This window comes from Sparus aurata, chromosome 5, assembly GCF_900880675.1.
Source record: "Sparus aurata chromosome 5, fSpaAur1.1, whole genome shotgun sequence".
NCBI lineage: Eukaryota > Metazoa > Chordata > Actinopteri > Spariformes > Sparidae > Sparus > Sparus aurata.
In genome coordinates, this window is record NC_044191.1 from 4,620,578 (window position 1) to 4,683,685 (window position 63,108).

A 63,108-nucleotide genomic window follows, 5' to 3' on the forward strand; every position below is an offset into this window, starting at 1 on the left:
GATGTCAAAAAAAGGCGGTATAAAAACGCCACAGTTATCTACCGTACATTTCGTACGTAATATGGTGTCGTGTGTGAGTGTGTTGAGCCTGTAAAGCCGCTTCTCTGTCTGCTGCGGCTCTGCTCTCTCTCTACGAAAGGTCGCTACTTTCAAATTAAAAGCCCCCCCCCCGCTAAGAACCCAGTTCTAAACTCCAATGAGGTGCAATGTAAAGCTCTTATTTTGAAGACAAAGAGAAGGAGAGAGGCCGCTGCCTCATCAGAACTCCTCCACGCACGATGAGAAGTGACAGTGGAGCAACTTGGAGCTTTGTGAGTTATAAATCCATTAACGTAACTTCCTTGTGGGGGCTAACAAGTCGCCTTTCACTTATTCAACGTGCTTAAATATGAGTCATATTTCAGAAGAGTGTCCATTTGTGCTTGTTAAGCTAACTGCTTGTTAATGAGAGTTAAGAATAATCTGATAGCTGTCTGTGTCGGCTGTTTATCTTGCCACAAATATTCAGCTTCTTCCAGATGTTGAGCTTATTGTGACTTTGCTGTTGTAAACATTGCTGTTCCTACTAACATTCACAGTAGCAGTAACAGTAGTCATTTCTTGGTTTTGTCACATTTTAGATGTGTAGCCTGTATTTCTAGTTTGCACTTGCCCTCCAATAAATAGCCTAATAATAAACCAGTGTTTTATTGCTTTTTAAGAATTGCAGCTGAATTGCATGTCTTATAAACCTCAGTATTATGATAATGTGAATAAACTCATGTTGACAATAACTTGGTGACACAAAAGAAATGGCAATTGCATATCACTCACAGCTACACAGGATACACAGCTAGTCTAAGTAGTTAGCTTTCTATAAGTACTTTGTTTATTAATTAATAGTTGGGGGCCTTAAGCACATAAATAGGCAAATTAATCTAAAAGCGCCAAATATTGCACAGATGTAGCTCAGGTCATATTGAAATAATTTAGCTATAATCTACATATTGTGTTATTAAGGCCTGAACATTTTTTTTTCACGTACTGCCCTTTTCTGACCTTGAGCCCCTGCCCCTCTATAATCATGTGCACGTCCCTGGCTGTGCATGAACGATGCATGTTTGTGATTTGGCTTACTTCAACAGTATATTACAAACTACAGCCTAATACAAAAAAGCATAGCTCAGAATGATGCTGCTCACTAATCTCATAATACCTATGGTGCTGATAAATGTAATGAAACAAAACGTAACCATACCGACGCACTTTTGTTACGGTGTCACAAAAACGGTCAGATACATTGTTGTAGCCTGACAACATAGCAAACAGCCAATTCAAATAATATTGGTTTAATTTACATTTGAGTTGATTCAGTATGAAAAAGACACATCTATTCTACTCACTACGAGGCTTGAGAGTTGCTCAAAATCACAGACAGTTTAAGAAACACTTCACGATACTTTAACAAATCTACTCGTGGGCCACTAAGGGACTGCTCTGGTCTATAAAGACGGACTGGTCAGTAAATAAGACTCCATGTTAAGTGGATCATGTTTAATGCCCCTGACAACTTCTGTACTCTCATTTAGCCAGTTAGGGTTGCTGGCTTCAATGTTACTACCCATAAGCTCCATACTACAGTACACTGCAAATTATTCACCATAAATTAATCAATGTAAAAGTTGTAAAGAGAGAGTTTAGTTTTTAAGCCACTAGTGGCAACGGCATACAGCTGCTGTAAGTGTTGTTGTTGTTGTTGTTGTTTAAGCTAGCCTCATGTCCGTTTAGCAGTTAGTTATCTCCTTTCTACGTCACCACATATCAAGCATTTTCTTCATTTGGTCTGTGTGGCAGTGGCCTTCACAAGCAGCACAGGCATTGGCAGCGTTCCCTGTCCAGCCATTGCTGGTGTCGCAAACAGAGGGATCCTGTTCTCTGCATATTCCCTGATTGGAGCAGACTGGTCTTTATGGAACTCTTTGTTCTGATTGGATAACGTGGGCAGGGATACTGTAAAATGTTTTTTGTCTTTTAAGCTATAGTCACGCATACGCAAAAATTTGGTGCTGAATATGCTCAGTGCAGGATGTGTGACAGGCTGAGCTCATTGTGCTGGTTTGTAGTCTGTAGGGTCAACCACACTCACATCTTTGCTGTAAGTTGTGGGCTTCAACACCGCTAGTCAAAGTTCACCAGTTTTGAACTTGATTTGCTCTGCAACTGGATGCAAATGTTTTTTTCGCCTTTTGCTTGCATACAATGGGAGTGAACAGAAAGAAACTATTTCATTCACATGTGTGCAGCCAAAGCCTTACTGCAATAGCAGGGAGAGGAGAGACATGACACTGCATGAAAAGTGGGATTTTCGGCCCCGTAAACGCCCGGAAATCTCCCTAATTTTCAGCAGTTAACAACAATTTACAGGCTGTGAATGTGGCGTTTGTCTGTGCCGAAAATTGTCGGAAACGAACCATGACGTCAGTGGAGCTCCCGGAAGCGAAGCAAATTAGAGCGAACGGCTCTAATTTGCATATGAATAGCAGTGAAACCACGCCTGGCCAGAGGATGTGTGGGCTGGCTTAGAGTCCTAAAGAGAGAGAGTGGCGCCACCTACGTTCACTGCAATGGTTCATTTTTTTCACAGCAATGGCGGAGCATGGAGCCCCTCAAAAGTTCCCGGAAGTTAGCAAAAGCTACCTTCCGCCCAATGTAATTCTTATGGAGCACACGGTCGGAGCAACACTTGATCAAGGTAAAATGGTTAAAGAATGACATTTTCATATTAGTAGTGCATCGGAATTAAATTGACATAAGTAATTAAGTATGTCGGCGGATAGTTTCCGTCCAGATTAGAAGATTTAGAGAATATTAACAGATAAAAGTTTTAGCTAGCACGCTTGATAACGATAGCAACACATGCAACACGCTGATACATGTAAATTCTGTTCTCTAAATATAACTTAATACAACGCTGTCAATTTATACTACTAGCCAAGTGAATGTGCAGGGAATGTGATTGTAGATAAACATCCATTTAATATCATTAAGGCTGCGGAATAACGGGTGAAGCTTATGATATAGGGACATTAGCTAGAACTGCGAGCTCATAATATCTCTGACCACCGCATTGCACTGACTAAGCAGCATCTATCTATCTATCTATCTATCTATCATTTGGATATAGGGATATAGGTCTGAGTGCAGGGTGAAAAGCTCACATTTGAATATTAAAACTGAGCCGCACCCGCCGATCCTGATCCCGGTGATAAACTTTCTTGCAAATAATAACAGGGTGATTCTGGAAGTTTAATATTATTATTGTGGTGTCTATTGGGCAACTTGATTTTCTTTTCAAAAAGCTGATAGGAGTATAGTATATATTATAAAGCTAGGCAGTTGACCAAATCACGTAAATACTAGGTGTTGTGATTCTGGACAGTGAGAACACACGGTTTATACCAGCATGGTTCCATTTTTCATGCATATGTATCGTGTAACTAATTCTCCAAGTGAATATTGTGTTGTGTATTATGTTGTGAAAGAGACTCCTGACGTGATCATCATGTGCACGCAGCTTTCCACTCCACTAAATCCTAAACCACGATTGGCTGCAGCTGTCCCTAATTGATTAATTAGTTCAGAGCAGTCAAGCAGAGAAAAAAGGCAACAGAGAAGGGAGGAGAAATGAAGCGTTTGGAGTTATAGGTAAGAATAAACTACAAGTAGCTACTGTTTACCAGTTTATTCAGTTAGGTTGCGGTTGCTTTTGACCTCTGTGTGCCCCTTATGGAAAAGTAGCTCCAACTATTTATTTGCCTGGGGTGTGTGGAGGGGGCTGCATGCACAGCGAATGATCACCATAGCAGTCTCATCTACATATATGTATGTGTATGTCGATATATCTACATATCTATGTCACACACAAAATATGTAATATTTTCAATGTATATCAGTTACCTGCACTTGGTTCTGTGCGGTCAAGAACCAGTGATGCCTCTTCATAACTTATTTTGCATGCTGCGGGCCAGGGGTGCTGAGCAGACAAACGTGAGATTGAAAAGACATAATGCGTTTTTTTTTTCAAGCAGTCATAATAAACAAATGTTCCGAACAGGTGATATCATCTTGCATATATTTGGGAACCTACAGTAGGAGCACTTTGTTGTGGAGCGTCAGTGATGCTGCAAGCCAGGAGTACTGAGTGGACCACAGTGAGGCTGGAAACATAATAAGGTGGGTCAGGCATAATAAATCATACTAGATGGGTATTACCTTACTAAACATAACTATTGCTGTTAGTCATATTATTTGATATACCTGTGCAACATCATGCAGTGTCGTACAACAGCTGTGCCTTAATTTCTGCTTTTATGAATTTTGTTGTCATTTTTTGTATCTCAACAATTGTTGCTTATATTTTTCCTTTCTCGTATTTTAATGGAGATGGCAAAATATCAGGAACACTGATGAATTTAATGCACCCCAGCACAGCGGCATCCACTATGAATCCTGTAATAAACAGCAACCAGAATGATCACCATTTTGACAATGTCAGCTAAAACTAGAAATATATAAGTCTGATAAATGAAGAATTTATGGCAGAGCAACTGAAATGGATTGTCTTAGATGTGTGCCTAATGTCATGGGTGACGAGTATGTATATTAGTAACTGTAATGAATATGTAGTTGATTAATGATTTAGGTAATCATACGGCATTGATGCTGCATGCTGCACATCAGGAGAACTTAAGAGTAAGGACAAAATATCTTGTAGCTCAGGAGTGATGATGACAAGGATGTTTATATGTCTCAGTGATTTGTAGTTGGTGAAACAGTGATGTTTACCAGATACACGTAGGTGGAGGGTTAGTGATGTCAGCTGGGGAGAAGCAGTGATGTAGCAGGGGCTGGTAGTTGGTGGAGCAGGGATATTCTCTGGGTACAGGTAGGTGGAGGGTTAGTGATGTCAGCTGGGGAGGAGCAGTGATGTAGCAGGGGCTGGTAGTTGGTGGAGCAGGGATATTCTCTGGGTACAGGTAGGTGGAGGGTTAGTGATGTCAGCTGGGGAGGAGCAGTGATGTAGCAGGGGCTGGTAGTTGGTGGAGCAGAATTATTCTCTGGGTACAGGTAGGTGGAGGGTTAGTGATGTCAGCTGGGAGGAGCAGTGATGTTGCAGGGGCTGGTAGTTGGTGGAGGGGCAGTGACATTTTCTGGATGCAGGTAGGTGGAGGATTTGTTAGCCTAAGTGGATGCAGTCAAATGGAGTGTTAGTTATCTTGGCTTTGTTCTGGTAGGTGAAGGAGCAGGGATGGTTGGGTGCTTGTAGGTGGAGCATTACTGGTGCTGGCTGGGTTCTGGATGGTGAGGGAGAAGTGATGTGGATTTGGTGCTGGTAGGTAGAGGATTAGTGTTGTTGGCTGGGTGCTGGTAGGTGGGGGATTACTGAGGGTGGCTGGGTTTATGTTGGTGGAGGGGCAGTGATGCTGGATTTGTCCTGAAGCACTGTCAGCTTTTCTGGGGTTGGTTGATGTTGAACCTGGGACACTGTTCTTTCTCACTTTTTTGGTTTGGCTCTTGCTTCCAAGATGGCCATCTTTTAAGTGTTGTTTTTTCCTGTCATTTTGTATTTTTTTTGCTTCAATCCGCAACCTCAACCTAATAAATCTCCTGATTATGTTTTCTTTTACTCCACAGCATGATGGAAGCCTGCTGGAGAGTGCCAGTGCCTCCTTCTCCAACACACCCACTGCATTTGGAAGCTCCATGAGGGAGGAAGCAGTCTTCGTCCTGAACAGTTCCTCGATGTGGTGAATGACATCATAGGCTTCTTGGGAGGGGTGGCAGAGGGCACCTGACTTGAACTCTTTGAACTTCAACAACATGCTTTTTTCTCCCACAGGATTGTCATCACTGTGCTGTGTTGCAGTTCTGCAGTTTTCACAGATGCTGGCAAACTTGATGATCTTGTGGACAATGTAGCCTGCAAGATGGAAGAGTATACATTTTTCCGTCTTTGTTAGGTCAGGTGCTGCTCTGTCCACCACTGTTTGTTGTTCCACTCTAACTGATGGATGCCTGCCTGGTGTTGCTGGATGTGCCACTGATGTTTTATTGTGGTCAACCCCAAAGGATTTCCACATGGCTTGGTTAGGGCTACCCATGTCAGTGGTGACATTCATCACATGTAGCCCAATGGATGCTGCCCTCTGAATTATTTCAGTAATGATTGGCCTGTACTCGGCTCCCTTGGTAGAATTGCCACTGAAATGGTATGCAACAACTTGCTTCCAGCGTGTTGTGTTTTCAGCCAACATAAACACACATGCATGTGTTGCTACCCCTGTGTGACCCGGCAAAGTCACATCACCATACAGTTTTCCTGACAGCGTGTGTAACTCCACACTTGGTGTTATCGCCATTTCATCCAGGGTCAACACACACTCCCTCTCCAGGTCTGTAAACCCATCGGCCTTCAGTTTGAGGAAGTCAAACACCTCTGTCAAAATACCCGGCTCAAACCTAACTGACTGCATCCTTCTCTGCAGGGTCCTAATTCCTGGCAGGGGAATCTGGAAGTCCTGCAAGGCCTTGTAGCCAGAGGAACCAGCAGCAAACCTTAGTTTTAATGCCTTCTTGACAGTGGCATTGCTCCATTTCATACTTCTGGTGGTGAGTCTGCCCAATGCTCCAATTTGATCTTTTGTAAAAAATTTCTTTAAGTTTTTCTCCCTAATTTTCATTGTCCTCTTCAGAACTGCGTTTTCCTTCTTTACTTTTCTAAGTGCTGCCCTGGTTTTTTTAATTTGATTTTCTTGTCTTTTCAACTGTTGTAGGAGTTTTGATTCTGTCGTTGGTGGCTTCCTGCTCTGCTGACTGGCTGTGAGCTCTCCCTGTCTCTCCTCATCTGCCATGTCCTCTCTTTCTTCTATCTCACTTTCCCTTCTCTCTCTCTGCTCACCCTTTCTTTCCCCAGTCTTGGAAACTGGTGTAAGTAGAAGAAATGTCACTGTTTATTTTTAAATATTCGTGTAAAAGCATGATTATGACAAAAGAGGCACTTTTAAGATTGACCGTATTTTTGTTTTTGGCTCAAACTAATTTTCAAAGAGAGTGCTACGGCACTTTTATGATGGCATCAAAATCTCTATTTTTAAAACCGTAAGAAGGCTCGACACAACATGAAACTTTGCTTGTAGTATCACCAGGATCTCTACACATGAACACGAGCATTGAGAACATTGTGTACTGATGTGTCTGGGCTTTCTTCTTCAAAGGTGTCAGCGTGTAGTTCGATAATAAAGGATACTGCGGAGGCAAGGCCGGGTGGAAAATAGAGCGATCTTTATTTAAACAAAATCTAATGCCTTGAGTCCGGGATCAGAAGCGGCCGCATTCTGATATTTTCAAATCTGTGGACAAAACAATGCCAAAATGCTTGTCCTCTGCTCCATCAAAACTCAGCCTGTGCTCTTACAAGGTTTTTCCAAATGCCACCCCCCGTTCCTTCTGTCAGGGCCTTTTTAAGAGTCTCTCCTCAAAGTCACCCACTTCTTCTGATTGGTTCCCTTGCCAAATTACTTAACAGAAGACAAAGGGGTTCTATCTGTGCTTAGTCATCTCTTATTATATGGCATGCAGGTCAAGCTTAGCTAAGCACTTAATCATCTGTTACCTTTGACCCTTACAGTTGGAAGCTACCTCCTGGATTTCTATTCACACAATGAAAATCAATTGGTCATGACTGAATTCAAACTAAGTGGGTCAGTCATGATTGAATCTAACTAAAGTAAGTCAGAATGTGTTGTCCTCCAGACACCTCAGTACACAGAGTTTACTAAATGTTTTTGAACAACTCACCTACTTAGCAGTAGCTTGTTCTGCTAGCCATCGTCATAGCAGCCCAGACGTGTCGATCCCCGAGTATGTCTTGGCTGCCATGAAGACGGCTAGCGGAACAAGCTAATGCTAAGGTGAGTTGTTCTTTTTAGTAAACTCTGTGTACACAAACAATGTTCTCAATGCTGGAGTTCATGTGTAGAGACCCTGGTGATACTACAAGCAAAGTTTTATGTTGTGTTTTTAAAAATAGCGATTTTGATGCTAGTGTGAAGTGCCCCTTGCACTCCCATTGAAAATGAGTTTGAGCAGAAAACAAAGATATGGTCAATCTTAAAAGTGCCTTTTTCGCCGTAATTATGCTTTTACACGAAGGTTTGACTTGCATAGATTCACAAAAAAAAGCCTAGGTTGCATTTTAGCTAGAGTTTCGCTTTGAATAAGAAATATTGGTATAATTATCAAGATTTCATATACATTATACCTGTGTCAGTTTTAATACAATAGCTGTGATCTGCAGCTAAGGACCCTGTCTTTGCTGGTGAAGGGGGGCATCGTGGAGTAGGGGCCCTCCTCTTCCTGACTACTGGCCGATGCGCAAAGATGGTGGATATCGCATCTTCTCTCAGCCTAGTCTTGCCCTTGCTGGTCTTCACAAACTGGTCAGCCTCAAAATGTACCTGCAGAGTGACTTTACCTTAGTTCTCACACTCAACAATTCACTTTTATCTAGCACTATGGACATGTCTGGCATTAATCCCATAGTGGTTGAATACACACTTATCAGATGGCACATTCAACTTAGTAGATATGTTTAAAATCTTTGCACATATAAAACACATCCAGTTCCTGAGGCAACTTGACAAAATGTTACACATCAGTGGTTGATTATACTTAATTAACCATGAGCAGCAAAAGCTGTTGATGATTAGAAAATGTGAATCTCCGTAACTGAAAGTGATTACTTTTTTTGTGGGGTTGTATGAGATCCCTCTGCCTTGTATTTCCTGCACTAAACAGCACTCAGCACTCTTCCAGGTTGCAGGAGGAGGCAGAGTGCAGACACAGAAGCAAAGAGATGTTAAAGTGGGACTTCTTTTAGGATCTAAAATATTTTTTGTTGTTGTCGCTGTGCTCAGCTGTGTATCACTTTCTGCCCTTTTCCAGCACTGCCCTGAAGAACCTTCAGCTGTTCTTGGGTTGCCCGATGTTCACCTTCCTGGTTTTGGTCTTGTTTCGAAGATGGCCGTTAAGTGTTTAAGTGTTGTTTTTTCCTGTCATTTTCTTTTTTTTTCACCCCTTAACTTCCCTTGGTTTTTGCATTGTTTTTCCTGTTCAGTGTTCTGTTTTTAATTAAAAACATATTAAAATTCCCAATGGTGTGGTATTTGAAAGTGTGCAAATGCATTGTTTGAATATGATTACCTCACATATTTTTTTGTTGGTAACATCTTTGTAGGTGGTTAAATGGCTCCTTCCGACTTTAACCACCCATGATTTTCTCCTGTCTCTGTCTCTGGGGAAGCCGTACATGCGCACACCTTTCTCTGAGCGATTGGAGCATCCCCATGCAGCACAGTACACCATGGTGAAGACTGTCAAGGACTACATAGTGGAAAGGACACAAACAGCTTGACATGCTGATCTGTTTGACTTCTTTAGATACTGTTTTTAAGGAATTCATTGCGGTATTAAGTGCTTTGGGAAAAACAAGACTGATTTATTGTGCATCACTGAGTAGAGTAAGTTTGGGATAAGGAGGAATAGTTAACAAATAGTGATAGAATTCAGTTTATTTGCAGTGAGTTCAAATGAAAATGTAATTTATTTGCCATGGATTTCCTATTAGAACACAATTATCATCATAGTGTTGTTGCGAGTCCAGACTTAATGTGCAGTCAATGGGCAGATCATTGTTAGTCACCTGTCTCCTCACTCAAGTCTGAAAATAAGAAAAAAGAGAAAATATTACGATTTCAACGACTTTACACGTGTAGTAAACTTAACGGAGTTAAAAGCATTAACCACAAGCATTTAAATGTTGCAAAGCTAAGCATTTATTGACCATTATTTACCGATCGTCGTAGTTTTTCTAGTGTTTTCAATTGCCCGCCAAGCACTTCCGGGAACTTTCGGAGGCTACATGGACCACGTGATCCGCCAGCGTTTTGAACTTCCGTTGTCGCCACTCTCTCTCTTTAGGACTCTAGGCTGGCTTGAATATCCTCACTCAGTATTGGATGAAACCACTACTCATAAACAAGCAAAATCACTCGTGATTGGTCACCCTGGGTCATTATAAACGTAACCCCAGTGAGAATATATATATATATATATATATATATATATGTATATATATATATATATATATATATTTATATATATATATATATATATATATATATATATATAAATATATATTTATACACTACTCACAATAAGTAAGGGATATTGTTATTTACATGAGTGCTTTGACTATTTGGTCTGAATTTTAATGAAATAAGTAAAAGTTCCCTTTGATATTACTAATAATGAATGAGAAGAAACACCATTTTGTTTGGTTTAATATTTATTACCCCAAAAATTTAGACAATAACAAGGATAGCCCCAAATAACAAAAATTGACAATGTCAGTAGCGGGTGTTTCCACCATTTGCCGCAATGACAGCTTGACAGCGACGTCTCATGCTCCTCACTAGCCTCATGATGTTGTTCTGAGGCAATGCGTTCCACTCCTCCACAAGTGCTACACGCAATTCTGCCAGGTCACGTGGGGGTGGGGTACGATCATCCAGTCTCTGCTTCAGCTGGTCCCAGACGTGCTCTATGGGGTTCAGGTCAGGGGACATTGCTGGCCATACCATATGAGGCACTCCGACTTCCTGAAGTCGAGCTGTGACAATTCTGGCACGATGTGGTGGAGCATTATCATCCATGAACAGAAAGTTGGGGGTGTGCTGGCGGAATTAGGGGATGATGATGGGTTCTATGATGTCTCTGAGGTAAGAACGTGCAGTGACTGAGCCCTCTACAATAACCAAATCTGTTTCGCGCTGACTGGTGATGCCTGCCCAGACTGTTGCACCTCCTCCACCAAAGGGAACCCTGGGGACCATGTTGACCTCGGCGTATTGCTCACCTCGCCTTCTCCAGCAACGCTGACGACCATCATTTCTGTGCAAGGTGACCCGACACTCACCAGTGAACAGGACGGTAGACCACTGCTGCATTGTCCAGGTCACATGGTCTTGTGCCCACTGCAAACGTTCACGGCGGTGTCTTGGTGTCAGTGGAGTCACCTGCAACGGTCGTCTGGCATTCAAGCCAAAGCGGTGGAGTTGGTTTCAAATGGTTTGTCTGGAAACCCTAGTACCCCTCACATCTCGTAACTGGGCCTGCAAGCTGTGTGGCAGTTGCATAACGATGTCTGAGTGCATAGGTCCTGAGGTACTGGTCATCGTTGCGGTCTGTCACTCGTGGGGCTCCACTCCTGGGTCTGTCACGAACTCTGCCAGTAGTTCTGTGTCTTGATGCAAGTCTGCTGATGACACTTTGAGACACACCAAGTTCACCAGCAACATCTGACTGCCTGCCACCGACCCGAAGGCGCGCTATGGCCAGGTGGCGCTGCTAGTCCGTTAAGTGACGTCGTGTGTTCATGGCTGTTTGAATGATGAACTTGGAATGACTTACTGACAATACCAGCTTTTTATACCCACAGAATGTTGAAATTGATGCCACATTGAAAAGGGTTGTCTTTTAGTTTTTTGGTATTGGCCCCAATATGTAAGGCACACTGTACACAGTGAGACCATTACATGGAAAACACAAAATGAGGTGTGTCTATCACCCCAATACAATTGCCTCCCTATCCCAAAACTCTCTGAAGTGAAACAAACACCGTATGTATGAAATCCACTGAGTCTCTCACAATATCCCTAACTTATTGTGAGTAGTGTATATATATATATATAAATATATATATATATATATATATATAAATATATATATATATATACATATATATCTATATATATATATATATATATATATATATATATATATATATACATATATACATATATATATATATTTATTTGTGTAATATATATTTATATTAATTGTTCATTCATTTATATTTATGATATCATCAAGGGCATGAATGAGTTAATTGAGAAAAGGAACATTTGCCAGGAAGGTGTTGTTTATTCAAAGAAAGAGTTTTATTAGCACAAACACAAACACACAGCATGTACAAAGCATAATCTGCCCACACAACAAACAGGAAGATCACAAGAGGCCCAAAATCCTACAGCACCGCGAAGTGTCTGTTTTTGCAGACGTCTGTGGTGCGCTGCCCTGTACTTCGGAATCGCCTCTCATGTGACAGCAGTGTGGTACAGAGCTCGGTGAGCTCCCGGCTGCGAAAGGACGGAGGTCGCACAATTCATCCAGACACCCGCCATCTTGTGCCGTCTTCCTCCTCAGACATCAGGTCTATGGCGGCGCACTTCCAAAGGTCCACCTCATCCTCAGCTAGCACTCTGTCTCGCTTCCAGCAGCTGTAAAAACAATCAATAAAGACAATTAGTACTGCGCGATGCACTGCGTATGGATACAACACATCTATTATTTAATAGAATAATAGTCACATTGACCAAAAACGGACCTAATCTAATAAATCTTACCCTCTTTGTCCTCGATCGACTCCGAGCTGAACTCCTCACAGCGTCCACCTGCGATGCAAGATCTGGTTGTTTGTTGGCCTGCGTATTAGGGGTGGGCGATACTGCAAATTTTGATATCGATCTGATACCAAGTAATTACAGGGCCAGTATTGCCGATACCGATACCGATACTGATACTTTTTACTTGAAAATTCCTGATCATTGAGTGATTTAGTACTTTTGCCTTTAATTAGTTGACCATGATTATGATAACGATAAAACACAGGACAAAGATTTTAACCAAATAAGAAAATTATATTTAACTTAATTAAATCTATAACCTATCTGCATGTAGCCTAAATAGAAATACTGATGTTCCTTCAACAGATACACAAAAGGGTTATTATATTCTGCCATATTCAAACTTCAGGTTTGAGGAAGGCTCTATATCAATATAAGTATATATTTTTGAGTTCCAGTTACAGTGAACCTGAGTAAGCAGAGTGAGAGAAGTGAAGAGGAGCGCTGCGCTCACACAAACTCTGTGAAGAAATATGAGTGCTTTGCTGAATTTATAGAAGAGAAACTACAACAAAAATATCAATCTCATCACGCTAGTATCGATCCGATACCAATACTCACCTTGGTATCGATACTATCGATATTTGGATCGATCCGCCCACCCCTACTGCGTATTGTCTCATAATGTCTTACAGGCAGCTGGAAAACAATTAAAAAGACTGGTATGAATAAAGAAACGTAAGTCACAGCAAAATTAAACGAGGGAGAAAACAGTAACCCCCAATTTCCACTGGATACGTCTCCGCTGCGTTGCGTCTCCGCCACGCCAGCGGAGCAAATACGTTTCACTTTAGTCAATGTGTCAATCTCCACCAGGTCCGCTGCGCTGCGTATCCGCTCCGTCCCAGCTCCGGCAGTCCGGAGCTCTCCGGAACAGATATGCAGGACTTCTATATCTGGCGGATGCCGGAGCACGACGCAGCAATTCAGCTGAATTTAGCACCGAGCAGACAGGAAGTCAAGCGCTAAAATAACAAACAGCATCCGGTTACCTTTCAAAATAAAACACTCGGTGTTGACACCAGCACACAAATCTCTAAAAAGAGACCACCACAAGCTCTTCTGCTAATCCCTCGGTCGGGAACACTTCGTGTTATTGTTTTTAATAACACAGACCTATAACTGCGGTCGTGAGTGATCATGTGATTATCGCGGGAACTCCTCTGCCTCGTGAGCCAGCTGTCTACCGTACTGCGCCGCAGCGGACTCAAACCGCAACCGGTGGGGATTGCCGGACGGCGGACGGCGGAGCAAAACCGGATCGGAGCTGCAACGCAGCGGACACGTATCCAGTGGAAATTGGGGGTGACAGTTACACACAATGGCGTCATTATCGGCATCGTGTAAATCTGGACTTGCAGATGTGGCTCCGAGCTAACAGGAGGTCGCGGCCTTGTTATGAGGCGAGGTTAGTCTGTGAAAACAAAATGCTCGCAGCGATAAACCTCCGTGTCCCTCTGCGGCAGTGAAGCTCCGTCGGCGACATTCTTCGTGGCGACCCGGCAAAGCTCCTCCCGTCCGCGTAGACATAGTTGCCAACTCTCCCGATTCACGCGGGAGACTCCCGATTTTTAACCCTTTCTCCCTCGATGCTCCCGGTCAGTAATTTCTCCCGTTAATCTCCCGATTTTACAGTAAAGGAAACAAGTAAGATTGTGTCCCTATATTTGTTGCAGTATCTGGCAACCCTGGCCTGCCTGTGTGGATGAGCAGGTTTGTGATTATTCCTGATAAATCCCGCAATCCGGCTTTTCCGACCTGAAAATGAGGCTCTCGTGAATCATGCAAATCTGTTTTTCTTTTTTTTTGGGGGGGGGGGGGCCTTGCGCAAGGCACGATCGGTCGGGTATTGATAAACATAATGACATTTGATTTTGATGATGACGTGATTTTTGTCGGTTTAATATCACGAGCGAATGGGGAATTTAAGTTGCACACAGTGAAAGCATCACACCCCAAGTTATCTTGAAATCGATTATTATTGTCATTACTGCTATTTGTACCGTTGAAGTTGAGTGACTGAAATCCTCGTCATCCTATTCAAAGGCTGCAACAGGCGACTCATCGAACCGGGGTGAAGTTAGTTTCAGTTTGGATATTCTGTGGATATCGGGTCCAGCTGAGACTTTACTGAGGTTCTCCCAGTGTCAGCAGCAGGAGGACGGTCAGCTCACCTCTCAGAGCCTCGCGCTGAATCACTGAGACTGATTTAGGGACCGTCATTAAATTACTTAGCATAAATAAATTAATACAAAATAACTGCTGTTTTTTAGAATATCTTTCATGTCATGTGACCCAGTGACTCCAAACCAGCTGCAGATTGTATCAGTAAACTGGACGAGTAAGACACCTATTGTTATTGTATTTTAGTGCTTCCTCTATTTAATATGAATATTAATATGCAGAAATTATGATGAATTATTATCATAAATATTATTAATTATTTCTCAATAGCTTCCATGGCATGTGGCTCACTGACTTCTGAAATGCTCAGGATGTTAACATATTTTCAAGCAGCAATGTCAGCTTCTACACTATTTTGTCTCATGTCTTAGATTCTGATTCTGAAATTCTGAAAATGATTTTCTTTACAAAAATCTCACGAGTAGGTGAGATTTAAAGGGTCATTTTTCAAATTTTTTTCCAGGGGGGCATGCCCCCAGACTCCCCTAGTGTTGCTAGGTTATCAACTCAGAGCGCAGCTGCTATTAAAAAAATTAGGGGAAACACTGTCTAAGAATTTTGTGTGGTTTAAAATACAAGGCAAGAAATTATGACAAATAAATCCTACACCTGGCGAAGGAACCTTGTTACTTGGGCCGATACACCGATGAAAAAAATCTCCCTATTTTTCACAACCCAATGTTGGCAAGTATGCGTAGAGGTCCTCTCGACAATGGCCGGGCCACTAGCCTAGCTCCTGCTAGCTAGCTTAGCTCCTGCTAGCTAGCTTAGCCGAACTTGCTTCGTGTCCATTAAAACACAAACACTTTGACTGCGATGGAGAGTCCAAATCACACACTCACAGCACGTCGTCCGACAACAGTTCACAGTCGGTTAGTGATAAAACACGACACTGACGACACACACAGTCCACTGTCAGCGGCTCGACGCCATTAACTCTCCGCTCCTTCTTCCTCGTCACTCATGCTCCGGTCTACCCGGAAGTGTAAAAACTCTTACAGGTCATGAACTCTCACACGCAATAGAGTGGCGAAGTCCCGCCCCTTCCGGTGGACCCCATGGGACCTCTGGGATCGTAAAATATACATGGGATTGAATGGACAGAAAGTAATTATTTTCCGGTCCCAGTCGTTATATGCCTTGGATTACACACATGTTGTTTGTGGGTTTAAATTATATTTTTTCACGTCAAGAGTTTGACAGTCTATTGTGCAATTGTTCAGTTAAAGGCTGTAGAGAAAAAATGATGAGAAAGACTACATGTTGCGTATGTGACGTCATGTCATCAACTTTTCCCTCCGCTGTCAAGTGGCTAAGTCAAGGTTCCTGTATTTCAAGATGCTGGTGTGTTTTGTACCAGTCCTCATTCGAGCAGGCACGGCTGTTGTTTCTTTCGGATCCCTTCAGATGTGAAGAATCGCTGGCTCAAATTGATCCGGTAAGAGATTTGTATATGCGAATTTAGCAAAGATAACTTAGCTGCTACCCAGCTAGCAGCTAACAACTGGCGTAAGCTAACACTAACTTGAACATTAAGTTTAGCCTTGATTTTCATAGTTTCAGTACATCCTTATCCTTATCATTATTTTACACAGTTGGAAGAAAAAGAGTGAACCTTCTGGAATAGTGTGGATTTCTGCATGGTATGATGGTGCAGATGTTTTATGCATGACTGCTCATACAGTGTGACATGTTATTAGCGCAAGAAAAAAATGTCCCGCTTAAATTGTCTTCATTGAAAACCCTCAAGCCAGTGCTCCTGGTGACAATCAGATATCCACATTTTTATAACCAATCAGTGCAGAAAACCACACAATTCCAAAGGGTGCACATACTGTGATAGCCATACGTTTCATCTGACTGTGTAAGAGTACTTTGGCTTCAGAGTTGTGATGAAGGTAGTGAGCAACATGTAATGATAACATTTACTTTTTAATCCACTCTTGTAATCTTGTAAATTTAAATACAAAATCAGACTGATCAGAGAGAGTCGAAACTACGGAGACCAGCAGCCAGCCTTGCATGAAATTCTACTGGATTGTTTGTTGCCTAGAGTTAGACCAATAACATACACAAATGATTACTGCAACCGTGTCTGAATCAGTCTTTAAAGAATTAATTAATAAAAGGGATTTACTCATCCTTCATCAGACTTTAAAAGAAATCATGTTCTGCTTTGTTCACTTTCTCTCTTTTTGTAGGAACAGCTAAAGCCCCCAACCAGGACTGATGGGCACAGGAATTTTCAGGTCAAGTGTTTTATTAATTTTACTGCATCACAGTTAGCAGTGTCAGCATACACAGCAGTATCTACAACTGACCAGTGACCAAATTAAGCACTTAACAACCACGAACATGTCCACAAGTCTCCCAGTCCCTCAAATTGTGCACAATGCACCACCCCATGTCAATCATATTACACGCAATATGTGGGATAGTGCCTTGTGCATATGTTGTGACTTTTCATCATGGCATTATTAATGCAATTAATTATTTAAGCATCAATCAGACCTCACATGAACGTTTACACACCAAAAATGTAACAGCGTAGCTTTTTAAGTGAGTTTAAGTGAGCATTAATTCCATTTTTATCACAAGTTTGTTTTCTATATTCTCTCCTCAGCACCATCATATCCTGTTCCTGTGTGTCCTGCTTGCAAGTCAGCGCCTTGGATTTGTATACCATTTCAAATAAATTTAGTTGACTGTAGTTATGACCTTGAGCTGTGTTTCTTTGAGTCAAAAACAATGTTTGTGTTTAAAAACAATCAGACACAGTCTTTAACAGAATACACGCTTACTTTATTCCCCATGTGAAAGATGACAGTCATTTACCTAGATTAGTGTTTATAACTTAGATTTTATTCAAATCCTCAAGTTCAATATTCATGTCAGATAAATTGTATGGGCTGTGAGTGTGATTTTATATTTTATCACCACACACACTCATTTGTAAAAATCTTACCTGATGTTTCAATGGCTTAACTATGATATTAAGCCTAATTGCAAAGATATAATTACAGTGTAGGACAAAAGACTGGCAGAACAAAGTGTCTTGTACATGTCGCACATGATATGTCCATCTTATGAGATATTTGCTGACGTCTCCAGAAGAGTGAGAAAACAATACTCCTCAGAGCCATCTTCAGGCACACCGCTTGAAGGGACCATGCTGAAGCTCACAGTGAGGGTCATGTCTTCACTGTCCTGGCACGAGTCTGAAGGGAAAAGGAAAACAAAACACACATATAGGCAAGAATATACAATGGGACTAACACCATTCACTACCTGCAATGATAACACACTGACCATGATGAGGGCATTTGATGCATACTCATATCGGGAGCTTCATTTAGCTACTAGAGCTACGGCAGTTAGCTGGCTAGCAAAATATGTGAGATGATTCAGACTGGGTTTGGATATATTAGTATTTGCATGTTCTGCTGGGTATAACAGATGCTAAAGAAATTGGTAACTTTGCTGACTCTCTTATCGAGAGCTTAAGTTAGCCACTACACTACAGTACTTGCAATTAGCTAGCTAGTTAGCTAGCGAAGTCGTAACACTCACCGAAACCTTATAACGATGCTCCCTGCGACTCGCGTGGACAAGACCGACCATCTCCCCATCGGCATGGCTGCAGCTCTCTACATGCCCCGACTTATAATGATGTTCGCCTCTTTCTAGGCTGTTATCCTCCCCTTGGAAAAAAGCGGTGAAGTAGTGCAGAGAGATCACCAGAGAGCGGGTGGTGACGTACATCATTCGCGTCGAGAGCGGCGAAGGGCTGTAGTTCACAAAGCGGCCTCACACAAAACCTAACATTATCAAGCGTCTTCGCGCTAAATTGTAGTAATCTTTGCATGGAAAATTATCTTTAAAAACCACAAACAACATATGTGAAATTCATAGCACAATTCAAACGGGACCAGAAAATATTTGTTATCTCTCCATTGACGCTATTCATAATAATTCGCAACTGAGGTCCCATGTACTGGAAACTGAAGGGCGTGACTTCGCCACTCTATAAGAATTACTTTTCAACTGCTTTTAAAACATTCAGAACCCATGAAATTATAAAAAGGTTTTTTTTTTTTTACATTTTAATATCTTGGTTATCTCAAAATATTTCATGCAAATTTTAACTTCTTAACAACTGGCGTTTTATCTTTAACTTGTTCCCAGGAGAGAGAGAGAGAGAGAGAGAGAAAAGAATAAATAATCTTTTTTACATAACATTGGCCATTGCTAATGACATACACAGTAATTAATCTAGCATACTTTCATTAAATAAATCAATTCAAGCTAAAATATAAGGGTCTATCATTAGGCTATACTGAGCCTGATCTATTTATACCAGAGATTTTCTTAAAATTAAGTTAACAACTTTTAGAAAAAGGTCACCTGGGGTAAAACTCCCCCTGCTACCCTGATTTGCATTTGTATAGCTCACAGCATTTTCATTTACATGTTAAAGCCTCCCCTAGAATCAGGGGAAGGGGGGTCATTGGGGGACAACTGCCAAGCAAGGCCCACGTCAATTTCCGACAATTTACGTCAGTTTTCGGTGTTGCCTGTAAATTGCCACGTGCAGTCGAAAACCTGAAATTCCACGTCAATCTACAGTGCCGCATACTGACGAAAATCCCACTTTTCATGCAGTGTGAGTTCATGCCAAAACACTCTAACTGAGCTATTTAATACTACTGTAGTGCTACTATTCTTTAAAATAACAGTTACAGCAGCTTTAAATGCTTTTCATTTCAAATGCGGGGCAGCAGCAGCAGCAGCGGAGTGGCACACCCGAAAAGGATCAACTCGTCATCCACAGCCTACAAGGTTGTAGGTTTGATTTCCACATTAGTGGGGACATAGCCAGTCATCCTCCCACCATGCGTTGTTGCCAGGGGAGAAAAATTGTATATGTTGTTAAGCGGTGTAAGGACACTAATGACAGACGAGAAGGCTGTGTAATAATGATGTCTGAACTTTACGTTAGTCATTATGCATTAAATTATATTATTGTGCAAACCACTGCATTAAACTTTGCATTATACACTGATTAACAACAGCTGTCTACAGCTGGACCAGTTTCTTTAGAAATAGACCACATTATATAATTAACCACTCTCTATGACTGCATGTGAAAATATGCAGGCAGGCAACATCACATTTATAAAGTTAATAAACACATTTAATATTTTGTATAAAAGCAAATTTACATTTGAATTAAATTACAGTGTTACAGCCTATGTTGAGGTCTCACCTGTAACTCCACCTGGCCTCTCCCTGAACTAGGCCTACAACCAGGCAAGACTGCTGCAGCACCCTAATGAATAACACAGGATGCCGGCCTGACATTAACTTTGTACGATGCATTAACTACTGTACATAAGCAGTCAAACATATGCAGTAAAACATTTAGTATAGCACCATGTCAAATTTACCTGAAGCCCCGAATTGTCCTTATATGAGCTACAACCTGACCGGGGTTCCTCTGTCAGCTGATAAATGAAATATTGATGCCATGAGCAGTGACACAGCATGACTAAAATCTTGAAGATCAGTAGTATACACTAGGCCAACTTTTAATATTACAACTAGCTAACACTTAAAATGAAATGAACCACCATGTCCTTATTCAAGTTCACCTGCTGCTGTGACCCTGCCACTCCAGCACTGTCTGATAAAAGGGACGGCTGTGTTGCTTCTTCTGTCACCTGACTAGGGATGTATACCGAGGACCGGTACTTTTTGGTACCGGCTTCTAATTGGGTCGGTACCAGGGTACCGTTAAGGTTCTGGACAAACGGTACTGTTATCGGTACTTTTTTTTTGTTTTTTTACTTTATTTAAAATGATTTTAATGCTTTTTACATGGATGGTTTTTGAACGTCTACCCAACTGTAATGACTACAAACTTAACAACAAACTCCTTGACTTGACGTCGCAGAAACGAAACTGGGTGCTGCTGACACGGCGCTGCAGTCTTTAGCGTTAGCCGGGCTTCTAACTTTACTTAGTTATAGCAATCAAACACGCCGCCCTCCTTTATCTTCATACTGTGCGCGCACTCCAAGTGTTTGGTGATGAGGCTTACCCCGAATTTCTACTGGATACTGTCCGCTGCGTTACAGCTCCGATCCGGTTTTGGACCGCCGTCCTGTAACGTGAACCCCCATGGGTTTCGTTTCGAGTCCGCCACAGCGCAGTGGGGTAGACAGCTGCCGTCGCGAGGAGTTTCCTCGATAATCACATAATCACTCACCACCGCAGTTAAAGGTCTGTGTTAAACCAACAACAGGAAGTGTTCCCGACCAAAGGATTTGCAGAAGAGCTTGTGTTTGTCTCTTTTTTGAGATTTGTGTGCTGGTGTCAACACGGAGTGTTTTATTTTGAAAAGTAACCAGATGTTATATTGTTATTTCTGTGCTTGACTTACTGTCAGCTCAGCGCTTAATTCAGCTGAATTGCTGCGTCGTGCTGCGGCATCCGCCAGATTTTTATATCTGGTCCTGGTCCTGGTTATCTGTTCAGGAGTATTTGTAATTGCATAGCTTCTGTTCTGTTGAAGCTTTATTATTACCTTGTGGTGATAAAATTAAGGTTGAATCTTTTAACATCTTGTAAAGTCTTTATTTTTTTTTCCACAAAATTACATGTTGTAGTATCGATTAGAGTATCGATAAATATCGGTACTAATAAGGAGTATCGTATCGTAAGCTCCATACTATCGATAACTGTATCGATAAAATCCTAACGATATCCATCCCTACACCTGACAAAGTAACAAATCAATCGCCATTAAGAGTGAGAAAACGGTTGGAAACCATGTTTTGCACTCAGCTGTGGCCTATGAGGGGGGACTATTTTCCTCAGGTAACTTACACTTTGTTTGGTGAAATAGATTCTAATGTCTTCCACCTTTCTTTTCTTGCCCGACATCCTTGGACATGTGTTGCATGAGAAAAGTGTCGACCTCCTCTCGTCAACACCGGCAAAGTGAAACAACTTCAACAGCCTACAGGGAGCTAAGCCAATCAAAAAACAGACCTGTCTCAAAGACGTATTTGGGAGGCGGCGCCGAAGTGGGAAAGGAAAGGATTTGTGTGCTGCATGAGGCGCATTTTTTTCCTTCAACCTTAATACTGGTGTGGACATTTCAGTCAACGTTAGAGATTGGTATGGACACGTCCATATGGTCCATACGCAATTCTACGCCTATGACAGCCTATATCTAACTGATCTCTCCACTACTTTGGCGCTAAATAGTTTGCGTCCAACACAGTGATTTCATGGTGCTACTTTTTTTTGTGTGTTTTTGCCTTTGCGCTCATGCCAGTCTCTTTGTTGCATTCCACAGTGATCTCCAGCGCCATTCTCCTCTGCCTTCTGTTCATCCGTTCACCTGGCTTCCTCCACACTGGCTCCACTCAACCTTCCTTACCTGCCTGCCTGCAACCCCCGTCCTCTCGTCCATATCACCCTCCAGCACAGTTTGTAGAATAAATCTTCACTTCACTACTTCCAGTCTCCGTTGTCTTCATTTGTCCGAAAATATTATCTCAACTGTAACACTGCCATTGGTTTATACAATATGCATGCATGTCCCATAGGACAGCACCTGGAAACCCAGAAGGAAGACAGGATTTTCTAGATATTTCTCTTGTTAATGACACATAAATGAGCCACACTGTCGCACTGTGTGACACGATTCTTTGTTACCATAAAACACAAACCGTAGTGTATTTTGACTGAGTCCAATGTACACCATCCTGCTGACCCAAATACTCACTATAACTCCACTCAAGTCCTGGGGACTATTTTCTGGAGCCACTGACAAAAGTCCCAAACAAATGCACTATTTCCTCATGTGTGAGTAAGATTTTCTAACAAATGCACTGCCCATAAAGATGGAAATAAAGTGCTTCAAATAATTCTGAATCATAACAGCTTTATTGGCCAAGTACGTCTACACATAGAAGGAATTTGACTCTTACTGGTTCAAACTGTAATGTTTAGTTAACAGAACTAGGATTGTATAAGCTGCTGGTCTTTCATGGTCATTCGTTTAGCTAATGACCAGGATGTAACATGATGTATAGCTGTATAAGCTATAGCTGGTTGTTGGGGCTGACTGTTCACATTAAAAATGCGACAAATATTTTCTGAGACTCTAAAAGAACTCGGGAGAGAAGTTCAAACCCTGGCTTCTTTCTCACCTCTGAGCAGCTGATCAATCACTGTATTGTTGGTTTGGATGTTGTATGGTTTGGAAAGAATGGTTGACACATCCCAAGGAAAGTCAGAAAAGTTTGAAGTGAGGGGGTTTCAACCATTTGTCAAGCAGTTCTACTAGAGTACATGGTCATATTACTATGCATTGCAAGCAAACTTAAGTGTAGCTGCATTGGAAGAAGTAAAGAAAAGTTCAGTTAACTTCCTGCTCTTTTTAGTTTTTTGGAAAATGTGTTTGAAAATTTGGCTTGAAACTATATACTGAAACAAAATGAACAAATAACATGACCAGATGCCTAAATGGATGTGTTTTTTGTACTCCAACTAACAGCAAATCAATAAAGTAATACAAAAATAAAATGGCATCTTTTTGTGACTGAAATGACAATCATTAATGATTAGCATTACACTGCTAGAACTTTAGACCTAACCCTACAAGTAATCTGGACTAAAACCATCAGATTAACCCTAACACTGACCAAAATCAATTACCCTGACCAAACTGCTTTAACATAGATTCAGTCCCAAACAACCAGGTCATTCAGGTTTGTTGTTGAATATGTGAATTATTTTTTGCTCATATTATTCAAAATGTAAACACATCATGAGTGTGTGGATCAATCTTAATGTGCCGTAGATGTTCACAAGTCTTTTTTTGCAAGTCTTAGTCACATCTGAAGTCTTTGGTCACAAGTCCAAGTCAAGTCTCAAGTCTCTAAAAGTCTGCTATCCAGTCTACTAATAATACCGCGCAGCTATATCTAAGAAATTCAAAGCATTTACTGTACTAGTGCATTGCCCGTAGGAAACATGTATTTCTATAGAAAAGTGGGAGGTTAAGTAGCTTTTTCATGGATGGCCAAATGAGGCTGTGTTTGAAGGTGGGACGTCAGGGATATAATTGGCTGTTTTTGACTACTTTTGATTATACCATTATATGTCACCTTAAAAACTATTTACCTTGCCTTACTTGGTGTAATTATTTTTAGCACAACCTCACATGTGTGACTGTACAGTTATTTTTTCAATTTAAGGTACTATATTAACACTATGGACCTAAAATCACAAAATAACATAAAATCAGAGTAGAAAAAGTTAGTTTTTTTACTGTGAAAACCACAAATATGTTTAATGGACCAATTGCATTACTTATAATGCAAATATAAATTGTTGTTTGCTAAATTGGTGCATAAGTTTTTGAAATTTACAAAGCTATGTGTAACTATTTACATTTAAATGCAGGCAATGCCTCAGGCTCAGGGCTCAGCTCATTCCTGCCTGTTCCACATTCAGCCGTCTCCTCCTTGGTTTGCCTCACAACACGACTCCACTACTCACTAAACACACTACACCAAACACTACATAACACACTAACTATACACTCCAAACATGCTATATGTCACAAATCTCTCAACTCTCAAAACTCGCTATCTCTGTCGCTGTCTCCAACACATCACTGCTGCTGTCAATCATCTGCCGATGTCCCTCCCACATCCACATGCAGGTATAAATCCGCTTGTGACAAAAGCACATTTTTACTGTTTCTTCCTGCACCAGACACAAAGCAAACGTAATGGCAATGTTCGCGAAAAGGCGTGTTGGACATTATTTACCCTGAATCCGGTTTTGGACGTGCCAGTGCGTCCGCTCCGTTGACTCGGGCGGTGGGCCGTGTAGCCAGCGCTAGCTAGCGGCTAGCTACACACGAACATCCACAGATTCCGATCCCACTTTGTTGTCCGCGCGTCTCCGGATCTCCTCAGACCCGAACAGACTTGGACTTGTTTAATCTCATTAATCCACAACAGTCAGTTTAGATGCACAGAACGGAACGGAATCGCCGGCAAAATCCCGGTCCAGCTCGCGCAGCTGCAGGTATAAATCCGCTTGTTTTTTAAAGTATGTCGTGGGCTTGAGCTCTGCAGTGATTGGCTCTGGTGCGCACGTGGCCACGGTGTGCAGTGGTTGGCTCTGGTGCCCACGTGACTGTGGTGGCTCCGGTGGACAATGCTTGCAGAATTTGTAAAGCATTTATGAAATAATTTATTCACGCTATCATTGCAGTCCAAGCAAATGCTTATTGCACACCACAGAACAACGCAGCAGCCATGTTGAAAGTCTCAGGTCAGTCTGATCCTGATCCGCAGAGATATTTGAGGAACACACACACACACACACACACACACACACACACACAGACAGACAGACAGACAGAGATTCCTCGTATTATATAGATTATTATCACTCCTTTATCTATTAGCACATATTTTCACTTCTGATTACATTATTTAGATTATATTTAATTACATTATTTAAATTATATTAGTTTGATTTTATTCATATTTACCGTATTCATTATATTCATAAGGTCAGTTTAGGAGTGACCAGGAGACATTTCACTGCATGTTACTCTGTGACTTCTGTATGTGACAAATAAAGTAATCTTGTAATCTTGTAAAGTAAATCTAACATTATTAGTCATGCAATAATAACTAATCATCCAATCGCAGTTAAAGTTAGCTACATCTGCTGGAAACAGAATTAACACTATTCAGATGCTGGTAAATCATGCAAGTGGCTGGTACTGTATGCTGCACTCACCAGCCAAAATAACAATGGTAATCTATTGAGTGGCTGGTAAAATTTCAACATTCACTAGTCTAGCCATTTTGCCAGTGGACAAAAAAGTTAAAAGTTTGCACTCTGCAGCCATATTGTTTAATTACACTGGCTACCATCATACACAGCTAACATTAGCTAGTGAACTATGCTAGCTAACCTTACTGTATGTATTGTACCGTTGGTGTGTGTGTCTGTGTCTGTGTGTGGGGGGGGGGTTGGTTTGGGTGTGTGTGTGTGTGTGTGGGGGGGGGGGGGGGGTCATTCATGAATATTATGTGAAAGAGTGTGTGTTATTATCATGTAATAATGTATTAGCCTAATTTATAGATAGCTAAAATTAGCTAGCGAACTATGCTAGCTAACTTCACTATATGTGTCTGTGTGTCATTCATGAATATTGGGTGAAATAGTATGTGTTATTAGCATGTATTGTCTTTAAACATTTTTTTTTATTGTTTTCGTCTAACACAAATTAGCTAATTAAGCTAACATCGGGCGACCGTGGCTCAGGTGGTAGAGCGGGTCGGAGGGTTTGTGGTTTGATCCCCACCCCTGCAAACTGTGCCAAATTTATTTCATCAGACGATGAGGACCAAGACTACTGTCCAAGAGGTATTAGCTAGAGGTGGATTTCATTGTTCAATGTCGAGATTCAGTTCCCGTCGGTCAGTTCGGCAGGAAGAATCGTTCATGTCGTTCCTTCGTTCAGTCACGCTTCCGGTACAACGTTGTTTAGCGGTGAATCATGTAATGCACAGTTCTCAGCTCCTCGTCACAAGCCATCGTGCTAACAGTCAACATAACACTATAGTTCAAGGCAAATACATAGCTGCAACTTCATGATTATGTGTACATTTAAACAACACAAAAGTTAACAGCTAAAAGCCTGCTAGCCAAGAACGAGTGACTGACTGCTGTCATCTAATGTACCACACTCCAGTCCGGTAGGTGGCGGCAACACACCTATATGCTGGATGCCAGCCGCCAATCAATTCTTAAAGAAGAAGAACAGTGACTGACTGAACAAGAAAGACAGGAGAGGAATCAGTGAACAAATGAGAACGAGCGGTGAATCAGGAAATGTACAGTTCTCAGCTCCTCGTTCGCAAACGATCATGCTAACGGTCAACATAACACTGTAGTTCAAGGCAAACACAAAGCTGTAACTTCATGATTATGTATACTTTTAGACAACACGACAATGGATAATGTGGATATTCACCTTGACATTAAATTAACATGTATTGAAGGTAAATAGAGAGTAGACTATGGTTAAATCAGCTAATTTATTGTCTTCATTATTTTTGCTCATTTTCAACAAGGGCAACTAAATAAAGAAATAAAGACCCAATATGCTGAGAAACATGTTTAAAAGCTTGGGAGAAATATTCTATTCATGAAAAGGTTTCCAGTCCCCATTTAGCATATTAGGTTACACAGTAGAGCCATAATCACTCTGGGCTAAAGCCTGCAAGCTAAGAACGAGTGACTGACTTAACGACAACGCTAGGAGAGGAATCAGTGAACGAGAAGAACCAATTTGGTTCTTCTTGTTCACTGATTCCTCTCCTTGGTTCAACCAATAGATGAAGCTAGCGAGTTATGAGTCCTGTGTGCAGCTGACGTCTACAGAACCTCAGCATAGCCTTAGTCACCTGTGACCCTTACCTTTTTTCTGCTGATGAGCACCTGATGTTCGGATGTTGCCTGCTCGTCAGCTGACTTTAATGTGAAAAATACCTGAGATAAAGGAACAATGTGTCAGGTAATAGTATTAAAAACCAGGCTACTCAACAAGAAAAAGCCCAGCTATAGGCCTGCAAAAATTTTGCCATTGGGGGAAACGGTGTAACAAACCTGAGGCTTTTCTTTAGCTCAGAGATAGCCTACCATATGTGCGGTTAACCTCTTGCTGAACGCCCACGTTGGATAGGATGGACTAGCTGCTACATTGGACTGTTACTTTCCATAATAAAATTAAAGAAGTAAACTGGCGTAACGCTTGTGTTCGGCCTTACGCTTAGCGTGGCAGTGGCACATGCATCGGCGGTCATAGGCATTATATGGGCTACGTCCAGCTAAGAGTAGCCTGTTACTTCCAACATGCCTGGGCTGGATTAGAGCTTAGATGGGGCCCAAAAAATCAAGGCCGACCCGAGCCTGTGTGCTTTGTGTCCAAGCCCGGCCCAACACATTAACTGTAATTATGAGCCCGAGCCCTGTTATAACTGACGTTCTCAACTACAATTCTGAGTTGTTTTAACTACAGAAATGTTTAGAATTATTTTAATGAATAATGCAACAAGTGCCGCACTTATTGCACTCAACAAAGCCGACCCATATGTTGTCACTGCCCACGACTTGTTTAAAATGGTTCCATACCTCGACTTTCCTTTTAAAAAGGGACAATGCACATCAATTGACATTTTCAGTTTACATTCAAAATGTAAATATGCCAGAGTTAGCAAAAAAGCAATTTTTTGTCTGTAGTCCCTTGGCAGGTTTTTCTTTATATCTTCAAGCTTCATGTTGCACTTAAGCTGCACAATAAGTTATGCCGATAAGGTGTTTCTCAGTAACACTTAGTAATGTGTTAATATTTCCAAACCAGTAATCAGATTAAAGTTACTTATTCAAGTCACTGTGTGTTACTATAATTTTTTCGAATTTTCCTTAGTAAGAATATATATTTTTGCTTTCTTCTTGCGTCTCGTGGAGTGCTGTCACCTGTGTGACGTCAAGTTTTCAGCATGAGTATGTGATGAACTCACGTATAACACCACGCAGTGACACAAACACAAACAACAATGCAGGAAGGAGAGAGAAGTGTGTTTTCAAGCTGGAAATACAGTCATTATTTTGAGTTATTAAAAATAAATAAATAAATAAACACAAATGCTTGATCAAGAGCCCAGCCCGGCCTGGCCGAGGACAGTGGCGGGTCGGGTTCGGGTTGGGCTTGGGCAGGGAATGTATTGTGGAAAATGTGTTAAGAGGAGCAAAAGACAATTTCTCCCATTGACCACGCAACAGTGTGTGCCATCTATTCAGCACTCAGCTCCAGTATGGAAAGGTTTCTTTGGAAATGTAATCTGATACCGTTGCAAGTTACCCTATTAAGAGCGTAAGAGTAGTATATTGATCACTTAATCAAAGCCAATGTAACAAATCTGATCACCTTAGGCTACAATAGGCCTATTCCTCAACACTGAATGAGGATGCCCAGGATGTCGGCCAAGCAGCATGATGGCATTGTCTTCTGCATAGTTTTTTTATAAATTCCATAACTCCGTTGATAATGCTGCGGTTGATGAACCTGGCTGGCCGTGGCTGTGAGTGCTTCTTCCTTAACCGTGGTCTTGCCCCATTCTCCTCAAGGTGTTTGATTATATCAGTCAGGGTGTCTTTGCCAATTCTGAAAAAGGAAAACAAATAAGTTTCACATCATGGGTCACGCTAACAGGCACCTTGTCACCTGACTCTGTATGTATTCATCCAAACTGTTCCTCAAGTAGGCTAGTTGCTTAAGCATTAGCATCACAGCCAATTCAAGCAATGCTAACAGGCACATTGTCACCTGACTCTGGATGAATTCATCGATACTGTTCCCCAAGCAGGGCCGTAACCAGAATTTTAGAAATACTGAGGTCATAATTGCGGACGTCTGAACATAAGCAAAGTATCAGCGGGCGGGTCCATAAAGAAATGTGTATTTGTAACTGACACTGTGTGTGTGTGTGTGTGTGTGTGTGTGTGTGTTGACCAACCTTCGAGAGGGCAGGGACAGCAGAGTACAGTACAGATGTGGAGATATGAGGGCAGTCAGAGCCAGTAGATGGAGGCAGGCAGCCAGTCACCATGCATGTAGACTAACTGAAATTGTATGACTGTTAATTATTGACAGTACACTGATTCCAATGAACATAAATGTCCTAACAAAGTTTCAAATATTATCCAGCCTAGATGTAACAGGGCATAATGCAAGACAAGATTCCACTTGTCTCTCCTGCCAAGACGGAATTGAGCAACATAATATACACCTCCTTAATATCAACTTTAAGACACACTTAAATAACTCAAATACCAAATAATGCAAACTCAAACACAAACAGTGCATGAACACAAGCAAATGTAAGTAATGTAATGTAAGTCATACAATTTCACCATTAGACACTACTAGATATGCTGTTAAGTTAAGTTACATTAAGATTGAATAAATACATTTATGATTATGATTGAATTAGATCAGAGGACAGTATTGTTTGATTAACATCAGTGTTTGGGACATTGATAATCCTATCCTGGGGCAGCACCTGGTCTTCACATTCACCTTTCTTTCCTTTTCTCCCCCTATTGTCCTTTTCTTGCCTTACTATCTTCTTCTCAAAGGGAAACAGGGTTTGTTGTGCTCTCTTAATTATGTCTGAAGAAAGTAAACACACAACAACTCAGCTGAGTTGATAAAGTAGCTTTAACAGCGCTGGGTAACATTGTATTACTGGCCTGGCCTCTGTTAGGATTACCATTATAAAAACTAGTTTTAGAGTTCCAGAAGAAAGTGTGTTTGCTTGCTGAAGTCTTGACGAGTATGTTTAAAACTATGTTTAAAAATATTTTTAAAGCCTATAAATAGTATAGGCTATTAAAACATCTAGTAGGTACAGAAATCACCGTAGTAGCAGCAGCAGTACTAGATACAGTCAAAGAACAGCATAACTGAAAAAAATGAGCAAGCATGGATTATAAATTAGCTAGCTAACATCAGTCAACATGATTTATCTTCCCTCTGCTTTCAATGGCCACCCAAAGATGGGCTCTTGTCAAGACAGTAGTATCACTACCTCTGAAACGACCATTTGTAAGCAGTTAACATTAGCCAGTTATGTTATCACTTGTGATAGTTGATCACTAACTTTGATGACTAGGCGTGAAGTTGCAGTTAAATTAAACGTACACTCTAAAAAGTGTGACTGGGCTAAATTAATATTTACAAAATAAATACTAGTAACCTTTACATGAAAAAAAAGACTATGTGCGGTTTGGTATATTATTATGTTGATTTAATCAAATTTGAATGATCTATCAATTGCATTTTACTCATTTTTGTTTGAGTAATATCAGCTGAAAATCACTGAGTGTAATTTAATCATATTTTATCAGTAAAGTCAACAATGTCGAAAAATAAATACATTTTACTCAATGGGGACTCTTTGGTTTTAATCGCCGTACACTTCCGCCCAAGACATTTGCGCCACACGGACATTGATGTCACAACCGTCGTCCACAGCCATTTTCTCAAGGTAATAGGCTTCAATAATAACACTTAATAGCTACGTTGCCCCAACTTGAACGTTGTTCTGCGTTACTGCGAGTTACCTAACAAGTTCACTGGCAAGTTTGATCGATATCGTTTTTAAACACTTTTTACATTGGCCAACACGGTCAAGTTCCCCGGTCAACACGGCAATAAGTTAAGCCCTCCATTTATTCTGTGTCAATCGTGTTTTCAAACTGTTGGTTGTAGGTCGTGGTGACAACACTTTACACTAATGCCGTTTGAGAACGCTGGTTAGAGGTCAGTAATTAAGTGCACGGTGCTAACTCTGAGCTGCAAGATGGATGCTTCGTCATTCCTTACTGCCCGTTTGTTCCTAAACATTCAAAGCTGTACACTGTACCATGATACATAACACCTACATGTTATGCGAAAAGCCCCCCCCCACACACACATTTTTTTTTCTTGATGCATTTCTTAATGCTTGATACTGTTTCGATTGCTTTCCGCCTGAATGTGAAGTAGGGTACTGTTGAGTGATGATGCATAAACTGGTATTTTGTGTGTCAGGGTGTCTGTGTTTTGCTATTATAATCCTCTTAAAGGTCAGGTACTGCTGTATACCGGAATAAAAGTTTATGGAAGTAGTAGAGCACTATAACTAATGACACTTTTTGCACTTACCTACTTGCCCTCCTATTTGCATATGCATAGTGCTAATTTATTTAGCATGGATATTTATTGGCATGGAAAATTCTAGTCACAGTTATGAAAATTATATTATTATTCTGGTATATATGTAACAAATTATCATGTTGTGCAAATTAATAGGTGATGATCGTGTGACAGTCTATGACAGGCAGACATAAATACAGCTTTTATTTTTATCCCTTTCCAAAGCCTGAGGAACAGAAAACAAATGTTATGATTACCATCCAAGTAATAATAATGGACCTCACTATACAAAAGCAAGTGTGAACTGTTATTGCTTATTTGAGTTGATCTTCAGATATCCTCTCTTCTGAGTTTGTGCTTAACATATTAATTAATCCAGATGACTTAAAGCTATGTATTTCTTTCTAGGTGCATAGGGAATCTATCAACACATCAAGATCACAGGTATGTGATACTATATACTTACTATACAATACATGCTGTTATACTACATTTCACATACAGTATATTGTGTAAAGGTTTGTTCACTGTTTTGCAATACCCTGTTGTCGACATTTGCTGGTTAAGCAAATTTGATACAGTTTAACCTGAAGTTCCAACCTGAATTTTAAATGAAAGCAGCAAAAAATATAGAACATGTTTTTCATAGATATGCAGTTAATTATGATGACATTTAGTGTGTACACATTTGTTGCGAACATTATTTAGATGACAGACAAAAATAATTTAAATGTACAAGATTGAAAAAGAACCAAAACTAAAATCAAAAGTCCTCAATTTTTACATCTCACTGTACATTATGTAATTATTAGCACTATTACTGAAGTAGGTTACTACTTAATCAGTTATACTACAAGTTAATAGGGCCTAGCGCTGGGCGGTATACCAGTTCACACCGAACACCGGTGTATATTTTCGTTATGATATGAATTTTTAATATACCTCCGTATTTGATTACACAACGTTTGAAAAGCTATGCTGCGCGTGTATGACTCAAAATGAATAAAAAAGTAGTTAAAACAGTGTGTTTGTGCAAGGAGCTAATTACCTCTTTGTTGACATCCGTGTCTTCCGGTAGCTAGACCAAACTAGTCAATCCGTCGAGCGTGCGCTTACTCCCTCACTGGCGGAGACGGAAACGTATTCCAGCATTTTCGTGTTTCTGTTCATAATGTACATGTCCATGTTACAGCCTGTCATGAGCTATGAGCCTTACAATAGCCTGTTAAGCCTGTTAAGTGCACACTCGGTGGATATACTAGTTTGGTCTAGCTACCGGAAGACGCGGATGTCAACAAACAGGTAAGTAGCTGCTTGCACAAACACACTGTTTTAACTACTTTTTTATTCATTGTGAGTCATAAACGCTACAGTGCTGTGTTGTAAGGTGTCTGCTGATGTTGCATACCTTTTGGTGTGAGATGTGGAGCATGTTAAGACGCTTAAAACACAGTGTAAAGTTCTGACCCCATGCTGTTAGCGTTCAATGCTAAGTCTCCGTTCACGGAGCTCTGTAATGGCTGGACCAAATGTTTTCGCGTCTTCGGTACTGGCAAGTCAAGGGTAGCTTGAGCAATGAAGCTGCATGTTTAAATCGACCGAAGTTCTCCTTTAAGTAAATCTATCAAGTGTCACCACATTTCTTCCGATGCATATGTTGTATGTCACTGTTCATGCCCAACTTCGTGCTTCACGTCATGTCACATGTGACAGTGGCGCTTCTTGGGTAGAAGGAATGAGAAAGTGGTTGAGAGAGGAAAATTACACCTCCCTTACAGATAGACAGAGTGCTGCCTTTACCTTGCAGCAAATGTGCCGCCTTTTCTATCTAAAGGGGGCTAGTAATTCCTCTCTCAACCAGTAGAAAATGCTGTGAACACCTGATTATGCATGAAAGAAAAATACCGTCATATACCGTGTAACTGTCGGAATTTTGAAAAATACCGTGATATACATTTTTGGTCATACCGCCCAGCACTAATGGGGCCTTTTTGTCTCATTACTTTAGGTTTTTGCCTATGGGATGGCAGTGTAAGATCTGCAAGACTTTGTTTGCTACAAAAGGGAACCTACTAAAGCATTACAGACTACAGCACGCAACATTTGGTCGTGGGCAATCTCAGCCATGTCTCTATGGTAGTTGCCCTTGCACATTCAAAACGCAGAGTGCGCTTCGCACACATTTGTCCAGGTACCATGCAGCTAAGGAAAGCCTACAGCCAAATATCATCTCCACTTTTAAGTGTTTAGTTTGTGATGCTGTTTGTTCTACTGAGAAGGACTTCTTTCAGCATATTGGAAATCATCTCAAAGGCCATGAAACTGTCTTTTATGTATTTGAAGGGTGCAGTTTTAGGACAAATACTTACAATACATTTCTGAAACACAAAAGCAGAAAACACCAACCTTATTGTTTAAGTGATCTTAAGCAAGCTATGTATGAGAGACACTATAATCAGACAGCCAACCTCTCTGATATACCAGAGGCCAGTGCTGATGAGGGAACAAGTTTAGATTGTGATCCCGAATGTGCATCATACCTAGTTCTGAAAAGAATTGGCTTGCTTCTGCTGAAGCTAGAGAGCACCTGTAATGCATCTGTGAGGTGCATTGATACTTTGGTTGAAGACCTTCACTTATTTCATCTTCAGCATCTGTAGCCGTTGTTAGAAATACCCTTGATTCAACTTTCAGATTAAATAATTGCACTGTAGACCAGGCCATCATAACTGACTTGGCAGAACAACTGTGCAACTTCCATCCCATTAGTACAGCACTAGAAGCAGGTGGTCCTCTTAGTGCTGCTTTCAAGAGAAGAAGGTATTTTAAGGAGCATTTCCAGTGTGTTGACCCTGTTGAATATAGTATGTGCCCATTCTCAAAACTTTGCAGGAAATCGTGAAGAATAAAGACATCGCAGAGGGAATCTTATCCAGTTGTTCAAACAGCACTGGATATATTAAGTACATTTTTTATGGTAAATTTTACAAGCAAAAAGATTTTTATGCTGGAGAGGACAAACGACTCTCAATAATCCTTTATGTAGATGATTTTGAGGTGTGTAACCCACTAGGGACTTCAAGGAAAAAACATAAAATTACGGCCATTTATTGGGTTTTGGCAAATTTGCTTTCTGAGTTGCAATCTGAATTAACATCAATAAACCTAGCTTTACTTTGCAAAGCTGTTGATGTTAAACAGTTTAAATACAAAGTAGTTTGTAACCACTATTGAAAGATCTTTGCATTCTAGAACAGGAAGGGGTTTTCATTCCCAGTGCTGGAAAAAGTATTAAAGGAACAGTGCACTGTGTTGCAGCTGATAATCTCGGTGCACATTCGATCAGTGGACTAGTTGAAAGTTTCACAGGGCCATACATCTGTAGGTTTTGTCTTGGACATTCTTCCAAGTACCAGGCATATATGCGAGGTGGAGCATTTCCACCTCGTACAAAGGAGGACCATAGTTTGCATGTACAAACTGTTAAAGAAAATCTTAGTTTAACACATTCCTTTGGTGTAAAGCGGTCATGTCCACTGACTGACAAATTGACTCACTTTCACTTTGTCTCTGGGTACCCACCAGATGTACTTCATGATATCTTTGAAGGGATTGTTCCAAGGGAACTGGCATTGTGTATTCAGGTTTTCACTAAGAACAAGTACTTTAATTTAACTCAACTTAATGAGTTAATTACATGTTTCTCCTATAAGGGATCAGACAAAACCAATAGACCTCAGGAAATCCGACAAAGTTACACAAGTCGCAAATCTATAGGGGGAAACACTCATGAAAATTGGGCCCTGATACGGTTGTTGCCACTCATTGTTGGTTCACTGATACCCGAGGGTGATTCTGCTTGGCAGGTTCTTCTGACTTTAAAAGACATTGTTGAACTGGTGGTTGCCCCTGTTCATACACCTGAGACAATTGCATACCTGGACTTTAAAATATCTGAACATCGTGACAGATTTTTGGCAGTTTTTCCAGAAGAGACACTGACACCCAAGCACCATTTTTTGGAACACTACCCTACGTTGATCGAAAATTATGGGCCTCTGGTTGGTGTATGGACAATGCGCTTTGAAGCGAAGCACAGCTTTTTTAAGCAAGTTGTGAGGCACACTAACAATTTCAGGAATGTCTTGTTGACCCTTTCGACACGACACCAGATGATGATGGCATACCACCTGCAAACAGATGGTGGAAAGCAGGCACTGTGTGTTGCTAAAATATCTGAGGTGCCTTTAAATGTGCTGCATCCAGACATCCAGGAAACCTTAAGAGATACATCACCACTTATGTCTACTGTGTTGTTAGCCAAGACTGTCATCTGTTATGGAACAAGGTACAATGTTGGGATGATCCTTTCCTTCGGCTCTACAGGCGGACTTCCTGATTTTGCTGAGATTATTCAGATTGCTATTTTGGACAACTGTGTACACTTCATTGTAAAGTTACTTGCTGCCTGGTATGAAGAGCACCTCAGATCTTTTCAGTTGGAGGACACTGGGAAAATGGCACTTTGGGAGCAGCAGAAACTTGGTGATGTCTACCCCTTGGCTGCATACAGTGTGGGAGGAAAACGCTTGGTTACACTCAAACGTCACATCTGTTGTTCGGTTTAGGTAAATGACATTATATTGAACTTGACATCTGTACATGCATCATGTTATCTGTATTCTGGTCCATGTAACTGGGATTTTAATTTATTTTGTGCAATTTCATGACGGTTAAAATGATGGCATACATAAATACATTGTTAGGAGTCCATAATTCCAGTGTCCCACTAATAATTATGAACTTGTTTGGTGTTGATTCCTACAAATATATCTTAAAAAGCCTATAGAAATTGATGAATTAAAAGGTTAAATGATTTGGGAATATTAAATACATTATTTTATTTCCATATATGAATGGTTAATAATTTGATGTCAAGATTGAATGCAAAAATACTTAAAAAAACACTTACTATTTTTTTCAACTTTGAATTCATAAAACTGAAAGTGGTCCAACACATATGATAGCAGCATTAAATTACATTAGACATATAACTAATGACATACAATACCCAAAAAAGTAGCAGAGCTCCATTGATTTTTTTATTTTGTCAGTGATTTATCAGAATTAGGAAACATATTTTTTATTTGAAAATCCAAGTGTATTTCGGTTGTCATTAATATTCTTTCTGAATTTGTTGTGTAGTTTCTTTTTTCTGGTGTCACACTCTAGGCTCTTCATTGTATTATTCACTGTATGTGTGGTCTAAGCATCTGCTTCTTTCTGTTGATATTCTCGTCATCAGGCTGGCAGAGATGGAGGAAAAACTGCAAGTTATCATCGACGAACGAATTGAGAAGTTGGTCCTTCCATCAGGAATCCCACCGACTGTGGAGGAGCTGCAAACTACTGTGAAAGAGAACTTTGGAATTTCTGAGGAGTTCAGTTTTCAATATTTGGACTCAGACTTTGAAGATTACTTCACTCTGCATAAAACTGACCAAATTAAACACAAAGACACGATAAAGGTTGTCTATGCTGCCCCGATAATTCTTAACTTGTAGCAAGTTGAAAGTTTGGACATTTCTTTTGGTCAACAGTCAACAGACTGTCACTCAGTATCTAATGCAGAGTCATCAGCATCAAATGCAGAGTCATCAGCATCAAATGCAGAGTCCTCTGCTGGAACATCATCTTCACAGAACACCATTATCCTGCCGAGACGGTTAAGCACCACTGAACGATGTCAGCCATGGCCAAAGCAGTTCCCCATTCCACAGTTTGCATATGAGACTGAGATGTACCTTTAAAGAGCCGTTGAAGACTACAGAAAGAATGGAACACTTCTGACTGCCTCAAAGATCAAGGCAGACATATTGGAGAAGCTGGCTGAAACTACATATATGTATACAGCTTATCCGTCAAGTGCACAGATGTGTGATGTTGCTGAGGCACTTGTCAAGAAATATCCTTGTCTGAAGGAACCTGGCTCCTTCTCAGGTTACTATGGCTGGCAACAAAGCCTCAAATACAAGATGGCAAATTATCGCACCAAACTCTGCGGTTACGGTGTTCCTGAGGTGATGTGCAATGCCTTAAAGCGCAAGAGCCCTGCAGACCAGAAATCTGCCAAGAATGTGAAAAAGCCTCGAAAGGCAGAAGTAAACTACCTCCCACCTTACCCAGCAGGAGAGGATGAGGAAAGTCAAGAACAGGAAAGGATTCAGTTGCTAACTGAAGTAAGGAAACGAGACAACAACAAATTGATCAAAGAAAAGATGGCCAAAACATTTGCACACCGAAGAAATGAAATCGTCAAACAGTCACCCACCATAGAGGACATAAAAGCCAGATGGCCAGCTCTATTTGAGGCATCTAATGTGAGTTACAAGTGTATAGTAATCAGAGACATTCCTTTGCAATTGTGAGGGGTCAATTATTTGATACAAAATATAAGTTACTGTCATCTCATAAATCATGTTTTCAGGTATTTTCAAGATCAAATATGGTTTATTGTTTACATCATTTGTCCTTCAGATCCAGGGTGAGTTTCACAGAATCACAACGGTGCACCTGGAATCAAAGATCATGTCCAAGCTGGATGGATACTCTCCCAGGCTTCTGAACCTCTTCCACTCAAAGGGCGGGACCACGGGATTGAGGTTGCAGACTATCCTACTGAAGGTATCCTAAGTTTGGCCATATTATGTTTTTTATTTATATTAAATCTGCAGGAGGAAATGTTAGCCTGTGACTGTCTATAAAAATGTGTATCAAATAAGTGCATATTTTTAATTACAGCAGTTTGTATACACTTGGCTGCCGAATGAGACATTGTTTGTCACACATTCTCAAAAATGTGACCATTCAATTAGCTCGTGCAAAATATTTTCATTTTTATACACTGATTATAAATAATGTGCTCTTTGTGTTTTACATTACTCTGCTCTTAAGCACCAGCTGCCACTCACCCCTATTTTCTAGCTGCTTAAATGTCAACATTTTGGGAATTAGCCTACTTTGTTAAGTTCAGTGATAAACGTAACATTTCAAATGTTTATTTTCTTTTCCTGGACCAGTGACTTTCTGGGGTCATAGCTGGTCCTCTGAAAACCTCAGTTAAGACAGGAAGTGTTTCACTAGCAAGGACCACACCATCAACGAGATGCGTTTAAGGATTCATTAGTGACAAAGGAAAATGAAGTGTCGAAGATCTTGGTTCTTTTGAGTTCTTCGAGTGCGTTGTGGGGATTCTTGTAGAGAATCCGCCGCCGCTCCCGGGCAGCGACGGACCCCCTCATGGACCTATGAAGGAGAGGAGAGAAAGAAGAAACAGACAGAGAGAATTGGGGTGGGGGGGAGGGGTGCAGAATACGAGAGCGAAGCAGATGAGAGGGTCAGGTGGTTATTTATAGAAATGCGGAAGTTGGCGCTGTTGAGGTGTGGTCCTGCTCCTGAAACTTCGCCAATTAAGCTTCAATTCACTAGCAAGGACCACACCATCAACGAGATGCGTTTAAGGATTCATTAGTGACAAAGGAAAATGAAGTGTCGAAGATCTTGGTTCTTTTGAGTTCTTCGAGTGCGTTGTGGGGATTCTTGTAGAGAATCCGCCGCCGCTCCCGGGCAGCGACGGACCCCCAAAAACCTCCAATTACTTGAGAAGAGATTGAGCGGATCTGAGATCTTTGAGATCTGAACAGATGTAACGGTGGTACGTTTGGGAGGACCAGCGGCCTATGAGATGTATGAAGTGTTCTGGGAAGCCATTACGGGAGGCTGAAGTGGCAGCTCCGATTCTGAAGGAGTGCCCAGAGTAGTTGTCGGGCAAAATACCAGACAATGAGAGCACCCGGCGAAAGTGATGGTGGAACCAGAATCGAGTAGCCACTTGGCTGGATTCGGAGATGAAAAGAGGATCTGTCGTTGTTGTGAGATTTACGGAATTGCAAGAAATTTGCGAGGGTTTCGAAGGGATTCAGTGGTGATTGGACCTTGAAGAAGAAGACGGGTGTAGGCGGACCAAATTGATTGGTTTTGGTTTGCGTTAAGTGGAACACCATAGTGTCGTCTGAAAAGCGAGACAAGTCAGAAATGCAAGCATGACGGCTTGAGTCGAAGTGAATGGTTGAGGAGGTGAATTTGGAGCATCTGAGGAAGCCAAAAGGCAAGCAAGAACATGGCTTCCAGGGTTTGGGCGACTTGAGGAGTGCCGTACCCGGAACGGATTGTGTGGAGGCAGATTAACGGCAAGTTGGCATTAAGAGGAAGACGGCGAGGGCTTAACGAACTGTTAACGAACAGCCGGTTATTGTCTTGGAAAGAAGCTGATATTGCTAAGGTAAGCTTGGTGGTGCGTGATTTGTCATGAGGAATGGGCGTAAGTACTGAAAGAAGTCGTGGTGATGAGATCGAATGACGGAAAGGTTGTGTTGTATTGGTCGTGAAAGTAATGGAAGCTTTCCAAGCTGTCCAGTAGGAAGAGAGGGTCGAGGGTGATAGGCTGTTGATGGTGGAGCTCTGGTAGTCGCTTATCAGGGGTATAAGCGCAGGATTTACGAGTTGAATGTCGACGCCCAACTGGCGTAGGGAAGGTATCTGCGTGAGGTGCCAAGCTTCTGAACTTCTGGCATTCATTAGCGAGCTTCAGGGGCGATTCTGCCACAAGCCATCTTCCTTTGTAGAAACCCCCAAAACCGGCCTAAGGAGCAGCATCGCTGTACAGATGGATGTCATGTGGGTTAGTTGGTTGGTCATCGTAGAAGAAAGTGATTCCGTTCCAATTGGTGATAGGGTTGAGTCACGGACAGATTTCAGCAAGGCTCAAGCTATCCAGGGAGATGGAGGTCAAGAGTGATGGGACGGAAGGGACAGAAGTTGACGTTTGGTGCGGCGCTGGGCGCAGAAGAAGGTTCGGCTGAGCTTTCCGACCGGGAATGAAGTCTAAAACTTGTTAGTGTCAAGAATGATTCCGAGAAACTCAAGGGATGTGGAGGGGCCCTCTGTTTTCTCTGCGACGATGGGACCCTGAGGTTGGAGAAGACTGAAGTCAGGGTAATCAGGCCGGAAGCGGGTGGCGATGTGGTGGGGGGAAATTGTTAGACTGGATCCAGCTGAGGGCTTCAGGTGGGGTGTCGAAGAGTTTAGGCTGCTTTGCGACCAAAAGTGAGCCTAACGGCGAAGTAATATATACCACACCAATGGATGCTGAAGAAACGGCAGAAGTCGGGGTGAATAGGGAGGACTTTAAGAGCACTGGTCTGTTCCTGGACCTTCCTTAACTTCCTTAGCGAGTGTGCGGTCAACTGAATCTGGCTCGGTTATGGTCGACTGAAGATTTTTGATTTCAAAAGAGATAGATGATTGTGTGGAGTCCGGGGTGAAGACCTTCTTCAAGTCCTTTATGAGAAACTAGTTTTGGCGAGGTAGGTTGTACGGGCATTCGGGGTGGGCGTGGCCCCCACTGCAGAAGGAGTAAACGTGGAGGAAGCGGCACTGGGACACGGTGCATCCGGTACTGTTGAAGCCGTTGCAAATCGAACAACCTCCTTGGTGCATGATGGGCCTGCCTTTCTTATATACGCCGTTGATTACAGGAAGATGACAGAAGGGGTAGATGACATTTGTTCTGGAGGTATGGGTGCTGGTGGAGCTGCCGACAACAGGCGCGAGAAGGCTGAAGCTCTCGTTTGGTTTTTTGTGCGGCCCAGTGTGGGTAGCTGTGTATAAAGTGAAATTAGTGGTTGCCTGTTGAGGGGGAAGAACCGGTGCCGGCATCCCGGTGCTGGCGACCCCAGCCGACATGAGCTGCTGGGACTGATGGAGCTGGGAGATGGAAGCTCCCTGCATCCCGGCATAGGGTGCTGGCACCCGGTGCCAGGAGCCCTGGTTGAAGCGAGGTGCTGTGGTTGTGGAATTAGGCGGCAGAGGGCACTGGCATCTTGGTGCCAGGAGACTTGGTTGAAGCGAGGTGCTGTTGTTGATGGAAACAGGAAGCAGAGGGCGCTGGCATCCCGGTGCCAGGAGCCCTGGTTGAAGCAATCTGCTGTGGTTGCTGGAAATAGGCGCCAGAGGGCGCTGGCATCTCGGTGCCAGGAGCCCCGGTTGAAGCGAGCAGCTGTGGTTGCTTGAAACGGGAAGCAGGGGGTGCTGGCATCTCGGTGCCAGGAGCCCCAGTTGAAGCGAGCTGCTGTGGTTGCTTGAAACGGGAAGCAGGGGGTGCTGACATCTCGGTGCCGGGAGCCCCGGTTGATCAAGCTGCTGTGGTTGCTTGAAATGGGAAGCAGGGGGTGCTGTCATCTCGGTGCTGGGAGCCCCGGTTGATCAAGCTGCTGTGGTTGCTTGAAACGGGAAGCAGGGGGGCGCTGGCATCTCGGTGCCAGGAGCCCCGGTTGAAGCGAGCTGCTGTGGTTGCGGGAAACAGGAAGCAGAGGGCTCTGGCATCTCGGTGCCAGGATCAGAATCAGAATCAGAATCCTTTAATGTCCCGCAGACGGGGGAATTTGTTTCTCGCAGCAGCAGAATATTACGAGAATAGAGCAATAGCAAAAATAGATAATAGAATAGACACTATAATTAAAAAGGGGAAGAAAATGGAATTGAATCGACGTATATACATATTTACATGATGTAGTGCAAGAATGGACAGTAATTTTTAGTATACAGACCGGAGCGGTTGAAGCGAGCTGCTGTGGTTGCTGGAAACAGGAAGCAGACGGCGCTGGCATCTCGGTGCCAGGAGCCCCGGTTGAAGCGAGCTGCTGTGGTTGCTCGAAACAGGAGCAGAGGGCGCTGGCATCTCGGTGCCAGGGTCAAAATCTGAATCAGAATCCTTTAATGTCCCGCAGACGGGGAAATTTGTTGTCGCGGCAGAATATTACGAGAACAGCGCAATAGCAAAATAGACAATAGAATAGACACTATAATTAAAAAGGGGGAGAAAATAGCATCGAAGTACATATTTACATGATGTAGTGCAAGAATTGACAGTAATTTTTATATACAGACCGGAGCCCCGGTTGAAGCGAGCTGCTGTGGTTGCTGGAAACAGGAAGCAGAGGGCACTGGCGTCTCAGTGCCAGGGGCCCCGGTTGAAGCGAGCTGCTGTGGTTGCTGGACACAGGAAGCAGAGGGCGCTGGCATCTCGGTGCCAGGAGCCCTGGTTGAAGCGAGCTGCTGTGGTTGCTGGAAACAGGAAGCAGGGGGCGCTGGCATCTCGGTGCCAGGAGCCCCGGTTGAAGCGAGCTGCTGTGGTTGCTGGACACAGGAAGCAGAGGGCGCTGGCATCCCGGTGCCAAGAGCCTCCGCTGAAACAGGCTGCTGTGGTTGTTAGCAGTGGGCTGTAGGGGGCACTGGCATCCCTGTGCCAGGAGCCTCCGCAAAGTTTAGCTGCGGTGATGGCTGGAACTGGATGGCGGTGGGCACTGTGGCGTTTGCCCTTGAGGTTGTAGGTTGCTGTAGCTGATGATGATAATCCTGATAGAAGTTGGAGGGTCCTGGAATCTATCTGGGCGCTCCCTCTGGAGTGTAGTGATGCGAGAAGTGGTGGCGGAAACGCTGAAGTTGTTTGATCTGGCAGAGGATCTCTGTCTCTGCTTTTGCTGCTGCTCTTTGTTTTCTTTGGGCTTTGTCATTTGATTGTACTGTCCCTTTAACAAGAGCGTAGACGTCACTGCCTGTAGGACTGTGCGTGATGACGTCACCTGGAAGCGATCTGGCGTTAACGGAACGAACAGCCATGAGTTTATTTATTTATTTTTCGAAGATTGGCTGTTGTGGTGGCTAGAACTGGATGGCAGTGGGCACCATGACGTTGCCCTAGATGTTGTAGGTTGCTAGTGTCGATGATGAAAATCCTGATGGGGATTGGAGGATCCTGAAATCCATCTGGGCACTCCCTTTGGAGTGGAGTGATGACGAGAGGTGGTAGCAGAAACTCTAGAGTCATTTGATCTGGCTGAGGATCTCTGTCTCCACTTTTGCTGCTGCACTTTCTGTTGTCTATGAGCTTTCTGCTGTCTTTGGGCTGTAGTATTTAATTGTACTGTCCCTTTTAACAGGAGCGTCGACGTCGCGGTGTGTTGCGTGCGCGTGATGACGTCACCCGGAAGAGAGCTGGCGTTGACGGAAGAAGCACACATGCGTGTGGAGAAAGTTTGGCTTTATAGTCCATTCGGTTAAACAGAATTCATTTGTCGTTTAAAGTTTTCTGGGGAGCGGCTACTGTCCAATCGGTGACTGTAGAAGATGAAAGCCGGTCGGGGGAACTCACCGGAGCGTGGAGACGTTGTGACCGGCGAGTTGTTCGGCCGGTGTTGGCGGAACGATGGCGGGAGGCTTCGCTTCTTGGAGGTGAAGGAGTCGGCGAACTGTGGCAAACTGCAGCGACGGTGACTTTCTGTTCCGGAAATTCCTCGTCCTCTCTTTGCTGCGGAAGGAGGTGGGCTGGGAGACACGGGAGAGTCGTCGGGCGAACTATGATAATCTTGGATGTTGAGGAGAGATGAACCAGGCGGGAGACGAACCATGGATGAGACGAAGTTGGTGCTCTTCGGACCCGCTCGCGTCCTAGCCGGCTGTTGGGCCACTGGAATCGGGTCCTCGGGTACGGAGGTGACGGGAGAGTAGTCGGCTTCAGATGAATGGTGATCCTCATCTCGTCTGAAAGATTGTCCGACGGGAATAGTGATACGAAGTCCATGATGAGGTGAGTAGAGCCTGATGTTGCTCGTACAAAAGTTTGGATGTGCTCGGGCGAGGCGATGTCGCGTGATCTCGTTTCTGGGTGCAAGAGCGCAGAATACGAGAGCGAAGCAGATGAGAGGGTCAGGTGGTTATTTATAGAAATGCGGAAGTTGGCGCTGTTGAGGTGTGGTCCTGCTCCTGAAACTTCGCCAATTAAGCTTCAATTCATAAGACTGGTCTCTCGGACAGCACATAAAGGATCATTGACAGGGGTTTCTTTAAAAATAACACAAGTCTAAGCCTCCTAGCATAGCAAAAACTGCGCCATGACCTTGAGTAATATTAATTTATGTTATTTCAGTCTCCAATTAATCCTACCATCAACATAACCAGAGACATTGTCATCCGGTATCTGCCTTGGGGAATCTGCTGATCAGCTCTTTAAAGAGTATGATGTAAGTTGAAATGTATATCTCTTTATCTCTCAAGCTCTATTTAGGACCATCTCCTTTAGCTGTACAGTCTAAAATACAAAATGTTCTTGTTATCTTAGGATGCAGATGAAGACAGTGTGGCACAGGACCTTGCTGTACAAGAGATGAAAATCTACAGCATTCAGACTAATCTGTCAGAGGGTACAGAGGGCATCGGAATCGTGATAGACGGAACAAAGGTCCTGACTGCTCTGGGTAACTTTCCGAGGGCTTGTGCCATGCTCATTGGTTTGACATATGCAGTGAATCTTGCCTATCCCAAGGAGCTCAGGTACACTTTTGAAGCCTTTCAGAAACTCTTCCTCAAACTGGATTGTTCAAAGCTTTCCCCAAAAGTGAACAGCCTCAAGAGCAAGCTTCTGGCTTAAGAGCCTAAATACACTGGAGTGCTCAGTAATTCTGTGCTGTAGTTAAGTGTTCAATTCTTGTTCAGAAAAAAATATGTTATTCATACTCATTTGAAGGTGTTGTATTTTGGACTTAGAACTGCCACAAGTAACTGTTTTTGTAGCTTGGTATTCCAGAAGTAACGAGTAAATGATGATGCTGCATTATAACCAGGACAGTGAGAGTTGTGTTTTGAAAACACAGAGCTTCTTGATGGACTATGAACACATGGCCATCAGCTTAGGACATATGGATGCCAGTGACACAGTCCATTTTCACAGAAGCAAAACCAGACACTCCTCTTGTTTTTCATGATTCTTCTGGTTGTTCTTGCAACACCACCTCACAGCTCCATGATGGGGATGGACAATATTCTGCTGGGTCTTTACCTGGGTTTTGTGGCACTGTTAGTTGTGAGCTCAAGCTGTACTGATCTGACACTGAGGAAGCTACCTGTGCAATTTGCCTGCCTCAAATAGCAAGAGCCTTTGTTTTTCTCCAGAAATATTTTATCACTCTGCTTGCAGGCCTCAAAGCTCCTGCCAATTTGGAAATATACATCTGTTTTTATCTGATGTAGTTGTTGATGTTTCACAGATTGTGGGTGTTCTGTAGGAATTACTAAGTCACTGTCACATGGTGTACTTCGAGGCTTTGTCTGAGTTTCAGTGCTGCAGTTAATTACTCTTCAGGTGTATTCAGAAAAATGTGTCATACTCATTTGAGGGACTTGCTACTGTGATTCTGTTGTGTACACGAGGGATACATATGTTGTATGTTTTGATAGAGGCATTTGAATTTGCACAGATGAATGATTTGAGTGCCACTTTAGTTAGAGACGAACCAAACCAAATGAATTACTTGACACAGTGATTTCAGACTGCAAAAAAACCTTTACAATTTTGATATGAACTGAAATTGTTGAGGCCAATATGATTTTAAAGAGTTAAAAGAAATCAAAACATCCTTGTGCTGACTTAAGTCTGGGATAAAGGCCATAATGTAAACACCAAACCTTGAATCACACCCAAAAGTCATCTGGCCCTCAATGCTCACAAGTGATGGACAGAGCTCATAGGTAATTCGGCACTTTGGAGGAATTGATTGAGCCTTGATCAAAATGCATAATAGACAGATTGCCAGCATGCATATCCCTGTTGTACACATGTTCATGTCTGATTACTTATAGCCTTCCTCTCTAATTCTTTGTATTTGTGCATTTCAAACAAAAAAAGAATCTGTTTGAAAAATGTTGAAAAAGTGTGAACAAAGTTGCACAAATAAATGTTTACCTGCTGTTCTCCTATATGGTAATTTTGTTAACTGACCTTAAGTAAATTATTGCAACATGAAGGCACAATATTAAATAGATTTAACATAAAACAATTATGGCAACAAAGTGACAATCACTAACATTAAATAGATTTTAAGTCATGTGATACCAATTATAAGTTGATTTGAACAATTAATTTATGAAAAGATAAATAACAATTGCAGTTTAAATATGTTGAATTAAGTATCATTGTTCCAAGTTATGAGTTGATGTAACTTGTTTTATTTATTGAATCCAAATCACTCTTATCCTGATATTTAGAAAAATGGCATAAATTTCAGCCATAAAATTAGTAAATGTAAATTAATTCCACCTTATTAAATATTAAATCTAAATAACTTTTTCACAGAGATTTAGTAAATCTAAATAACTTTTTCCCAGATATTTAGTATATCTAAATTACTTTTTTTCAGATACCTAGTAAATATTAATCAGTTTTACCTGTAAAATTGATTTGGATTTACTCAACATTCGCCATATTATTAGTAAATCCAAAATATTTCAACCAATGATTTCATTATTTTGCATTTAATAGTTTTGTTTAAATTTACTTAATCAAATCAATAGTTTTTAATCAAAGTTGAAGGTCTTAAAATCTATTCAATTATATTAAGTGTCACTTTGTTGCCATAATTTTTTTATTTTTTTTGAACATTGTTTATTTAAAATTTATGCATTTAAAAAAAAATAAAAACAGTAAATTTAGGACAAAATACGAAAAACAAAACAAAGAACAATTAGTGTCTCGGCAAACATACAAACCCTAGTCTAGTTCTACTACACAATTGGCCATCCCATAAGACGAAACCCCAGATGGGGGGAGAAAGTACATTCCACAGGCGACCCCCAAAAAATGACAAAAACAGACATAACTTCTCACAATAAACTGTTAACAATTCATCTGTCTGGCCACCCAAAGTGGGAGATGATTGGGGCCCACAAAGCCAAAAACAAGTCCATTTTCACATGAAGTTTTGCAGTTATCTTCTCCATTACATAAACTTTCTTTAGTCCCTCTCGCCATTGTGGAAGTGTGGGAGGTAGAGGCTTGAGCCAGGACAGGGTTATCAATTTCCTCGCCACAAGTAAGAGAATCTGTAATAGCTGGACTTTCCTTTTCTCTATATCCTCCCTTGGAGTCAAACCCAGTATATAATGTAATGGGTTCAGTGGTAATTTAATTTTCAAAATGCTTTGAATTTCTGCTTGGATCCCCTGCCAAAATGGGATCAGTATTGGGCAATCCCAGAAGATGTGAGTGTGGTCCCCGATCTGTTTACAATTCCTCCAGCATAAATTTGAATTATTTTTGTCATATTTTGATGTAACAGAGGGTGTCTTGAAGTATCTCATTTTTAATTTCCAATTAAATTCCTTCCACACTGGGCTATGAGTGACTTTGTGACCCTGCTCACACAACACCTCCCACTCCTCATCTCCAACAACAACATTCATTTCTAGCTCCCACTTATGCTTTATATCTAAAGAATTTTCTGAGAAATGTGATCGTAAATGTTTATATATACTGGATACCATCTTCTTCTTACTATTATCCTCTATACATTTTACCAGAAATTGTTCTAAAGGTGATGGTTGTTGTTTCAAAGCATTGCTTTCGGTGTGCGACAAAAGGTAATCCCTCAATTGTAAATACCTATAAAAATCCTTAGAACACAATCCATATTCATCTTGTAATTGCTTAAATGATTTAAGTGTTACTCCTTCAAACATCTGGTTTATGGTTATTAATCTACGGTGGCCCAAAGGTGTCAGGCTAAATACAAAAGCCACAACACGAATACAAAAGCCACAACACGAATACAAAAGCCACAACACGAATACAAAAGCCACAACACGAATACAAAAGCCACAACACAAATACAAAAGCCACAACACGAATACAAAAGCCACAACACAAATACAAAAGCCACAACACAAATACAAATGCCACAACACAAATACAAAAGCCACAACACAAATACAAAAGCCACAACACAAATACAAAAGTGGCTTTTGTATTCGTGATGTGGCTTTTGTATTTGTGTTGTGGCTTTTGTATTTGGCCTGACACCTCTGGGCCACCGTATTAATCCTTTCTTTGCCCAGATCTGGAACCCATCATCCAACTTGTTTGGCAAAAAATCAGCAATCTTAGCTATTCTTACTGCACGTGATATTGTTAGAGGTGCACCTATTTTTTTCCTCACCAGAGACCAAACCCTATGGGTACAAATAATCCATTCGTTGTCAATTTTTAGGTCTCTCCATTTCTTTAATTCCATAAATGGCATCGTCTCAAGAGGTACTAGCGGGCACGCATGGTTTTCCAATCCAATCCAGTTTGTTTCCTCGTCTTGTACAAGCCATTCAACCATACTACAGAGTTGCGCCGCCCAATAGTATAATTTCAGACTAGGCAAACTAAGACCACCTTTTTCCTTCGGGCTTAATAGCAACTTCTGTCTGATTCTAGGCTTTCGCTTTTGCCAGATAAAGATAGAAATCATTTTATCCAACATTTTGAAATTGGAAGCTGGTATCCAGACAGGCAACGATTGAAAGAGGTATGATAAACGAGGAAGTATATTCATCCTGACTGTTTCGATTCTACCTAGGAGGGACAGCGGGAGAATCTCCCATCGAGTCAAGTCGGATTTTATTTGCGTGATTAATCTGCCATAATTTTCATTAAATAGCTGTGAAATTTGTGTTGTAATCACTATGCCTAAATATCTGAATCCCATATTAGACCAATTAAATGTAACTTCTTTGTTTAACTCTGTTGGCCACTTGCCCACTAGCATCATTGCCTCTGATTTTGTTTCGTTAACTTTGTAACCTGATATTTCCCCAAATTCCCCTAAACGGGACAAAAGCACTGGAATTGAATTCAAGGGGTCAGTAATATACAAAATAACATCATCCGCGTATAGTGAGATTTTATAGGTAACCCCACCTGCTGATACTCCCTGAATTCTGGGGTCTACTCGTATCATTTCTGCCAAGGGTTCAATGCTAATAACGAATAGTAAGGGCGAGACGGGACATCCCTGTCTCGTCCCTCTTTTCAAACCAAAGTTTTTTGATGTATATCCATTCACCCGCACTTTTGATATGGGTCCTGAATATAACACACCGATCCACTTGATGAAATCTGGATGAAATCCCATTTTTCCCAATGTGTGTTCCAAGTACTGCCAATCCACCCTATCGAATGCTTTCTCAGCATCCAAGCTGAGAAGCATTGAGGGATCCAGTTTTTGTTTCGCCACTGAAATCACGTTTAGAGTTCTTCTAATGTTATTTACCCCATGACGACCCGGTATAAACCCAGTTTGATCTGGTTTGATTAATGTATGTATACACTTTTGAATTCGTTTTGCCAATATTGTGGTTAAAATTTTCGCGTCACAGCAAAGTAAACTATGCTATGGAAATTATTGCTTCAGACCAAGATTCTGGGGGGTCATTCTTTGTAAGGGCATAATTAAATACTCTTTGTAGGAGGGGTATAACTTCCTCTTGAAAATGCTTATAAAATTCACCTGGGTATCCATCTACTCCTGGCGCCTTATTGTTCTTTAGATTTTTAATGGTTTCCTCAATTTCCTTTTTTTGTGATTGGATCCCTCATTGCTTTGGAATCCCTTTCAGTTAATTTGGGTAACTTAAGTTTTCCTAATATAGTATTAATCTTCTCTGTTTTATTGTCTATCTCCTCAGAGTCATAAAGTGTCTCATAGTAAACAGAAAAAACTTCTGCTATGTCTTTAGGGTGGGACAGTGTTTTTTTAGTGACAGGATTCACTATCTTTGTCACCGTGCGATCTGCTTGTGCCTTACGCAATTGAAATGCTAATAGCCTGCTGGCCCTATTTCCTGATTCATAATATTTTTGGTTGGCAAAACGTAATGCACCCTCAGCCTTATGTGTCAATAAATCATCTAATGTTTGTCTATACTGGGTAAGAGATTCCAAAATATTCTCGTCATTTGTCTTTTTATGCTCCTTTTCTAACTCCTGTATGCGTTTTTCCAATTCTCCTTGTTCTTTCTCACGATCTTTTTTAATTTTGGATGACAGAGCGATTAACATCCCCCTCAGCACAACTTTTCCCGCTTCCCATAAGGTTGATACTGAAACTTCCCCATTATCATTATGTTCCATATATTCGTTCCAATCTTTTTTTATACTTTGAACTATCTCTGGGTGATTCAGAAGCGAAACATTCATTCTCCACTGTTTAGGTTGTTTTTCGTTCACTAAATTTATTGACATAACCACTGGACCATGGTCTGATATGGTTATGGGTTCAATATAGCAATCTATAACTTTATAGGCATCTCTTTTTAATACACAAAAATAAAGCCTTTGTGGACCTTAGAAAAAAAGGTGTAATCACGCTCTTTGGGGTGTTTTTGACGCCATATATCAACCAGCCCCATTTCTTCGATCATATTGCACAGTACTTTGGTTTTCTGTAGTTTAGGTCCCTGTTCAAATGGATGTTTATCTAATTTTTGGTTCAACACACAGTTAAAATCCCCTCCAACTATGATAAATCCTTCAGCATGGGTGGTTAAAAGAGCTATAATTTCTTTGAAGAAGCTGGGGTCATCTTCATTTGGTGCGTAAATGTTTAGGAAGGATATCCTAACACCTCTGATTGTACCCACAACCAAAATGTAGCACCCCTTTTTGTCTTCGTGCATGTTCTCTAAAGTGTAACCGAGTGATCTATGACACAGAATTGCCACTCCTCTTTTTTTCCCCCCTTCACACGAGGCACTGAAAACCTGCCCCACCCACTCCCTTCTAAGCTTTTTGTGTTCTATATCATTAAGGTGGGTCTCCTGAAGTAACGCAATTGAACAGTTCAATCTTTTCAGCTGGTTCATAATTTTCTTTCTCTTTATGGGATGATTAATTCCATTTATATTGTAACTAACTACCGTCAACTTGTCCATATTTTCTAACTTAAGATATTTTTATATAAACATGTTTTGATACTGTGATAGTATTTTTTTTTTTACCTTTAAAATGTACCTTAATAACTGCGATCAAAACAAAATCATAAGCCGTAGTTACCTTGATGATATTATTTGCTGAGAGACACAGAACATTGATAACTAAAACATAAAATGAATTTTTTGAACATGAAAAACAACTGTGAACTTCCAATACTCCAGCGGTTTGCCCCTGAAATGAAATAAACAGAGTTTTAACCTTACAAACACACTCTGGGGATCTCCACTCCCGATCTTCACTGGGCAGAGAAAAAAGTCCCTCTGGGAAGAGTGCACAAAGTGCAATAGCGACGGTCCACCAGGTTATCCCCGGAGTGTCCTCACGTCACCTCGAAGGCCAAATTCGCCTCGTACTCGGTGAAAGTCTTTCATCACCCACCCCCCACCAACCTTTATAATCACCTTATTTTCTCATAATATTACTATAGCCTGAATCAATTATTTCTAAACAATAATTTACGATAAACGATGATCCCACTTCATCTCCTTTAATTTCCCCGTTTTTACTCCTTCCTGGTCTGGTCTTGCAGAGCCAGACCTAGTTCCTAGCAGGACCAGTCTCATGGTGTCTCTTTCTTTTTCCCTCCTTCATCACAAGTCCACCCTCTTCATATCTCTTTCTTTCTATTGTTATTATTTATCATTATTATTATTGTTCATCACCAGTCCAGTCTCTAATTGACTTTTGTCCTTATATATCACAGGTCTAGTCTTAAAGTGGTTTCATCTTTACTCACGACCAGCAACTCTGGCCTCCCTGGAGTCACCTTGAATGATGGCTCTGATCTCCGCTGGCTTCAGCTGTTGGTTCTTCCTCCGGTCCTGTTGTAATGTCCATCCCTCTCGTGTCAGCTCCCTTTCCAATATTTCCCGGTCCTCCATAGAATTTTCTATGCCAAGTTCTTTTAATGTTGAATGTGCCTCTAAAAGTGAGGGGAATAGTTTCGTGCCACCATCCAGGAAGAGTCTTAGCTGTGCTGGGTATGGTGACTGAGCCCTGATGTTCTTTTCTTTTAACTTTTTTATTACCTCTCGGACTTTTTTCCTCTTCCTCTGCAGGTCAGGCGAGTAGTCATGGTCAAAATAGATCGTATGCTCCCGGAACTGAATATTTCTTTGTTTCCAAGCCTGCAGCAACACCCTTTTGTGGCAAGGAGGAGGTGAAAAGAAAGGAAAAATACTAAAAGCTCAACAACGCCACCCTGGGAATTTCACCCAGAGAATTATTTTCTTACGCAAGGCACACAGGTTCGTAGTTACTTAAAGGCGAGAGACGTGGTTCAAAGTTTTAAAATGCATTTTATTTTAATATATTCTTAAAAATCAATTAACTCATTCACACAAAAGACAAACCTAATCAGGGCTGAGGCCGAAGTGGATGGACGAAGGCTAGTGCAGGGGAGGAATCCACCAAAATAAAGAAACAAACTTAAGTCACCGGGCACACGTGGCAGACACACTCTCAGTGAAGAAAAACCCACTCCAAGGGACACAGCAAGACAAGACAAGGGAGGATGCCACCACCAGGTCACCAGCAACGCCACCACCGGCCTACAGCAACTGAAAAGGGAGGAAACAACAAATTAGTGGGGTTGCACACACACACAAAATGAAAGAAAACCTAACAAAACCATAACAGACAGACCCCTTCCCTAAAATCACAATATATCACTTAACTGCTGATATAACCAAAAAAAGAAAGAAAACAAAACTCAGTTACCAAATTCAATTACCGAGATTTACAAAATAGATTTACATAAACAGAATCCAAAATGAACTCGAACACACACTCAAAAATAATGAAACAGGATCCACACATTGATACACTCATTCACATAAGGGGCACCAGTCCCCAGTAAAACAGATAGTCGGGCCCAGCAGCGTGCGGCCGACCAACTGTCCTGTACAAGCCGACACTTCCGATGACCGCAGGACAACACCGTACGGCATGCAGCAGCAGCAAATATGAACAAGATGAACGTAGTAAACAACGCACAAAGCAGCAGCGGCCCAGGGAGGTGGCTACAGTAACACCTAATTAAGGAAAACCATCATTAGCATTGGCTAAGTTAAAATGATGAGGTTATGCATTAACGTATAGGCTACATACCTTTTTAGTAGCACAGACACTCACACACTCATGAGAGGAGGGAGGGAGAAAGGACTCCAGGCAGCCACCAGCATTTACCTGTGACCACACTAGCATTAGCCACCTAGCAGCATCAACCACAACGGAGAGAGAGAGATGACACTCACCACCGCCAAACAATCACAGCGGCGCACACGGACAGGAAGCACACAGCAGCACACGATCGCCCTACAACACAACACAAATGCCTAAAACATAATAATCGAAATAAAACGAGCAGCGAGGTGAAGCAGCGTGCAGCCATACCTGTCGGGCACACAACCGCCGACCCGGAAATGATGAGAGGACGAACCGGTGGGCAGACTACCGCTTTTATACTGGCCCACCCCAATGCATAGCGGAAACCATAGTAACCAAATGTAAACAAAGGGCAGGAGGGGAAACAAGACAAAATGCTTATCCTGCTACACTTTGTTTCACATTAAAGTCCAAAAACCGAGCGATAATGGATCTCGGTGGTGCATCTGTGGCTTTGGGCTTTGGACCGAGCGCTCTGTGTGCTCTCTCTAGTTTAATGTCGACTTCTTCTTGAAACTGTAATGAAGTGCTCAGAAAGTCTGTTAGGAAAGATATCATGTCATCCTTCTCCGCACCTTCTGGAACTCCGTACAGCCTGATGTTGTTGCGGCGGAGTCGGTTTTCCATGTCATCGCACTTGGCAGTGAGATTAGCCTCTCTCTGCAGCAGGTAGCCCAGCGCCCTCTCATGCCGTAGGCCTCGGTCCTCCGTTGCACTTACTCTATTCTCTGCGTCGGTCAGTCTTCTGTCTAACCTCTCGGTTCGTTGTTTTAGTTCCTCCATGGATGACTCCACTCGTTGAGGAGAGGTTTTTAATTCCCGAAAAGAGTCACTATTCTCCTGTCGAAGCTTCCTTAGCTCCGCTAGCATAGCCGATTCCCCACTAGCATCGCTGACGGCTCTCGAAGGTGTAGCTTCGGCTAACGTTAGCTGGAACGTATTATAACTTCGTCATTTTTGCCGACTTTCATGTCTTTCTTGCCTGTTTTCTGATTGGAACTCATTCCCTTAGAGGCCTTTTCCTGCAGTCTGGTACTCATTTATCGTTTTTCTTTGCTTTATCGGCTAATTATTAACGGGTCTAGTGGAGCTGCGAGTCTACGCGTCTTTCTACTCCATCGCGTCACCCGGAAGTCCCTGCCATAATTTTTTTAAGTAGACAATGGTCAAACTTTTCTGAGTGTATGGTTACATTTAATAATTGTTGCTTCGTATCACTCATGTGAGCTTGTTGCCAGTACACTCCAGTTAGCAATTTTGTGATGTCTTTCTTAGGAAGTAGAGAATTATTCCGAATACAAATCCTTACAGGGACAGTGTGTAATATATCAAGTTTTTAGCGCCACCTAGCTGTGAGGTTCTACATTGCAACACTCCTTTGCTCACCCCTCCTGTTTTGAAGACGTTGGAGACGTTCCAGTAGCTATGGTGGCCCTGACGGACAAGAAACTCATTTTCAAAATATGGACTCTTTCCCAACAGCATCGAGTATTTCTACTGATTCAAGTACTGAGGTAAAGATGTAGTTAGTTATTAGGGCTATAAAAATATAAAACCCGCTGAGCTCCCTCTCAGTTCCGCAGTCAAGCTAGCTCTGAGCGAAAATGCGCTTAGCCTTACTACATAGTACCACGTAATGCTTTGTGTCCCTCTCGGCTGTCCATAGTTTTTTTTAAAACCGGAAAGACATGGCGGCCTCCATAGAGCTTGCCCGTGCTATGTATATTCAGATAGGTAATTCTTCGCTCAGGAGGATAAGTCAGATTGTTGGCAGAGGTAATTGTACACCAATGAGGACTTACTTATGAACGAAGACATTGATTTGAGTTAATAAATTACTTAAATCGTGACACACTGTCCCTTTACCGCTTAAGTACAGCTTGTCCAGAAGTTATTTTAACAGAGTGTTGTGTGAGTGGCATAGCTCTTTCATGAATAGGGCAGTGCGTAAGGTGTGAGTGGGTGAGCGACAGTGAGGGAGCGCATGTACGGCAGACAGTGAATGAATGAGAGAGAGAAAGGAGTAGCAGCAGTAACGACAGGAATAAAATTTACAGTATATGCTGCAGTTAGCCGTGAATAAGCGTGACGGCACCTCAAAGGACAGCAAAGCTCCCTGGCATTACTTACTGACCAACGACATACTTAAAAGGGGTTCACCCCGAAGGTAATAATAAACTTCAGCCCTGGAGGAAACATCTCCCCTGTGCTTCCCGACCACGGTCCGGGAGCCGAACAGGAATGTTGTAACAAGAGTTTTTAATCTGTTTTTGTGTATATACGCTTACGGTTGCCAAATGCAGTAGTCTGGGCGGGAGCAGAGACAGTGGATTTATGGAAGATTTTCCTCTTCCCGCTGAGGTAGCCTACCCACAAACCACTGCAATGACCAAAGATGGTATATTTACGACAGGATGATCCACTCTGTAATCCATGGTGATGATCAGACAGAGGAGCAAGTGGTTTCCGTACAAAATAAAGTTATTTGTCGGCAGTTATGACCTTTTTTTTTTTCCCACTGAGAAAAAATACCGAGGACATGACCTCGGTGTCCTCAATGGTAGTTACGGCCCTGTCCCCAAGATAACTTGGATGTTAATGGAAACTCACCCCAAAAGAAACCGAAAAGTATTCCTGCAGACTTCATTGCCAAGTGGTCCGGGGGCGCTTTCTCTTTGTCTGGGGCTTTTTGGTGGATGTAGTCATGTCTGAAGTAACTACTGTGCCTCTGTTTGCCTCGAAATGTCCAATTATTCGCATGTCCTGCCACTCTCTTTCGCCAGCTAGAGAATCCAACTGTATGCTGTACAAAAGCTCTGGAGAAAGTTTGTCGCTACATGAATGTGTCCCAACGAGTGAGTTCTCCTTTCCTCTTCCGTAGCATTTGGAGTCAAAGTTACAGATTTTCTCCATTTCGCTGTCTTTATCCCCTTCATATGTTACCATAGATATAGCGTCTGCTATCTAACTATGTGAGATACTACTAACGTGCACCTGATTGGCCAAAAAAAAAAACAAAAGCATGTGAATGGTCAAAGGTAGCCAGTATGGAAATTAACTGTATCGCTGCACACGCCCAACGAAGCGTCAGCATTTCCTGAAACTATACCCCATTTCAAACACAAAATGTATACTTTTAAGGCAACCAATACTGTTATCTGAAACATGGAGTGGCTTCTTCATGATCTCAACTTGCACATTTTGCAAAAAAACGAAAATCACTCGTTTAAAAAAAAAACGATAGTTTCTTTGTTTATGTGAATTTCTCCCAGCTGACTTGCTGCTGGTTTTGCCGTGGCGCGTCACATATGCATAGATATATAGGAAATCTTGTTGCCTTTCAGCTGGTCATCTTATTTCAGATGTAGGACTTACAGTTTTGGATTTAGAAGCCCGAGGGTGACAAGAACTCTAGCGGCTCCCCCATTAGCCGCGATGTTAATTTTGAGGCTAAATTTCTGGAGGAGAGCAGATGGTACCTGATTTGCCTCTCGCTTTTCTGCCCTTATTTCTCACTCTAAAGAAATAAAAACGACATGAGTGTGTTCAGCCATGTCTCCTCTTACTCAAAATATAGATATTTGTGAGATAACCATTACAGTTTAAAAAAAAAATTTGGAGTTTGGGAGGCGTTTTCCCATTCATTCTTATGGGGACATTTTCATCTTTGGCTTTCGTACTTCTCCAGCATGTGTAACCAAAGAGTGCGTATGTATTGCATGAGCTAGAGTGCATGACATCATCGCTAGAGTGGAGAGCAGCTGGAAAACTTGAGAAAGAATTCTCTTCAGCTTGATTTGGATCCCACGTCTTTTACTTTACAGAAATGTAAGAAATCTTGTTGGCTTGCTCCATGATTGCTCCTGCTCCAGCCTATGTGCATTTTAAGCTCTTTCACCCTTCAACTTTTTCAAATATTCATCCTTTTTTCACCTTTTTAAGATTTTTCGGCTCTCTTACTCTACAGCTTTTCATCCCTTCAGCCTTTTTAAGCTCTTGCAGCCTTTAACTTTTCACCTTTTTGCCTCTTTTCACATTTTAACCTCTTCAGGCCCTATTACTTTACAGCTTTTCATCCTTTTCAGCCTTTTTCACCTTTTTAAGCCTTTGTCAGTGCTCTTATTCTACATCTTTTCATCCTTTTCATAATTTTTTCATCTTTTAAAGCTCTTCCAACCCTTTCACTCTACAGCTTTTCAGCCTCTTTTCACCTTTTTAAGCCCTTTTAGCCTAAAGCCTTTCAGCTTTTCTGCCATTTCAGCTTTTGAAAAATTCAGCTTTTTCTGCAAATTCTTGACCGTTCTTACAGTTTTATGCATTTTCCAGTACATTCAGCAGATATCCGAAATCACTTCAGCCTTTAGCATTCACATTGTATTTTCGCAGGAAATGCAATTTTTCTAGATGCTATCTGCCATTGTATCTGTTAACTTATTGCAGGTGAAGGTCAAGATGCCTGCTCCCACTCAGACAAACCAACTGGTGGGGGTGGGGGGTGGATTGATTTTAATAAATGTGTGAATAATAGCAAATACAACACTGTCTCTCATTTAGTATGTTAACATAGTTATTTAATGGCTTTCATGACTTATTCAACAGTTTTATTAAATTTATGGGGGGTTCTTCATGCATGAGAACAAACAAACGAGTGAAGGAGACAGATTGTCAAGACATTCAAATATTTTATTAATCTGGCATGACACAGGTAATACAAAGACAGCATGCAATTACCATTTCACTGATATTCAAATGTAAAAGTGGTATTGTTAATGTCAACCATAAGCCAAGGGTGACTGGCTGGCTGACTGACTGAACGAGAACGATGAGCTACGAACGTAATGAAATGTTTTTTTTTCATGGAAACGGTTGCTTTGCTTTCCTGTTTCTAATTGGCTAACATTCGATGACAGTGTCCTAGACTCAGCATACAATTGGCTGGCTCTCAGTCCTCGTCACCTGATAACTAAAACAGTTAACAACACACAGCGAGTCAGCAGCAGCGACTCTGTGAGAACAAATGAACAAACGAGAGAGAAGTGAAATGTGGAATCAGGTCAGTTTGTTCGCGTTAAAGAGTTGTTCCTTCGAACTGATAACATAATACAAGAGGTGATAACGTGCACAAACTTGGAGGGACGGAGAGTAGAAACAGCTAGAGGAAGAGAATGGAAAAATGTCAACAAAGATGAATTAATAGCCTTCATTGGATTGACCCTTCTTGCAGGAAGTGAGAAGAACTGGAATGTTTCATTCTGTGAGCTGTTTGGGAGTACTTTACACAATCCCATGTATAAGGCCACTATGTCTGTGTTGGGAGATTTGAGGACATTCGCCATATCTTGCGCTTTGATGACAAGAGGACCAGAGCTGTCCGCCTCGAAACAGACCATATGGCAGCCTTCCGCTACATATCGGACCTGTTCTTGGTCAACTGCAGACATCGATTCATCCAAAGTGATTGTGTCACTGTGGATGAACAGCTTGTGCCATTCAGGGGGAGGTGCAAGTTTCTACAGTACATGCCAAAGAAGACCGCCTAGTATGGCCTTAATATCTTCTGGGTTTGTGATGCATGCATCCCCTATGCCAGTGGTTTTCCAAGTGGGGGGCGCCAGGGGGCACTAGGGGGGCCTCAGAAAATAGGAGGGAAGATAAGAAAAAAATGCTATATATATATATATATATATATATATATATATATATATATATATATTCGGCATAATCTGTGTAGACCTGGCGGTTGTTATCAAGCTGCTCTGCTCCTCAAGCTAATGTGTAGCTAGCTCGCGCAAAATGGACAGGTTTAATGACAACAAATAGACCGAAGGAGCAAACCAACAGCCCTGCCATGGAGGAAGACCCTAAGAACTCATGGCCAACAAAAATCAAAAATATGAGGCAGCATATGTTAAGTATGGCTTTACAGCCATACAGCCATTTTTCTGTATTCAGATTGTCATGCAGTTGTGCAGTAGATTCAGAAACACAGGTCGCAACATCACCATGGACAACTTTTTCACTGGTGTGCCTTTTGCGCAGCATCTCCTGGAGAAGGATCTCACTATTGTCGGGACTCAAGCCAGACATCCCTCCTCTGATGAAGGCATCCAAGTCCAGGGAAGTTCAAAGCACAGAGTTTGGATTTAATGGAAACTTTACCATGGTCAACTATGTCAGAAAGAAAGGAAAGGCTGTTGTGCTCCTGAGCATGATGCACCATGACAAAGTGGTGGAAGAAAGTAGCAGAAAGAAAAAAACCTGAAGTGATCACATTCTACAACAAGTCCAAAGGAGGCCACAGACCAAATGGTTGGCATCTACACCTGCAAGCGCCAAACACAGAGATGGCCCATGGTCCTGCAGCATGCTTGATATTGCCACCCTCAATGCATACACCTTCTTCACCACTCAGCATCCTGATTTCAAGAACGGCTCTTACTCACTGAGCTCTCAAAGGAGCTGCACCGCACACGCGGAGTCCCCTGGAAGGCTGCCCCCAACTGCAAACCTCGATCATTGAGGCAATGGGAAGGTGTGGAGTGACAAAAGCCACAACCCAGCAGGCAGACAAGGCCAACCAAAGAGAAAGAGGTGTCAGATCTGCCCAAGTCACAAAGATTGCAAAGTCAGCAGTAGGTGTGGCAAATGCAGTGGACATGTGTGCAATGATCACAGCCAGAAACAGATAGTTTGTGACAACTGCATGCAGTGAGGGACTATGATTGAAAACAAAAGCTCTACATATAGAGATGACACACACAAATGTAAATAAGTTGTCTTTGTTTCAGTTATTATTGTTAAAAATGTTTGAAAAATGTTAAAAAATTAAAAATGAAAATGAGCTAAACATGAAATCATTCTTGTATGTACAAAACAAAACATAAAATAAATGATTATTCATAATAAAAAAATCAAAAATGGCATAAAAAAAGCATTGATTCTAATACGGCCTGCATCTAAGGGTTAACTTTTTGTCAGTAGGGTCCACAGATGCTGTGTGCAAAGTTTCATGCAAATCAGCGCAATCACCTGGGAGGAGTTTAAAAAGTAGGTTTGCGATATATTTGCCACAAAACCAGTTGTTCCAAAACACGATAGATACATTTCATATAAACTGTGAAAAAATCATGTAAAAATTTATAACACATACTCCAGTTGAAAAAATGGAATGTAAAACAGCTTTATAACTAAAAGCAGTGACTCTTGAACAATATGTATCCTTATTTTGTGGTTTGTCAGAATGTGTCTTAAGCTTTTGTCATCGTTTAAATTTGAAAAAGCAATAAAGTCAGGCATCCATGTGGTCAGCTATATTCGCAAGGACATCCATTCCACCAGAGATAGAGGCAGCAAGCAAACATATAATAATTATTAAGATCCTCTATGAAATCACTGATAAACCAACATGTTTCCAGTCAAAGATTCCATATCAGGGCAGTTGTGCTAATGAAGGGCATGAATTGACTCAGGGCATCAGAGCATTTATTGATTTAGCAAATTTAGCTGATTTTTACAGAAGCATAGAATGTGCATGAGAAATTGTGATTTGTTGTACTAAATTGTTATATAAAGTTATTAATCAAATCATCATGAGTCAACAGCGTAAGATGGACCTCCTTTCGTTTTGTTGTAAATTAATATGTTTACAATCTGTTCCTCCAGTGCACTTGATTTAACCAAGTCATTCTCTCCATAAAATTAAAAATGTCTGTAACCCATATGGTTACGAAGCCCATATATGTCATTTGAATGTAGTTTCCGTGCCCCACCACCAGGTGGCGAATCAGCCCCGCATTCATTTTTATTGTCGTTGAGCACGCTCTGCTCACGCCCACACTCAGAGCTACACTCACTGCTGATACACCGATCCCAGAGCAACACACCCATAGACATATAAAGAGTAGACGCCTCATCGACCGCTACTGCCTATTGGCGCTGACGAGCCGTGGGGCCGCCATCTTGGACCGGTCACCCTCTCCACTCCGTGTATCTGTTTGGCAGTTCAATGCGCACTTAATCAATCATAACTCTGTATTCTAAACTGATTTTCACGCGGGGTTTTCTTTGCTGCAAACGTCATACATGTAGCTATGATACAGATAACACGGTTCGGCGAATTTTAATATTCATAGTGGAATTAACAGTAATAGAATATTCAGATATATGATATATGTGATGTATGATAGGTATTTTGCAAACACTATAAATATAAACAATAGAAATCATAGAGTAATCTATATCTCTCTCTCTCTCTCTCTCTCTCTCTCTCTCTCTCTATATATATATATATATATATATATATATATATATACATATATATATATATAAATATATATATATATATTATATATATATACTATATATATATATATATATCATATAATATATATATATATATATATATATATATATATATATATATATATATATATATATATATGATAAAATCAGAAGATTAAAAAATATATAAATCAGAGTACCAATATAATTCACATCAGGACAGAGAGAGAGATGCCCCAAATAATTTCTCTGGAAGGACTGTGTTGGCCCAGCTCTTGAGCTATAAACAAAACAAGAGAGACACAAGGTGTAAACTGCAAAAATGAAACAATTTATTAACCAAATAACCAAACAACAGAAATTTTAAATATTATTTAGAAAAGAAAACTAAAAGCCCCCACAATACTAGACAATCAGTGCAGACAGTTACCATGATACAAAAGACAGGAGGGAATATGGCACCATCACGCAAAATAGGACATAAGCAGAAGAGTAATACAAAACAATGACAATTGTTTACAGATTGTGCAGACTTTATTGTTGTATCAGTGGTAAGAGACCAAGTGGTTACGCAGTATGTTATATGTAAGAAAACCATAGCATGAAAATACATTGTAGCAGCTTCAGCTGTGAGATATTTGCGAATAAATACAAAATACAAACTTGTTTAACTTTTTTTTTTAAGCTGAGTTGAGTTTATGATGACAGCAAGATATTTAAAACTGGAGACCACTTGTAACTTCTCCCCTGATACAAAAATTGAATTTTAAACTAAACAAACACATGGTGCCCATAAACAGAATAGCTAAAAAAAGATGAAAAAAAAAACAGGGCATCTCAAAGGCAGCCAGGTCTTAAATAATCCGGGGAGGACTGATCAGGTGCTTCCAGGGATATTGATTATAACTCCGCTTACCAGGAACCTGCATGATGACAGACAAACATAAAGAAAACACACACACGCCAACAGCAGGAGGGCCGTCACAACTGTCTGGAGCTTTGCTCGGCACGACCCTACCGGCAATGATGACGGCTACTGGTAGCGGCGGTGCCATCGCTACCAGCAACGGGACCGCCGGAACGGTACCGGAACCAGTAATGTTCATAGCCGGGTGAACACCGGCAACAAACATAAGTTAGCCTAGCTAACGTTAGCTGGCTACGATTTCGCTGGTGGA

General features: G+C 41.5%; 4 long non-coding RNA genes across 5 annotated transcripts; 2 read left to right on the forward strand and 2 right to left on the reverse strand.

Annotated features, from left to right (window-relative positions):
• The first annotated feature begins 2,690 nt into the window (after nucleotides 1–2,690).
• Nucleotides 2,691–5,742, forward strand: LOC115581215 (uncharacterized). The gene is made up of 3 exons (XR_003984005.1): nucleotides 2,691–2,731; nucleotides 4,094–4,212; nucleotides 5,674–5,742. It is a non-coding gene; the product is annotated as an uncharacterized LOC115581215 (long non-coding RNA).
• An 11,845-nt stretch (nucleotides 5,743–17,587) lies between these two features.
• On the reverse strand, nucleotides 17,588–18,498 carry LOC115581214 (uncharacterized). The gene is made up of 2 exons (XR_003984004.1): nucleotides 18,318–18,498; nucleotides 17,588–17,965 (listed from the first exon to the last, which is right to left on the reverse strand). It is a non-coding gene; the product is annotated as an uncharacterized LOC115581214 (long non-coding RNA).
• A 19,403-nt stretch (nucleotides 18,499–37,901) lies between these two features.
• Nucleotides 37,902–46,002, forward strand: LOC115582155 (uncharacterized). Its single transcript, XR_003984147.1, has 4 exons — nucleotides 37,902–37,937; nucleotides 38,095–38,241; nucleotides 44,603–44,696; nucleotides 44,795–46,002. It is a non-coding gene; the product is annotated as an uncharacterized LOC115582155 (long non-coding RNA).
• A 6,760-nt stretch (nucleotides 46,003–52,762) lies between these two features.
• LOC115582109 (uncharacterized) lies at nucleotides 52,763–53,998 on the reverse strand. Of its 2 annotated transcripts, none has more exons than XR_003984135.1 (3): nucleotides 53,879–53,998; nucleotides 53,740–53,800; nucleotides 52,763–53,043 (listed from the first exon to the last, which is right to left on the reverse strand). It is a non-coding gene; the product is annotated as an uncharacterized LOC115582109 (long non-coding RNA). The 2 variants fall into 2 exon arrangements; XR_003984134.1 differs by having other exon boundaries at nucleotides 52,763–53,671.
• Nucleotides 53,999–63,108: the final 9,110 nt, after the last annotated feature.